Source organism: Pelmatolapia mariae, linkage group LG16_19, assembly GCF_036321145.2.
Source record: "Pelmatolapia mariae isolate MD_Pm_ZW linkage group LG16_19, Pm_UMD_F_2, whole genome shotgun sequence".
NCBI lineage: Eukaryota > Metazoa > Chordata > Actinopteri > Cichliformes > Cichlidae > Pelmatolapia > Pelmatolapia mariae.
Window position 1 is genome coordinate 38,415,220 of NC_086241.1, and position 72,089 is coordinate 38,487,308.

General features: G+C 40.5%; 1 protein-coding gene across 1 annotated transcript; it reads left to right on the forward strand.

The window, feature by feature from the left end:
• The first annotated feature begins 18,187 nt into the window (after positions 1-18,187).
• ak7b (adenylate kinase 7b) lies at positions 18,188-29,913 on the forward strand. The gene is made up of 18 exons (XM_063498898.1): positions 18,188-18,285; positions 19,510-19,662; positions 19,756-19,864; positions 21,010-21,104; positions 22,804-22,914; positions 22,987-23,070; positions 24,716-24,798; positions 24,924-25,014; positions 25,541-25,618; positions 25,846-25,995; positions 26,074-26,202; positions 26,280-26,379; positions 28,313-28,438; positions 28,512-28,562; positions 28,670-28,867; positions 28,963-29,183; positions 29,390-29,548; positions 29,640-29,913. The coding sequence occupies exons 1-18, from the start codon at positions 18,214-18,216 to the stop codon at positions 29,694-29,696; spliced, it is 2,067 nt and encodes a 688-aa protein (XP_063354968.1). The 5' UTR covers positions 18,188-18,213; the 3' UTR covers positions 29,697-29,913.
• The last annotated feature ends 42,176 nt before the right edge of the window (positions 29,914-72,089 follow it).

Below are 72,089 nucleotides of genomic sequence, written 5' to 3' on the forward strand. Positions count from 1 at the left end.
TTAAAATGGGCTCTGGAGAAAGTCACTTATCTGGGACAATTAAAAAGTAAGTCCCTGACAAAAGAGGATTCAGTGAGGTAATCCATCTAAAGTTGTTTTTCTTTTTGAAATGACGTCATTTTGCTGAGGGGGGAAATCTAAATGCGGCGATGGTTTCTTCTATCAGCAAAGAAAGAGTGAATGTATGAATGAATGGTAATAAAAACAAACTGACTGACTGGTAAAAGCTGACAAAAGCTGACAGGACTTGACCACGACTCAAGGTTAACCTCCACCTAGACAGGACAAAAGGGTGGATGAATTTATGTGTGTTTCTTTTTACAGGAGCAGGATGATGACAGCAGCATCCTAGGTTGTGTGACGATTTAACCTTTTAAATGCCACTTTCTGTGTTTGAGAATCTAACAGGGGTGTGTTAATCATGGGCTTGTGCGCAGCGTTAACATTTACATTTCTTTTCAGAGAGTGCCACCGAGAGAGCAGAGAGTTAATGATGTGATTTGATGATGTGATTTATAACAGAACAATTGGTTGATGTTTGTTTTCCTATTACAGGTTTTCTGGGCTTATGTGTGAAGAAACTGTCTTTACAGGTTATGAGTTGGTGATGCTGTTACACTGTGTTGTTGCGAGAATGTGAAGGTTACTTTGACAATGTGAATAACATGTGAGACATTCCCTGTGTTGAAACTAGTGTCACTTGTTTCCACAGCTATGGATGGCTTGACTTTATGGTCTTTTTATAGCACCTCTGGAATGTGGATGGCCGACGCCTGACCACCGAGATGGTCCATGTGTGTTGCTAATGTTTGTTTTGCTTTTGTTAAGGGTGCATGTGGAGGATTCAGTAGAAAACAGACAAGTGACAGGAGAAAACAAATAAGAGACGCAGTGTTTATGGAATAGTTTAATAGGGGGCTCACTAGCTGGCCACTATTGAGCTCATAGTGATAAAACAGTGGAGTGACATTGCTTAAGGAAAGTCACCAATTAAATTGTGGAATAAATTGGGATGATTGATGATTGGGGACAAATTATGGCAATAATAGTGATTTAATGATTGGAGAAAACCTGCACATGAGACTTGTCTGTTTTGCTGAATACTTTATCACTCTCGTGATCTATAGTTGGTTGTAAATAAGAAGTGATTTAACAGATTTGTCTTCCAGGATACAGGCTCGAGCGCTTGGTGGGTGGCGCTGTCACTTGGTGTTTCGCTCGCTTTGTGGTAGAGTATCTGTTGGGTCTGTTCCCACAAACCCCGCTAGTTCTAGAGACTTATTCATCATGAAAGAAAAACAAGGCAACAGCGTTCGATCGATTACTTGCGCAAGGGAGGCCTCATCTGTGTCCAGCACGAAAATGACCCCAAATCCGGCCTCCTCTCGCTGCCTTTTATTGAGAGACAGTTCACACAAAACACAGCAAAGCAACGCCCACATGGTTCTAAGGCATTATATGTATATGTGTGAACTTCTGTATGTAGGTAAGTGTGTGTGTGTGTGTGTGTGTGTGTGTGTGTGTGTGTGTGTGTGTGTTACCTCCTGCTGACCAAAGGGTCGTAAACGCAGGAAGTTTACATCAAAAGAAGCAGATCTTCCAGATAGGATGTATCTGCAATAAAACCTCCCCCAGCACAAAGTGGTTAGAGGTGGTTAGGATCAAAGGAATGGCTTTGATCCTACTGCTTGAACTAAGACTGTACAAATTTAAGAAATTTGTACAGTCTAATTGTTGAATTAGGTCTAATTCAACAATTAGACCTAACAGTATCACTTCCTGTTCCTGCTCAAACACAGTGGTGTTTCTGAGTAGCTTTTCTGCTTAGCAATTTAATTGAAATCTTTTGATACATCCCTTTTTCATAGTATAATCTTAACGTGCTTCATCTGAATCACCCTTTCTGTGTGCTCACTACCTAATTTATAGCCAAAGTATTCACTCACTGTCTCTTTACTGTTTCGCTAGCTTAGCTTAGCTCGTAGCCGACTCATTAGCACCATGGCTACTTCACCTGTCCCTGTTGCACTTTCCTGCTCATTGTGTCAGATGTTTAGTTACTCCTCGGCCTCCTTTAGCAATAATGATACCTGTAACAAATGTAGCATATTTGCAGCTCTGGAGGCCAGGATTACTGAATTGGAGACTCGGCTTCGCACCCTTCATTCACCCATAGCTAGCCAGGCCCCTGTAGCTGGTGCAGCCGACGATAGCGTAGGCCCCGCTTGCTCTCCCCCGGCAGACCCCAAGCAGCTGGGGAACGAGGGCGGTTGGGTGACGGTGAGGAGGAAGCATAGTCTTAAACAGAAGCCCCAGGTACACCACCAACCTGTTCATGTGTCTAACCGGTTTTCCCCACTCGGCGACACACCCGCCGGGGGTCAAACTCTGGTAATTGGTGATTCTGTTCTCAGACATGTGAAGCTAGAGACACCGGCAACCATAGTCAATTGTCTTCCAGGGGCCAGAGCAGGCGACATTGAAGGAAATTTAAAACTGCTGGCTAAGGGTAAACGTAAATACAGTAAGATCATAATTCACGTCGGCAGTAATGACACCCGGTTACGCCAATCGGAGGTCACTAAAATCAATATTGAATCGGTGTGTAACTTTGCCAAAACAATGTCGGACTCTGTAGTTTTCTCTGGTCCCCTCCCCAATCAGACCAGGAGTGACATGTTTAGCCGCATGTTCTCCTTAAATTGCTGGCTGTCTGAGTGGTGTCCCAGAAACGATGTGGGCTTCATAGATAATTGGCAAACCTTCTGGAGGAAACCTGGTCTTGTTAGGAGAGACGGCATCCATCCCACTTTGGATGGAGCAGCTCTCATTTCTAGAAATATGGACCAATTTATTAAACCCCCCAAAATATGACTATCCAGAGTTGGGACCAGGAAGCAGAGTTGCAGTCTTACACGCCTCTCTGCAGCTTCTCTCCTCCTGCTACCCCCGCAAAAACCCATCTCCATTGAGACTGTGTCAGCTCCCAAAAAGACAAAAAACAAACCAAAAACCAGCAATAAAAAACTTAAACATAAAAAATCAAAAAGAAAGAACAATACAGAATCCACATCTGAACCAAAGAGTAAAACAGTGAAATGTGGATTATTAAATATTAGGTCTCTCTCCTCCAAGTCTCTGTTAGTACATGACTTAATAATTGACCAACAAATCGATTTACTCTGCCTTACAGAAACCTGGTTGCAGCAGGATGATTATGTTAGTTTAAATGAATCAACACCCCTGAGTCATTCTAACTACCAGAAACCTCGAAGCACAGGCCGAGGGGGCGGTGTGGCAGCAATTTTTCACACCAGTCTATTAATTAACGAAAGACCAAGACAGACTTTTAATTCATTTGAAAGCCTGATGCTTAGCCTTGTCCAACCCAGCTGTAAAACTCAGAAACCAGTCTTACTTGTTATCATCTATCGTCCACCTGGGCCTTACACAGAGTTTCTCTCTGATTTCTCAGACTTTTTATCTGATTTAGTGCTCAGCTCAGATAAAATAATTATTGTGGGTGATTTTAACATCCATGTAGATGCTAAAAATGACAGCCTCAACATTGCATTTAATCTGTTATTAGACTCAATTGGCTTCTGTCAAAATGTAAAAGAACCCACCCACCACTTTAATCACACTCTAGATCTTGTTTTAACATATGGCATAGAAACTGAACATTTAACAGTGTTTCCTGAAAACCCTCTGCTGTCTGATCATTTCCTGATAACATTTACATTTACAATGATTGATTACACAGCAGTGGAGAGTAGACTTTATCACAGTAGATGTCTTTCTGAAAGTGCTGTAACTAAGTTTAAGAATATAATCCACCCACTGTTATCATCTTCAATGCCCTGTACCAACACAGAGCAGAGCAGCTATCTGAACGCTACTCCAACAGAGGTCGATTTTCTTGTTAATAATTTTACCTCCTCACTACGTACGACTCTGGATACTGTAGCTCCAGTGAAAACTAAGGCCTCAAATCCGAAGTCCCTGACTCCGTGGTATAATTCTCAAACACGTAGCCTAAAGCAGATAACTCGTAAGCTGGAGAGGAAATGGCGTGTCACAAATTTAGAGGATCATCATTTAGCCTGGAGAAATAGTTTGCTGCTTCATAAGAAAGCCCTCCGCAAAGCCAGAACATCTTACTATTCGTCACTGATTGAAGAAAATAAGAACAACCCCAGGTTTCTCTTCAGCACTGTAGCCAGGCTGACAAAAAGTCAGAGCTCTACTGAGCCAACCATCCCTTTAACGTTAACTAGTAATGACTTCATGAACTTCTTCAGAAATAAAATTTTTATCATTAGAGAAAAAATTACCAATAATCATCCCATAGATGTAATATTATCTACAGCTACTTTTAGTACCATTGATGTTAAGTTAGACTCTTTTTCTCCAATCGATCTTTCTGAGTTAACTTCAATAATTAATTCCTCCAAACCATCAACGTGTCTTTTAGACCCCATTCCTACAACACTGCTTAAAGAAGTCCTGCCATTAATTAATTCTTCAATCTTAAATATAATCAACCTATCTCTAATAATTGGCTATGTACCACAGGCCTTCAAGGTGGCTGTAGTTAAACCCTTACTTAAAAAGCAATCTCTAGACCCAGCTGTCTTAGCTAATTATAGGCCAATCTCCAACCTTCCTTTCATATCAAAAATCCTTGAAAGAGTAGTTGTCAAACAGCTAACAGATCATCTGCAGAGGAATGGCTTATTTGAAGAGTTTCAGTCAGGTTTCAGAGCTCATCACAGCACAGAAACAGCTTTAGTGAAGGTTACAAATGATCTTCTTATGGCCTCTGACAGTGGACTCATCTCTGTGCTTGTCCTGCTAGACCTTAGTGCAGCGTTCGATACTGTTGATCATAATATCCTATTAGAGCGATTAGAGCACGCTGTAGGTATTACAGGTACTGCGCTGCAGTGGTTTGTATCATATCTATCTAATAGACTCCAATTTGTTCAAGTAAATGAAGAGTCCTCTTCACACACTAAGGTCTATTATGGAGTTCCACAGGGTTCAGTGCTAGGACCAATTCTATTTACATTATACATGCTTCCCCTAGGCAGCATCATTAGAAGACATAGCATAAATTTTCACTGCTATGCAGATGATACGCAGCTCTATCTATCCATGAAGCCAGGTAACACACACCAATTAGTTAAACTGCAGGAATGTCTTAAAGACATAAAGACCTGGATGGCCGCTAACTTTCTGCTTCTTAATTCAGATAAAACTGAGGTTATTGTACTCGGCCCTGAAAATCTTAGAAATATGGTATCTAACCAGATTCTTACTCTGGATGGCATTACCTTGGCCTCCAGTAATGCTGTGAGGAACCTTGGAGTCATTTTTGACCAGGACATGTCCTTCAAGGCACATATTAAACAAATATGTAAGACTGCTTTCTTCCATTTGCGCAACATCTCTAAAATTAGAAATATCCTGTCTCAGAGTGATGCTGAAAAACTAGTTCATGCCTTCATTACTTCCAGGCTGGACTACTGTAATTCATTATTATCAGGATGTCCTAAAAACTCGCTGAAAAGTCTTCAGTTAATCCAAAATGCTGCAGCAAGAGTACTGACAGGGACTAGGAAGAGAGAGCATATTTCTCCTGTTTTGGCTTCCCTTCATTGGCTTCCTGTTAAATCCAGAATTGAATTCAAAATCCTGCTCCTCACTTACAAGGTCTTAAATAATCAGGCCCCATCTTATCTTAATGACCTTGTAGTACCATATCACCCTATTAGAGCACTTCGCTCTCACTCTGCAGGCCTACTTGTTGTCCCTAGGGTATTTAAAAGTAGAATGGGAGGGAGAGCCTTCAGTTTTCAGGCCCCTCTTCTGTGGAACCAGCTTCCAGTTTGGATTCGGGAGACAGACACTATCTCTACTTTCAAGATTAGGCTTCAAACTTTCCTTTTTGCTAAAGCATATAGTTAGGGCTGGACCAGGTGACCCTGAATCCTCCCTTAGTTATGCTGCAATAGACGTAGGCTGCCGGGGATTCCCATGATGCATCGAGTTTTTCCTTTCCAGTCACCTTCTCACTCACTATGTGTTAATAGACCTCTCTGCATCGAATCATATCTGTTATTAATCTCTGTCTCTCTTCCACAGCATGTCTTTATCCTGTTTTCCTTCTTTCACCCCAACCGGTCGCAGCAGATGGCCGCCCCTCCCTGAGCCTGGTTCTGCCGGAGGTTTCTTCCTGTTAAAAGGGAGTTTTTCCTTCCCACTGTCGCCAAAGTGCTTGCTCATAGGGGGTCATATGATATGATTGTTGGGTTTTTCTCTGTATTTAATATTGTGCTATCTACTGTACAATATAAAGCGCCTTGAGGCGACTTTTGTTGTGATTTGGCGCTATATAAATAAAATTGAATTGAATTGAGATGGAGCTGGGAGTTAAACAAGCTTAACATGTAACTGCTGACTAATGTTTTTACACAGGGTTACAGGTTGGAGTATGGCTGCTCCAAGTGGGAAACCCTGGAGATTGTTTTAGAGAGAATGTGCAACATTCTTGTACATGTCTCAGTGGGGAGTTGACACATGCCGTGTGGCCCAAGAGGAAGGTCGATTTTTAATCTGCAGGTGCCATGACGAGAAGTGAGTGAGGAAGAGTGCCCACAGGATGGAAGCTGAGGCCAGGATAGAGGCTTGAGGAGGATCAGTGATGATTTTGAGGAACAGCAGACATAGCACAGGGAGCTGTGCTACTGAGCTTCCAGGAGATCGAGAGGAGACTTCCCAAAGCAAAATTTTAAATAAAATGAGAGATTCATCGTTGACATTGAGGAGGACAAGTAAAGTGTACGACGTGCTCTGGCTTAAACCTTCAGCAGCGTTGGGACATGAGAACCTGAGCGATGAAGGGAGCGTGCCAAGCTCCAGAAGTGACGGCTCGTACCACAACAGGGGTCCAGTTGAAGGGGAAAGGCGAGACCTGGTTCCATTGGTCTCAGTGTGCAGTAGCTGTTGAGGGCTTGGTGGAGACAAGCTCATCTCTAAATAACACGGGTGCCAAAAAGAAATAGAGGCAGAATACACCCTCTCACCCGTGCACCGACTAACCAGTAGTCTACCTGGGAAGTTGAAGTAAGAAGAGGAGGATCGCAGAGCATCACTTCACTCAAAGAGGAGGTGGCTGAGTTGCCCGAGGAGTGAGACAATGAGAGGAGTGTTGGCCTTTTTCAAAGGCCAAAGAGGAGGAGTGTAGAGATTAGGAAATTATTTTGCTGTTACTATTCATGTTGCATTAGTTATCATTTCATCAGAGCATTTTTTGAAGCTGTTGATGTTACATTAAAGTCTGTATTTCAGGGGTTGTCAATTCAATTCAATTCAATTTTATTTATATAGCGCCAAATCACAACAAAAGTCGCCTCAAGGCGCTTGTCATAATCACATGATGATCTTTCATTGCAGGTGCAACTGTAATCATGTTATCTATATTGCATTTTGTGCTTATTAGAGAGTTGAAGCTGGGTTAGGTCAATTAAGGGTCTGAAGCTACGGGCAGCGTGAGGTCTGGCCGATCAATGGAAAAAGTTAAGGTGACCCAAGCTACTAAAGGATTCCATATCTGCTTAGAATACAACACATCACATATAATAAAATCACAGCATACAGCATGGAGACCTGTGGGCCCAGTAATCTGCTGCAGTGTGGACTCTGCCTGGTAACAGATGACTCGGAGGAGGTTCACGGAGGATAAGACACACATAATAGGGCCTGTGCATACACACACCGTATCTTGACTTGTTTTGCTCAAAACTGCTACGTGACTTGTCCGGTGTACGTGACTGTTTAGCAATAACAAGAAACATCTGGTGTAGGGAGTGAAGAGTCTTCAGGGTCCGATGTACTGGAATGTTCTTGGATTACGGGAATTGATACTTAGATTTCCAGTAAATCCAAGTGCTTTGACGCATGATGCTCGTCATCAACTGTTATAAATACAACTGTTCATCTGTTGTTCTGGGGAGATCGGCTTTGGATGTGTGATGATGCTCATCTTCCCCACATATATATGTGTTTAATAAAGTCACTATTTTGACACACTGGGACTTTGCAGTCGTTTGTCTCTTCCTCAAAATACGAACCATGACAGCAGCTATAACAGTTTTGCAGAGGAGGCAAAAATAAACTACCTCAGAGCCTCATATTGCATCCATAATATTACTCACAATGTAATGACATTTGGTCTTACCATATCACTGAGAAGTTTAATCTTAAGGTTCAACCTTTTGTTCTCCTCCTCCAGCTGGATATATATATATTTTTTACAGTCCTTGGATTCTTCTAGTGACATTTTTCCAATAGATTCTGGTTCCACAAAGGAGAAAAACAGTTTATGCTGTGTTGGCCACATAAAGGCAGACGTTTATTATAATAACACACACACACAGAGAACTGAAAGGTAATTATTCAGAAAGCCCATTACCTGTAATCCACTCTCCATCTTCAAATTTCAAGACCTGACCTCCAAGCTTCATCACAGGAGGTCCACACTCAACCAGCTCCCTTTGTTGAGTTGAACGATTCAACTAAAAAAAGATGAAAAGGTATTAACCCTCTGATGCATGAATTATGAAAGCCTTGGTCAAGATTTTTTTCTTAAGTGCTTTTATTCTTCTCAGGACGTGAGGAAAAAAAATGTTCAACTCTTTTTTTTTTTTTTCTTTTTTTTTTCCCCAAAAATGTTTTTTTTTTTATAAAGTTATAAACTTGTCCACTCCAGTGGACCACATGCGCCCGAGCACTTAGCATGAAATACTGTGAAGTTACTGTAAAAATGAATTACCTTGTGTTCTATTGTAAATATACAAGCACTTGTTTGCTTGTATCCTTTGAAAAACATCTCAGCAATTTTTTGGAACTTTCAAATCATATAGCCCCAATGTTTGGGCGTAAATAACAAAACCAATCAACAGTCCTAGCTGTGAATCCTACACCTGAATATGGCAAACTATCTCCAACAAGAGAAACATTTTTGAGTCTACACAGTTCTATAACGATGCAGGACAGTATTACCAAGCCCTTATTAGCATGCTGGAAGAAAACACAAACTGACATCTTAGTCTCTGCATCTCCGAACACTTCCATGTTCATCGCACCTAGGCTGTGTGAAAGTTTGCAAAGCATCCAGGGCACAATGGCACACAGCATTGCATGCAGATGTATTTGGTCTTCCGTGTGCACGCAACATCATGGCATCTGTTTGCATTTTTCACCTCGGTCAGTTGGGGCCAGTGATATCCTGTAGCAAACCTGACCTCACGGGCTACTTTGGTGACTGCTCTCCACTTCACGGGTTGTGGGGTCCCACTGGGTCTTCCTCTTTTGCATTGCTGGAGGGTGCCACTATTTATTAGTGCACGAGCCACAGATGCTTTGAAGAGGAGGAGTCTCATCTTTTTCAAACCAGACATCTGGTAGAAGCGCCAGGCATTTACAATGGTCACATCCAAAAAATGAAAAAACACTCGGCTGTACCACCTCTTGTTTCGATGTGTGTGGGGGTACATTGCCAGACATTGGTCAACAAGATCAACCCCACCCATGAGTTGATTGTAAAGGGCCACAGAGAAGGGCTTTTGGATCATCATCATCTTTTTATCCTTCTTGACCCATCTGTTGGCAACATCTTCAGGGGATTGGCCAGCACAGGACGAGACCATGTGGATGACAGAACTGTCGAACCATATAGCCTGTGGTTCCTGCTCTCACCCATACCTTCACTCCCCAGGGTTTGGGCTTTTTTGGTATGTATTGCTTGATGGACAGTAGGCCTTTGGAAGGAATTATCTGCTCATCTACTGACTGAAATTCCTCAGGGTCTGCTGCTGCCTTGAATGTCTCCCGAAGAGCACATAGGATTGGTCTTATTTTGAAGAGCCTGTCTGTGTTTGCTGGCTGGTAAGTCAAGTTATCCACAAAGTGCAGGTATCTCAGGATTCGCTCATATCTGTTTACAGACATAGCATTTGCAATTATTCCAAGACGAAGACCGTCCTCACTAGACCAGTACATTCGTGCCCTAGGATACCGAATGTACCCCATGATCAGGTTGATCCCTAAAAAACCTGAATCTCTTCTCCTGTTACTGACAGATTTTCTTTCACTTTTTGTAGAGCATACAAGTTGGTGTTGTATGTTATATTATCAATTAGATCTGCTGGAAACAGATGTCTGAAGAAATCTATGGGATCCTTCCCTTCCACATTCAATTTCCACTCTCCTAGAAAAGGAGGCAAGTCTCCATCAAAATCAATGTCTTGGACTTTCCAAATATTTTTGCGGGCTTGAGTATGGTCAGGTGCCATGTACCCATCTCCCACAGCTCCCTGATCATGCTGACCTTCCTCTTCATCCTGCCCCTCATCATTCTCACTTTCTGCATCCTGACTGTCTGTGTCTTCATCATCCGTAGCTCCTATGTCTCTGTTCTGCTCTGGCAGCCACTCATCATCACTGGACTTATCACTGAACTCACCATCACTGCATTCATCAATGAAATCATCATCACTGGAGCTGGATGGAATTTCCTGGACTATTCTGTACGCTGCCTTATTCTTTGCTGCATTTGAAGTCTACAAAATATGATAAAATAATTATTATAGTAACTCAAACTACAGCTGATCTGCACAAAAATATATATTTTAAATGAGTAGCTTATAAATTTAACAATTATAAGCTTACTTATAACCAAAACAGTCCCAAGAAACAGTGAAGCAATTTATGGCTTATGTTAAAAAAATATAGTGGGTAATGCATGATGTCCACTTCATTGGACACATGGTTAATCATAGTTTTCTACATATTAGACATAACAATTTCTTATTCCAAAGAGATAATATCCTTCCCTAGATGTTACTGCATATCATCATATTTTATTTTACCTGTTGGGCTCTTTTAGCATAGAAGAATTGACAGGATATGCCAGCAGTGGTCGGCAGGGGTGACAGTTTGTCTGCCATCTTTGATTCAGAGGAAATTTACTTGCAGTTGCACTAACTGAACACTGAATTGACCTCAATGGAGCATGGCAGCAGAGAGCACTCTAGAGGCTAATATGCAGTTCCACCATAGAAACCAATGTTTTAGTAGCTGTCCACTCCAGTGACCACTATGCATCAGAGGGTTAATAACGGTAAATGCTATCTCCCAGGATGTTATGCAGATTAATCACCCTAAACGTGCTCTATAACTAGTGTTTCCAGTGTGTCAATTAGGGCTGTGCAATATGACCAAAATCTCATATCCCGATATAAGACATCTATCGTCCCGACAACGATATAAATCACAAAAATGTAACATTTTCTGTAAATTCGGTGAATCTCGGGCAGCTCGACATGCGTGACGTGTTTCCAGCTGGGCGTCGTGTACCTGGAGTCGAGTGTTTTAACCGATGCATGAAACGATACATTTTTAGACATAAGTTGTAATGGCCGCCGTTTTCTTTGTGAGTATTTATTACACGGCGTGCTGCGGGGAAAAGCCTGTTCTAACGTTTGAGTCTAAGGTTTATTTTTTTAGCAATTCAATTCAGTTTTATTTATATAGCGCCAAATCACAACAAAAGTCGCCTCAAGGCGCTTTATATGCTTTATAGCACCTGACACTGCTTTTTTGCTTCTCATCCGTAAACACTCTGCATACTGTGGGACTCTTGTAATGGGTGGACACAGATGGAAGTATTGTAATAGATATTGCCCCCCCACCCCTCCATAATTTCATGTGTTTGGCATTGTTATCATTGTTACGTTATGCATTCAGTTCTTTATTACTATTTCTGACACATACTGTGCTCACTGGCAATCCAGCTAGAATGTTCTGGTCAGTGTTGCCAACTCCTCAGTAAGGAAAATCGCTATTGGTTGTCCTAAAAGTTGCTAGAAGTCGCTAAATGATGTCATCACCTAATTTGCATAATTGGTCATGCTAATGTAATTGTAACCTATGTTGTTGGAGAGAGAAATAACATCGTGGAAGAGACATAAAGTGAGTAAAAAACGTCCTAAATGGATTTAGAGTTTATTTAGAACTACAAATTAAATTTCTTTTAGCAATTATTGCTTTTTTTAATGTCACAATTCCAACCCTGCTCCTTTACCCGGGCTTGGACCGGCAAAAGTGACCCGAAATAGGCACTCTGGTGGAGTTACTTTGTGTGTGTGTGTGTTTATAAGTAGTTTTAAACCTTGTGATCCACAAAACAGCATAAGAGTACTCTTTATGAACTGAAAAGCTCGACTCTGTGGGGTCAAAGTTTGCAGAATTACAAACACAGCTGGAATCCACAGCTGTGCGTGTTCATGGAGCTGCATTTTCACCTGCTGGACATCACTACCTGACAAGTTTAACTATTTTCAGAACATTGCAGAGGCCTAATTTACAGTATTTATCATTGTTGTGAGGAGACCATAAATAGCATTTGCATTTGCTGTTATGGAGTTCTTGTTATGGATAAAAAGTGTCTTTTTTTGTTTCCAAATAGCTGATAACTATTCGCTGATAGCTGCCAACATCTGTGAACAAATATAATTCTATAAAGTGGTTCTATATAGTGTGTAACTGTTAATATAGAGCGTTATTAAATTTATTGCTAATGCAATCATATGGCACATTAACTTCTGAGGAAATTTTAGATGGCACTCATCATCAGAAAGGTTGCCGACCCCTGACCTAGACTATTCAAGTCATTCAGGCCGTGTTATGCTTAAAGTAGTACTCATCCAAGTACATCATGGTGGCAAATCTGTGGACACATTTGCCGTACTCGATGACGGCTCAGAGAAGACTGTTGTGCTTCCTGCGGCAGTTAAATCTCTAAGTTTGGAACAGGAGGAAGCAACACTCTCACTGAGAACTATCTGTCAAGATGTAATCCAGATGAAGGGAGGCTTCGTCTCATTCCAGGTGTCACCAAGGGCTAAGCCCAAAGCGAGGTACAAAGTAACACATGCCTTCACAGCCCAACAGCTGAGCCTAGCTACTCAGTCATGTCCAGCTGAACAGTTAAAGAAGAAGTATCTTCACGTACAGAAAGTCCAGATTGAGGGACACATTTTTTCTAAACACCGGGTCTCTGTGGCTTTTAAACCCCAAAACACGCTGCGCCAAAAATTGGTCCACCCCAAGGATCGGGTCCCCCGACACAAACAGAGTAACATAGTGTACGCTGTTAAGTGCCAGGAGGACTGCCAGGATTTATACATCAGGGAAACCAAACAACCTCTGGCGAAGCGGATGGCACAACACAGAAGAGCCACCTCGTCAGGCCAGGACTCTGCAGTCTATTTACACCTACAGGCCAGTGGACACTCTTTCAATGATGAGGATGTACACATCCTGGACAGGGAGGAACGCTGGTTTGAGCGCGGAGTCAAGGAGGCCATTTACGTGAAAAGGGAAAGACCATCTCTGAATTGAGGAGGGGGCCTAAGGGTACATCTGTCACCATCTTACAATGCTGTGATTGCAGCCATTCCCCAACTCTCTGTGAATGGGACTCATGGCCATTGATCAGTGGTCTTTGATCAGTGGGTTTTGGTCAGTGGTTGTTGATCAATGGTCATGAGAATTTGCATAATTAAGATTAAGGGACTGACCTCCCAGCCCATTGTTCCTTCAGTGGGCTGGTTTCAGTCATTATGCAAATGTACTCTTTATAAGATTGAAACCTGCAGTCAGCTGAGACTGAAGAGGTCACCTGGATGAGTGACGACACGTTTCTCCCACAAAACGCTACGTCCAGATGAACAGATTCAACTTTTGGAGATTTACTTTCCTGGATGATTGAGCATGCATCAAGACATAGTGGTTAATACACATATTTGTTCTTTCTGTTTACAGATGACCAGACACACATACACACACTCACATCCCCTTTACCTACATTTGAATATTATAATTCAATTGCATCCCTACCAATGCTGTTCATCCTGTTGATGCCATCTGCCACCTCCTTATTAAAGTTATTTGAACTACATCACTGTGGCGTACCATTCCTTCTGACTGAGGAAGACTCAGTTGAAGCGTGATCGGCAATCAGTGCAAACACATATTACAGTTGATCTTTACACACAGAAAGGTGCTCATGGAGATGTCCATTGATCTTCTCAAGAACAAAAGGGGTCATGGAGGCATCCATTGATCTTTACACAGAGACAGATGCTCATGTAGAGTTCTGTTGATCTTCAGAAGAAGAAAAGTGCTCATGAAGGCATCCGTTGCCTTTACACAGAGACAGATGCTCATGTAGAGTTCTGTTGACCTTCAGAAGAAGAAACATGCTCATGAAGGCATCCATTGAGCTTCACAAGCACATAGGTGCTCATGGAGGCGTCCGTTGATCTTCACAAGAACAAAAGTGCTCATGGAGGCATCTGTTGCTCTTTACACACATTTGCTTTGACCAATCTGACAGCCCGGAAGTTATTTCAATTCCTTTTAACTTCTCAGCGCTCCCACATTCATTCGACAAGTAGAGATAATCCTCCTCCAGGCATAAATGAAGCTCACATCTCCACCAACGAAACTTCCCAGCACCTCGCAGTCTTGCCCACCAGCCTGCCACTGCGGCATCCAGCCACCACATCGCTCTCTCCCTCCTCAGCTGCTCCTCCTACTCTGCATGGCACCTGACTAGGGTTGCCAGTTCTGTGGTCTTCGATCCCTCCTTCGCAACTCGTCTCAGCAAACCTCCGTTGCACCGAGTTCCCAGTTTCTCAACCACTCATCCCTCTTTTGCTAAACTCTGCAGCAAACATCTGCGCCACCAGGTAGCCAGTTACTCTCACCTTAGCTTCTCTCTGCAATACTTCAGCTAGCATTTCTACAACCGAGTATCCAACTATACATTCCTCTAACCCAGCAGTTTTTCTTCTTCCCATAGGTGAAACTTCAAGCAGCACATGGCCAAGCTTTTTAGCCCAGGTCCCTTCATTCTTCCTCCACTCAAACAGCCGCTCAACCCAGGGTGATCGACAGCCACGACAGTTGCATCATCATATGTGTTACGGCCCCATCTCAGAGAAAAGAGCTCACTCCACTCGAGTTTGCATTCGCATTTTCATTATACAGAGATGTTCTCTGCACTGCCTTTCACTCCTGAAGACAAGAGCTTGATACCTACTTGACTATAATACTCAATCTCACCTTATGGTTTGGCGGCACCGGCATTTACCAGTACCACATCCAGTTCGCTTCTTCGCTTTAATCAAGACACTTTCTGGGGCCGCCTCGATCAGGAACTCTACTGTTGCATCTTTGCTGCCCATTTTTCCTCTCTTCTGGAAAATATGCGGTGCTCCATCGCATCCCGCTTCCTCCTGCATCATCCCAGCCCAAAATGATTCACAGCCCTCATGCCGCTCATCCACTTTTACCCGTTTGGCCCCAGCCTCTACACCAGAAATGTCCAAACCCACGGCATCCATGCCTAGCATGCCTTTGCCACAAGGTTCAGATAGGAAGGGCAGACCCATCATGCACCTAGGAGGCAGCACTTTTTTGCTTCTCCTTGCTAACTGGAACTGAATTTCTTTATGACGATCAGCTGTCTCACCCCAATAATATTCAGCTTTACACAGATGCTGTCCCTTCTGCCGGCTTTGGGGGTTATTATGGTGGAAGGTGGTTCTCTTCAGCTTGGCCTCCTGGTTCCGTCAATATATCCAGCAGTAGTTCCTGCCTTCGTCAGCCATTTTCGAAATCTACCCAGTGGTCATTGCAGCCTTAGTGTGGGGCCACAAATTGTCAAGAAGAGCCATCCTAATTCACTCTGACAACCTCGCCGTTGTTGACATAATGAACAAAGGCCAAAGCAATTCCCCTTCCATCATGCCCTTCATGTGTCGGTTCACCTGGCTATCAGTCACCCACCAGTTCTTAATCAGAGCAGAACACATCCCAGGCCATTTCAATGCCATTGCTGACTCCCTGTGTCGTCTCTCCCTCCAGACATTCAGAACCTTACCCTCTCATGCAGAGGCAGCTCCGATACCAGTTCCTCCATTTTCAGCCACAACATTTGAGATCTAAAGCTTCTTTGTGTGTATTCCTGAACAATCATCTGGTACATTGTGCAAAAATAAACAAAACATGTAAACAAATTGAATGAAATCAACAAAATTCCATCCTTTAGTCAGTGGGTCGTTTGTGCAAATCTACAATGACCATAAAAATATAGAAAGAGCACAAATAATTGGCCAGGCCAACTACTTTACTGTTTACAGATTTTGTGCCAGAAAAACTAATCTGTCAACAGTATCAGGCTTCAAGGATGCCCTGTGGCAGCTTACAGTGTTTCCAGTAAACTAAAAATCCCTTCAGAAGGGGAGCTGGCAGCTGGCACACAAAGGTATTTCTTGACCAGGCAGCTCAGTGCTGGATAGGCAACTTCATGTTCCTTCCACCATTTGAGAGGGTCAGCATCACGCTCTACACAAACTGACAACAGGTAGAAAGTTTTCAATTGCCTCCCTCTTGGTGAAAGCAGTGTTGGTGGCTGTGATGTGCTGGAAGAAGCTTGCCAGCGATCTCTGTCTTTTAGCTGTGTGTGCTGCTTCTTCACGGTCTGCAGACTCAGGCACGGCTGGATCAGGCAGCTCAGACAAACACGTGCCCTGACAGCTGAGCAGAGACTCTGCCTCCAAGATGAGTTCATTTTAGTGCATCAATTTTCTCACTTGGGATGTATTTCGCCCTGAACCATGGATCCACAAAAGAAGCAATGTCCAGCATGTCACTGGTGGATGGATCTGCATATTTATTGTTGAGGTAGTCCACAGTCCTGCTCTTGATGGATTTACACAGCTCACTAGCCTCCTCTCCAGGTGCCGTTAGACTAGTGTTAAACAGGTGTAGCACAGGTCTGACATACGACAGGGTCACATACTCTTCTCCTGAAAGTGCACCAGTAAAGTCCTGAAGGGGTTTCAGAGCTTTCTCAACTGCCTCCAGGACCTCTATGTCCTGCCAAGTAGGGACAAGAGGTCTGGTTTTCATGTCGACAGCGAGGACTTTAGAAAGTGCTCTTTCCTGCTCCAGAACCCTCTCTATCAGGAGCAGCCTTGATCCCCAGGCCTCTGTGAATAGCAGGTGACTTTGAAGACCCTTCAGCCAGCTCTCTTCTCTTCCTCCAGCTGTAGGAGAAGCTGCTGCTGACGTTCTTACACAGAGAAATAACTGGGTAATGCGGGCATCATCCATACCATGTCCTGTAACACACAAAATACAAACTTTTAAAATCACCTTCAGTGTTATGTTAAGAGGCTCAAAGGCAAGTTAACATCCATCTCAGTTGTATAAGATGTGATGTATAAGATTTAGTCGGCCACAATCGTCCCACTGCCTAAGCAGACAAACATTAGCAGCCTCAATGACTGCCGACCAGTTGCTCTAACGCCTGCTATAATGAAGTGTTTCGAGAAACTGGTCCGACGTCACATCATGTCCTGCCTGCCACCAACACTCGACCCGCTCCAGTTCGCATACAGAGCTAACAACAGAATAACTGAAGACGCCATTGTTACAACGCTCCACACCACCATCTCTCACCTGGAGCAACAGGGGCGTTACGCCAAGCTGCTCTTTGCTGACTTTGTTGACTGCCTTCAATATGATTGGATAGAGCGAGTATTCGCTTAGGGCACCAAACAGGCCAGGACCGCCCCTGGTTGTGTAGTGCAGTGCGGGGGTCAGTTTACAATTTTGTTGTACTATTGTACTAGGTATGACTGTGTAATGGGAATAAAGAGTTATCTTATCTTATCTTATCTTATCTTATCTTACGGTCGCTGTGCATCAGTGTGCATGCACAGGGTCTAATACTTGGTTTAATGCTTTAATGTTTCTACATGTTATAAAGGTCCACACTGGAGCTTTGTAGGGTGACCATATTTTGATTTCCAAAAATATGACACTTGGCCCAGTCATGAAGAACTTTAATAACACTGTTTGCTTAAAGAAAACTTTGACATATTTAAACGAGGCCTTCTCTGTGCGGTTAATGAATAGTGAAATAAAAAATGTCATATAGGCTTTACAGTCCAGAAGTACAAAAACAGAGGATGGTTGGTCAGCCTCGCTTTAACGTCACAGCTGTGGGAGTGGCCGTCTCCTTGACTACGCGACACTAACAGTAACATGCTAACAGTGCGGTCGGGAGCTAGCATGACGCAGCCAGAGACGACACGGGTGTTTCTTAACAACGTGGACTCGTACGCATCCAGACACATCGCGCAGGTAACATTTGAAGCCTGTACGGACTCAGTGAAAGGAGCTGCTCTGATGCCACCTCACAGCAACACCTAACATGACTCATTAGCTTTGGTTTGGAGCAGAGCGAGCAAACAACACCGGAAATGATGTTAAATCAGTTTCATCTTCGATTCGCTGATTCTTATTTTCAGCATTAATCACTTTCACATCATCGGTTACTAAAACAAGGATACTTTCTCTATTATTGTTGGCCCTACTGCCCTATCTCCTCCCACTCCTTAACCACCTGTTTCAGGTACAGCAGTCGGTTGGTGAGCTTCCACACATTTAAATGACGTCATTCTGATGGGTGGATTACGTTTGAGGTGTTTTCACAGACTGATGGTGATGTAAAAGGTCCTGTCTAAATATGGAGGTACTTACATTTTCAGAAAGTCATGAAGCGGCGATGACTTTAAGCTGATGTGAGCTGGACTTACTGTAGCTTTACAAAGAAAACCGTTTATATATTTATTTTCAAAATAAAAGCCCACACAGAGAAATGTTCAGAGGAATCTGTGTGTGTGTGTGTGACCTATTCAAGCTTAACCAGTGACATGAGGACTTTGCAGGGGACCAATTTAAATTATATTCTAGGCACCTTGTTACTAGCAGCCTGTAGCAAAAAAAACAACCAAACACATGAGTTGTTCCCTGGTCTTTATTTGAATCTGTAATAAATAGCCAGGTAAACAGTTCTACAGTCATAAAATAGTATTCTTACACTCACGTGATGATGCTGAAGAGCCATCAGGTGTGCAGTGTGTCCTAAAAACCTGAGGAAACTGGACAAGTGGGAGCAAAAGAAGAAATGTGTTACAAGTGACTGTAGCTTGCAACGAAGGAGAGTTCACACAAGTTTCTCGAGCATGAACTGGGTTATTTACAAAAGGAAAGTTTGTGAATCAGTTCTGTGGTGTGTTCTTGGATGAGTGAGCACTGAGCCTGTGAGAGCAACTGAAACAAGGAGTTGGCTAGGTGTCCTCAGCGCCACAGTAGGGTCACGTGATCTACAAAAGCAAAGAGAAACGCCACCACAGGGCCGTCAGAGCAGACCTAAAAACACAGAAAGAAACACACACACAGTAAGAAGCCCAGAGAGCCACTCCTGAAGACGACTTAAAGAAAATACAGGAAAACTTAAGAGAGTTCAGGCGTGTGGAACAAGAAAGGCTTTTCAAGTTGGTTTGAACGTTGTTTTTGGATTAGGTCCTGAGTGGAAGTGTGGCTGGAGCTACTGTTAATACAAACTCTGATGTGGAGGCAGAGCTGCTGTCAAACCATAAGAGGACTTTCCAGGTGGTGGGAACTGTTTCACATCCATCTGCTGTGGAAAGGCCTCATGTGGTCGAACAGTACACGGTAAGTACTTTAAAGTTGTTTACGCTGTGAAAGCCTTAGCCTTTTATTCAAACTTTAAATTGAAGACCAATTATTTGTTGCTTTTTTTTCAAGCATCTGGACCGAGATGAGCTCCTGTCCAAACTGATGGGCTGTGATGTTGTTATCTACAATGTTACCCAGCATGCTGATCAGGTGGAAGAAGCTCTCTGGGCTGCCTCAGGTAAGTCTGTTAGGTATCCCTGAGGCTATGTGCTCAATATTTGCTTATAAGTACAAATTCTTGTTTGTGTTTATGTTTATTATTTATTTATTTGTACTTTGTTTTTCCTTACTGTAGCTTTAGCTGCTTTACAAATTGATATTTTTGAAAACCCGTATGATGAAGCCAGAAAGGCTGATTCTGTTGATCTGGACGTTTTCTGTGGGAGAGACGTTTTGTCCCTCATCCAGGTGACTTCGTCCGTCCTTCAGCTGATGTGCAGTACTGCATCTGTGCTAGCTTTGATAACACCGGCCATGTTAGTGAATACGATGGCACGTATGACTTACTGATTCCACTGGCTGATATTTAGTGGTTGTGCTGGCCAAACGTTACGGAGGTAACTATGGCTGTTTTTCATTGTGGTTCTCTTGTTCACGTTGATAATGCACTCAGTGCACTCTGTCCAGAATGTAACAACAGCCATCATTTATACAAATCAAGCTGAAGCCAGCAGTGGTTCAGACACTGGCACTGCAGCCCTGAGTATTACCTGATCTTTGCTGTGAGGCAGTAGAGTTGAGGAGCGATGATAGCCAGGTGATGGTCAGGTAAATCACAGCTGTTGTGTTTGCTGCCTTCACACGACAGCACAGTCTGACCATCTGGTCAGAAGGTCAAGCTTCCATGTGGAACTTCAGTTTTAGATTTAACTAGAATTTAAATATTGTTAAGTCAGTTTAAAGTTGTTGGAATGCCATCCCTACCGATTACACTTACCCAGTTCACCAGTAGCATCTTCACAGTCCTGATGCATTTAAATGCCACTGGATCATGTCATTAAATGTAGTGTCTTTGATAGTTTTCTCCAGGTCTCTTTATGCTCTTTTCTTCACCCTCCAGCCAGTTGAGGTATATGTCTCCTGAGCCTGCTTCTGCCAAGTTCTCTTCCTGTTGAAAGGGAATTCTTCCTTCCCGTTTCACCAGGTGGCGGTCCCAGGGCATCATCAGACTGCTGGGGCTCTCTCTAATATTGCACGGTCTTTACTTGATTATATAAAGCTCTGTGAGGGAGCTGTTGTTGTGAACCAGAACTATATCAATGAACCTGATTGAAATTGAAAAGCTCTTTAAGCCATCACAAAAGATTTTTTGTTCACTCGTAGCGCTTCACAGTGAAGTCGAGCATTTTTCTGGGCCAAAGATGTTTATCCTCATCTCCACGATCATGACCTGGGCCTGCAGCAAGCCAGCTGATCCTGTGAGTGTATATAACAGAAATCTGACATACCGGTCATTAGTGCTGGGCGATATGGAAAAAATATTTATCACGATATGAATTATTTTATATCACGATAACGATATATATCACGATATACCACCTGACCTGTGGTCATCTGGAAAGTATGCAGTCTGTAAACAGCGAGTGGAGAGGGTGCAGTCTTTGTTTTGAGTTACCGTAAAGCATGTCGCAAATCCGGGTGCACGTAAAGCAGCACCATGTCGCAAAACCACAAGACAGAGTTTCTTTGCGAAAAATATCATTTTTTTTATACTTTATTTTCTCTTGCATAAAGTTCAGAGTATGTATAGTGAGAAGACAACACTAATATATTTGCCACAGGCTATTTAACCCTTTAAGACCTACCATAGAACCAAGTCCGCCAGAGCTTATGTTTACATTTTACATGCTGTAGTGCCACTTGTGGGAGCATTTCAAGTTGCTATATATCAATACAACCGTTATAGCCCAAATTTTAATAATATGTATGCATTAAGTCCATAGTAACTATATAAATTGCAAAAAAGTGCAATAAACTACAAAAAAAATTGAAAATTGTTTTTGTTTTGTTTTTTAGATATATTTCTAGTTAGAGAAATTTAAGAGGCTTATCCCTCAAAACTGTAAATACAAAAAAGTTGCACAAAATAGTTTCCAACCACGCGAAATTTATTTTGAGTGTCTTCATAGTTTTATGTTTGAGATACACTAATTTTAATATACTACAGGGAAAATGAATAAATGCAAATTTGCAAAAAAACAGCATGTGCATCAAAATAAACTATTTTCAACAGTGTAATTTGACTTCTAAGCATCCCAGAAACGATACAGAAAAGCATAAAGTCAAACATGACTTTTAAAAACACCAACATAGGCTTTGAAAGTAAAAAACTAAATTTTCCGCGAAATGACGTCACTTCCGGTTCGGACAGGTAATGGCGGACATGCGATAGTTCACGCTGACTTGTATTCCAAGTGTTATGAACAGCTGATCGGATCGGCAAAGCGTGTTTCTGGAATATTATGTTTTTGTTGCTGCAAGTCTGGAATATTATGTTTTTGTTGCTGGAATGCTTTTTATGCAATTTTTGCAAAGCTATATGTGGAAGGAAACCGTGACCTAGGGCAAGCTAATGGAATAAGATGTAAGTACAACTCCTACGGTTTCATTTGCAAAAACAATTATTGCGCTAGCTTACGTGGTTCCAGTTCTACAGGGATTTAAAAATAGTTAGGCAAAACGGAGTGTGCCTGCTCCGACCGGTTGTAAAGGGTTAATGATATATTTTATGTAATTTATAAAATTAGGGTTAGAAACGATAGAAGACAAATGGCACGATAGACACTTTTCTATCGTCCACACGATATATATCGTCATATCGCCCAGCACTACCGGTCATTGTGCATTTGTAATATCTACCTAAACTTATAAGAAACTCATTAAAGTGAAGCCTTTATGAGAAACAAGCTGTTTCTGACTACAGTGCTCTCTGGGATAAAAACATGTAGTAAGAACATTATAGATGTTATCATAATGTTGTGCCAAAAGCAAAAACCATTTCAGGATTTTATTATTCATTCTTTATATTTCTGTACCCTGTGACATGGAGTATCAAGCATGTCCACATAAATCTGTCATGAAGTTGCTGGTAATCTCCTGCCATGATGCTCGTGACAGGATGATCTGGAGCTTCCTTTCACTGATGCGATTTTCTGGAGCAGGAGAGCACATCCCAATTTTGAACGGCACATTGATTTGGAGAAGAGAGTAGTGAAAATGGGCAAAACTGTAAGTTTGTAACAGTTTTTTAATAACAGACACTCGATGGAGACGTGTCTGAGTGTTACGTGTTACTTTCAGGAAAGAAAGCTCTTCTCCACGTACGTGGTGGCAGCAGGACTTCAGTATGGGATGGGAGAACAGATCTTCCACTACTTTTTCAAGGTAAGATTTGAAGGCTACACCCTACAGTTAGGATGAGGGATAGACAGCCGTTGAAAGTCAAAGGCAGGTTACAAAGGCAGGTTAACACTGCAGATTAATTTACTGCTGATGTTGACACCTTAATTTGTGAATGCCATAACTGGAAAACTGCAACGCAGGAGCTGCAAATTAATACCATAGGTGTATCTACTAAGACTCTCAGACAGCTTTGATTATCAGTCACCTCAAGGTCAGAGGTCAAGTTTTCTCAAAGTGTTATGAATGTGATACCTCAAGATAGAAATCATCTAAGATTTTGAAGCTGATACGATAGGTGCAGCTACTGAAAGACGGGTTCAAAGTCAGCTGGACTGAAACACTACATGTATGTAGATCAGTGTTTCCCAACCTTTTGAAACCACACACATATTTCACATTAGAAAAATCACACAGCACAACCAAACAAAAAATGTCACAAAAGCATGTTGATCATTTCCCCCCACACACCAGACGCAGCAGAATTGGCTTGGTTTGAACTGTAATGCTTTCTTCTGACCGCTGCTCGTGCTAGGGCCTTCATCTGGGCCGGACCCAGGTCAGACTGACTACTCTATGTTTTCAGATATTTATCTATTGCTGTTACGCGCCGCATTGTCTCACAGCATGACTGTTATGCTTCTTCTTCATTTTCTTCTGTTTTACTGGCATTGGATACCCAATTCATTAGAGCAGGTAGTTGTACTGCCCTCTAGTGGAAGAGAATGTAATTGTTCTGCCTGTTGCGGCACAGCTGATCATTTCTCACAGCACACCTATGTGCTGCAGCACAGTAGTTGGAAAACAGTTGTCTGAATTATACACTAGAGCTCTCAGAGCTGTCACGGACTGAAGCCTGTCTGTGAAGCTACATTTAAAAATAAATGTTTTAAGTTTGTACAGTTCGTGTATCGACATCTTGTCCGAGCAGAGAATACGATCTCACTAGGTTGGTTGGTTGGATGAGATTATGCTAGCTAACTAGTGCCAACCAATGACTCAGTGGAAAACACGGAAACTAAAAAGCATGTTTGTGTGCGTGTCCACCTGTTAATGGTAACACGTGTGGAGTGCTTTCTAAATGAGCACTGGGAGTTTGTGCCAGGTGCACAGTGGTTCAGTGTGAGGCCTGTAAGCTGGCAGGGTCTTTCCTGCAGAGGTGGATGTTAGAGGTCCTGAGCATGCTTTGGTAGGAAACTTTTGGTTTGATCAAAAGTGACTAAACGATGTTGTACAATGGTTTTTATCTTCTCACTCTACAGTATGACAGAATATCCAAATACTATTGTTGGATAAAAGTCACAGTTGTTGTTTCAAGATAAACTCCCGTGACTGCCACCGTCTCCACAATGCTTTGTGTAGATGACTCTGCGAAACCGTGGAAATGATTTCTCTTAGAACATGAACACAATGTGGTGATAAGAGGACTGAAAATGAAGCGGCTGGCTTTGTTATCGATGGTCACGCTCTCGTGCAGTAAAGTGGATACATGTTGTATCACGTGACACGATAAGTCGGCTGACCGGTTTGTCTCTGTAACTCATGGAAAAATAGGAAAAAGAATATTCAGCTCTAATTAGATGGAAATGATTCAACAAATGTCAGTAACTGCAGTGATGTGACTTTATAGAAATCATGGCTGGGAGAAGATGGACCCGTCTTTGGAGATGGCGAGAACATCGTTCCCACGATTCACATCCATGACTTGGCAAGGTTGACTGCTTCATTCTGTTTGTATTACACAACTGACAGCCCGAAACATGAAGTCATCACACAGCAGGGTCTGATGGTACAAACGATGTTTCACTGTTTCCTGTGGTTTTCCTTCTGTGTTCCAGTGTGGTTTACAGCGTGATCCAACATCAACCAAGACCATATTATCTACTAGCAGTGGACGATTCGAACAATACCATGGAAGAAATTGTCAAGGTGTGTCTAGCAAGTCATCAGGAAGCCTCGCCAAAAACATACACAGTATAAAAAATGGGCTTAGCCTCGGGGGCTGGAACCTGACCTGTGATTGGGAAAAATACTCCCATATAGAGCGTTTGGGAAAATAGCTTAACTTTACTGATGTAAACACTCCTTTCACATAATATTGAATAAAACATGAAGTTTATTTTGTACATTTTTCTCTTCCTATGTATGAAAGGAGGATTTTTCAGTGTACGTTGGTTGGATAATGAAAAAGTCTTTAGCCAATGAGCGTGTGGCTTCAGGGTCAGATCCACCCACGATCCACGTCCGGCTTCAAACCCCCAGAAACACTCAGCTCCAGGCTAACGCGTGGCATCAACACTGACTATGACCATTAAAAATGAATGCAGTGAATCCTGTTACAAATACACAGTCCATACGATGACAGCCTCAGGGGCGTCCACAGACTGCTGCTGTGAACGGTCCAACCTGTGTGAATATGAATGTTTATCACACAATTATGTTGATTCTCCTCCAGAAAATCGCCTCCGTCCTCGGACCAGGGAAGATCCAGAAAAAGCCGTCAGAGGAAACTTTCCTCACCAAGGACCTCAGTGTATGACGTGCCTCTGCATTTATCAGTGTGTGACGTGTGCGCCATTTTTCCTAAGATCAATGTGACTGGTGCCTTTTCACATTCATCTGCTTCCTGTGTGTGTGTGTGCGTGTGTGTGTGTGTGTGTGTGTGAGAGTAAGAATAAACATATCGATCCTGCAGTGGGGCTTAGAGAGGTGAAAACATGGAAAGACGAGAAAAGAGGTGTTTTGTTTCTGCTACAACAGGTAATGGAAGCCGACTCTCTGCTGGTCAGTCTCCGCATGGAGGCTGCTTACATCAAGAAACTTTTCTCTTTTAACTGGGTGTGCCAGTTTGGCCTGGTGGAAAATATAGAGGTGGTGGTGCAGGAGTTCCGGCAGACCCGCGGGTTGCTGGTATGCAGTCAAACACATATGAGACTACATACAGTGTACACACTGTCAGGTTTTACTGGCTAATCTGTGTGTTTGCAGCCCGTCCGTCTGTGTGTACTGGGTCCTCCTGCAGTAGGTAAAACCACAGTGTCCAAGAAGATCTGCGAATATTACCGACTCCATCACATCACAGTGAAAGGCACCATCTCTGACACCATCGCCCGGCTGGTGAGCTCTTACTTTTCTCCTCCAGATCAATTAGAACTGAGTACAGCTGTAGGCATTTTAAACTGCTTTCCCTTCAGGAACATGCTGTCAGGAATCCTGATCCCAGTGAAGGGAAGTCCACACAAGAGGCCCAGGAGCAGCTGAGCATGATGAAGGAACGCCTGGAACAGAACCGAGGTGCGGCTCGTTTACTAAACCATTAGCTTCAGATAACGAGGTCTGGATGTGTTGGCACACGAGTCGTGACTGAGGGCAGTGTGTTTATTTAGTGTGAGGGTAATTTCTAGTTTTAATTATTAAGAACCAGAAACGTGTTTGTTTGTTTGTTTTTAAGTATATGCTTGGTGCTTGTGAGGCAGTCAGCACTCACGTAAGCTACGGAGGAAGCTCATATACAGTTTCATAAGATTTTAAAAATATCTGAAGAAACACAACACAAAAAAGCAACAACATGCTGTTTAACTGCGACATCAGTGCTGCAGTGAGACAAGACCCTGCTACTTGTACTATAGCAGTAAATCCAAGCAGCAGTACTGCATGTGAGTGTGCTCGTAACCTGTGCTGATGATGACCCACGCCCTGTTTCACATGCTTTTATTGTTTGTTTGGTAGCTCTCAGCACCGAGGACACGGGGCACTTAGCTCACTCCATACTCATATATGTACACACACACACCTGAACATATCAACATATTCACATAGAAATATCTGCACACACACAAACACAAAGAAGAAAGAAACTAGCAGCCTCGTGATGAGACCAGTGCGTTACACCCCACACCTCGGACTCCATCACCTGGTGTCAGAACTTAAACGGGTCTAGTCCCCGTTCTTTCCGAGCTCCTTAGATGATAATTGTCCTAGTTTCAGTCTGAAGCAGCAGACGTCAGGAGGAACCAGAGCCTAACATCTCCTCCTTCCAGAGTTCTGGGTTATGTCTTCATGTTTTCTATATAGAACTAATTCATGACTTTAACTTCTACATTAATATTTAGTCTAATGTAATATAAGCCGCTTCAGTATTTATGACATTATTTCTGACTTGTCAGAGTTGATTGTAACACATTCAGTTAACGCTGGTAAACATTTAGAAGGGTTTGCTAGTGTCTGCGTACAAAATTGCCGCTCCTGTGATTGTCTGGCTTTTGCCTGACGTGCTAAGGGCTCTGCAGCCAGCCCAGGTACGATACAGCAGGTTTCCCTGACTGTGCCTCCTCAGAGGGATCAGACAGCAAACCAAAGCTATGTTCTTTATATAAAAACCATCTGATCCAGACCCAAAACCACATCTCTTCATTACTTCAGTCATGTGTTCCACCTTAAACGTTTGTTCAGCAGAGCCCAGTATGTTATGGGCACTGGGTGGTTTTTATTCATGGCTGTAAAATACTGAAGTTGTGTTTCAGCTGCTAATCAATCCTGTCAGATCTGCATACACGACTGAGAGGAACGTGTTTGTTTTCTACATTCATGAGGGACATTTGGTCTGTTTCCATATTTCTTTGGCTCTATGTAGTCTGCAATATTCAGGTTTAATTCAGTTTATTAATTTTCTTAAACTTGACTGTGAAAAAGCTTCTTCAGGACTGTAGCTCACTTTTATGTACCTCAGACAGTAACAGAGCTCTGTTTGAAGCAGCTTGTATGCAGCTCAAACATGAACATTTCTCTGTAAGGTGACATGAGTTGCATTACAAACTCATCAGGTTTTATATTGGCTTTGAGGACTCTGCACTGAGCTGTGTTTGTGCCTCTGTCAGAGACTTGGTGTGTGTCCTTTGAACGTTCACGTGTGTGTGAGGTGTCTGCTCAGCTGCAGGGACATGCTGGGAGTTTATGGTTAGCTCTCACAAAGTGAGCATAATGTGAATTAGGCAGGTTTTGTACATGCTTCAGGATAAATCGGGTGTTAGACGGGGCAGTGACACCCATCATTAATTACATATTTATCTGTATTATGGGAAATGATCTGCTGCTGTGAACAGTGTTCGGATTGGATGGTTTTGTCACATGATCACATGGACTATTTGTGCAGATTGGTATTATTGTATGATCTTCACAATATAAAGCACCTCGAGGCATCAGTTGAATAGAAACATGAATCCTGCAGGTCTGGATGAGGAGCTGCTGTTGAACGTGATGAGGGACAAGCTGATGACTCACCCGTGTAAAAACCAGGGTTATGTGTTGAAGGACTTTCCCCAAACACGTGAACAAGCCAGAGAGCTCTTTGACGGTGAGTCGGACCCCGAGGCTCTTACACGTCAGGGCCACACCTGCTCACTCACTCGTGTTTTCTTCTTCCTCAGGTAAAGAAGAGGATGGAACATCCCAGAATTCTTCAACCAACATTATACCCGGTACCTGCAGGGAGACTCAGATCCTTTTATTTCACATTTAACAACAACAGTAACAGATGTGAAGCCTGCGTGCTCCATCAGTAACGGTTGTCTTGTGTGGGCCACAGAGTTGGTGTTGTGCCTGGAGGCCACAGAGGCCTTCCTGTTGGATCGAGTGCTCGACTTGCCCGAGAGCTGTGTGCAGGAACACAACTACGAGCCAGAGAACTTCTCGAGGCGGCTGGCTGCTTACAACGAGAAACAGTCGGAGGATGATATGGTCCTCAACTACTTTTATGAGCATGACATCATTCCTCTGCAGTTTGGTAACCCGTGAAGAGAGACTGCATCACTTGTGAGGGGGAAATGCTACTTTCTTAGTGTTGCTAAAAGTCTCTGTGCTCCTCGTCATCCTCTGCAGAGATCAGCAGCAACGATGAAGCAGACTGCCTGCCTCTGATGCAGAAGGTCATTGACATGGTGGGCCAGCCCAGAAACTACGGTCTGAGCAGCCAGGAGGTGAAGGAGGAGGAGAGGAGGAAGGCTGCCGAGAGGCTGAGGAGAGAAGCCCAGGAGAGAGCAGAGGTGGAGCAGATGGAGGCCGACGAGGCCAGAGACAGGGCTGCACACTGGGCTGAGTGGGTAGGTGGAGGAGAAACACGAGGCGCTGTTAACTACATATAAAACACATTTCCTAACAATGAGCAGAGGGGTGCGCTATGAAGACAGAGCTTTGGTTGAACAAGCAGACAGTCAGTGTCACAAAGGTGACGTATGCTGGCCATGACGGCTAAACACCAAAAGAGGCAACGAAGCTGAATTATTCTCTGCATGTTTCTGTGTGTTAGACTAAGAAGTTGGAGGAGGTGAGGCAGCAGGAGGAGGAGGAGCTGGAGGCCACGTCGCGCCCTATGAGGGACTACCTGATGGAACAGGTTGTGCCCACGCTGAGCCAGGGTCTGACTGAATGCTGCCGAGCTCAACCACAGGACCCCGTGGACTTCCTGGTATTTCACTGCCCACAGATTATTGCCTGGTCGTTAGCGTCCGCCTCCACATGACGTTAATTGTGATGGCGGACGTCTCTTTGTCTTTCAGGCAGAGTACTTGCTGAAGAACAACCCTTTTGAAGCCGATTACGAGCAGCTTTCCTAGCCGAGGAGAATTTCCTTTGAGTCTTTGAGACTCGTCAGAGCATTTCAGTCGTCACATGCCAAGTGTCCCCAACTCCACGCTGGGATTTTGATTAGGTCTGATTTCTAAGTGGCCCATTCTCGTGCCCCTGTTGCATTCATATACGGCTTTGTTTGGGCTCTGATGTGCTGGCCGTTACTTAAAAGCAACCCAAAAAGCAGATGAAAGTGTGCACAAAACCAGGAGCTAATTAGGAAGTTAATTTGCTTAATAAACTTGGTAAACTGTAAAGCAGACACGCTCGGGTCATAATTGCTTTGATTTAGCTTCAGATTTCCAGGAAGGATAAATGTTACGAATGGCAGCTAATTTGTCGGTCTCTCATGTTGCCACTCGTGACTCCAAAGTGTTCATAATTGGTTGCGACAGACACCAAACGATTTCATTGTACATACTTAATCACCACATGGGGAAATTAGTGGAGTTTATTTGGGAAACACTGTGATGCAAGCTGCTGCAAGACTGTTGGACTGCAGCATGTGTGCCCCAGGTACAAACACACACAGACACACACACACATGATAAATATGCTTAAACAGTTCTCTGTCATAGTGACCAACATGCAGTATGTGGGCACACACACAGGTGTAGCAGCTGAAATGTTCCCTGTGATGTGCTGAAATAAACCGAGTGTAGCAGATAATCTGTAACACCAACATCAACATCTGAAGCATAGGTTTAAAAGGCATTTGTTTAAGTACCGTGGGACTGTGCTGGGGAGGTATCGCTGATGTTGTTGTGGTTTGTTTTCCATCATCTACTGTGAAATAGCTCCCTATCACAGTCTTAACTGTGTTTGGCAGCAGCCAGGAGCTCTTTGTCCTGTGCTGTGTGTTTATTTCGTCTCCCTTTTAGAAAATCCCCGAGTATTCAGACTTAACTAAATTCATCCTGCTGCGTTCTGGTCACAGATGACCTTTGAGCGCTCCGGACAGACACTGGTTTGATGTTATTCCCAACATGGAGGAGGAAACGCCTCCTCCATCATCTCCTGGCTGTTTTACAGGCAGTGTTTTACCACTAGGTGTCAGTCTTGGATTACCTATTAACTGTCGGGAGGCCGTGATGGTGATAATGATGAGTCTCTTTATGTTTTTAGTCTTTGAAATATCAGGATGTCTTCAGTGCTGAACAGATGAAAGCAGCATGAATGATGAGCTCTCTTTTTGTGCTTCGGCTCTTCCATCTGAACAGCAGCACATATTAAAACCACGTTTTTTCTTTACAGTACTCAGTTCTTCCTTTGACAACCTCTGAGATAAACCTTGTGTTTCTTAGATTACTCTGCCAGTGTTATTTGTTAAATAGTGTCTCGTGGCTCTGCAGCAGATTCATTTCATCTACTTTTCACCAGAAGCCAAAAATGCAAGCTGACATTTTCCTGCTCGACCCTTCAGGCCTCCAGGACTCGGCGACAGTGAGAGCAAAGTTGTGTTAGAAATGAGTGTGTAAGGTCACCGTCAGGAGCTCGGTCCTCCTCCTGTGCACTGAGAGGAGCCAGTGTTCACGTCTGGAGCTGTTATCACACGTGAAGTACAGATAGACTGCATCTGTTATTTCTCACATTTATCTTAAAAGACAAAAGTCAGTCTGATTGAGATTGTTCTGTTTTGGATGAAGCCCAGTTCACTAACAGTAAATACATGCTACTCCTTCCCTCCCCCGAACCTTCACTTATCCAAAGTCAGTGGTAGCAGGCTAAGATGGGTGTCCTCCTGGGGGATGCTGAGGTGAGCCGAGTCCAGGTGAGATGTAGAATCTGGATCTACCCCAGGGTCTACTCCCAGGAGGCCTGCCTGTAAACCTCCACAGGGAGAGGTCCAGTAGGTATCATGAGCAGATGCATGGAGCTGGCTCCTTTCAATGTGGAGGTGCAGCAGCTGTACTCTGAACTCCCTCTGGAGGTGGGAGCTCCTCACACTAAGGCTACGTCCACACTAGCCCGGATAGATTTGAAAACGGCGTTTCCGTCTGAAAACGCTCGGCGTCCACACTAGTGTTTTCAGTCTTTTTCACAGAGTTGTGCGTCCACATTGAAACTTCTGAAAACGCTTACGTTCCAGTCCTGCGCAAAAGCGAGTGAGAATGAAATAATTTGAAGAAAAGCTGTCTGCAGCATGTACACACTGATATTAATCTTTAACAGGACTGTCAAAACTGAGAGCAATCAAAACAGCTGCTGTATAATGCCCTCTGCTATCTTTGTTTAAGTGGTCACATGACTGCATCACATGACTAACATGTGTCATCGTTTTAGAAAGTCTGCGTTTTCACTGTCCACACTGCGACGCAAACGCACAGTCTTCAAACGTATGTGTTTTTGAGAGCGTTTTCAAAATGCTGCGTTTTTCCTTCGGGGAAAACGCGTCTCAGTGTGGACGGGAGGCCAAAACGGAGAGAAAACGATGCGTTTTCAAACAAAAACGCATTAGTGTGGACGTAGCCTAAGACTCATAGCCACATTGCAGAGGCCATTCTTGTTACCATGGCTTAAAACAAGCCAGCTTTGCTAATGCTAAGTTGCTAATGTATCACAGTTATCCACAGGATGTCCTTTGGCAGTCACAGACGAGTCCTTAAACATGCAGGATGTCGTGTTTTTAGCCTTTTCCCGATGCTAACCCAGCAGTGTTCAGTGCCTAGCCTTTCTGGGGAAATGAAGCCAAAAACACGAGTGAGATGAAGACAACGTGCAAAGGATGCAAACCACAGTTTCCCGACTGATAAACCTGCAGCTATGAAAACTGTGACCCATCCAGCCTTCTGTTGGTGACTTTGCAGGTCTCTGTCGGTAACGCCGGGGAGTTTGGGGCGGTGGTAAAACTCAGCGGTGAGATATTTCCAGCATGTTGAACCAAAGCAGACCTACAGAGATTACATCTCTCAGCCAGCTTGTAAGCACCTGTATAATACCTGAGAGTAGCTGGGCCTGTGTGGTTATTCTGCCTCCATGACCTACACCCAGATAAGCATCAGAACATGATGGATGTGAGAGTCAGTGTTTTTGGCTCATCCTGGAGTAAACACTAATGCCACAGCAGGGATTTCTTATTTTCTCTCCCAGCTTGGTGGAAGTGCTCAGCTAAGATGTACAGTTTTATTCTCTGTGTTTAAATACTCATTTAAAGAAGGCCCATGGGCTGTTTCATGTAAAACTACATCATCTACTGCTGTTCATGTGGACACCCGTGTACAATTTGGACCGGCTGCCCACACATAAACTACATGCATGACATGCAGCATTTTAACATGCTGTCTTTGCCTCTCACTAATAACTGCAGTACAATGTCGGATTGTCTGGTTTTATTTCTCAATGAACTGACACGAACACAACACTCCAGCACCGGGACTCTTCATCACAGGGCTTCACTGGATATATGTCCATCCATCAGAGCAATGCAGTCCATCAGCTGCAGTAAGCCCTGAGTGTGTGGCAGGATGTGGACTGAATCCACTCGCACTGATGCTGGTCACTGTTCCCTAACACCCCTTAATCCATGGAGGATCTCACACACACACACACACACACACACACACACTGCTGACTTATAGTGAGACAGACAAAGACACACATTTTAGAGACAGAGAGAATGACACATGCATCAAACTGATGGGTTAAGTCGTCAGGGGAACCCCCACATGCCCCACAAGCAAATGCCGAGCGACACACACACACACACACAGACACACACACACACCTCCCCTGCTGCCAGCCTCATTCTGAGCACTCGGAGAGGGAAAATGTGTTTTGTTGCTTAGGAACAGTTTGCCTTGTGTCTCAGCAGGGGGTCTCCTTCTGAATATCATTATGTCCCCTCGACTGGGGAGGACCACACATTTTTCTTTGCTGCCAATATTTATCTTCGGCTCTGCTTGCTCTCCAGAGGCCCACAAAAACTGTTCTCATTGATTAAAGGCGGTAGAAAGCAGATTCCAGCAGCACACACCTTACCTCTCTTCAATGTAAATTCATCAGAAACGGCTCCTCGGTGCTGCTGCAGGTGTCAAAGTTCACCCCGGTGACATTTCACTTTTCTTAAAGTTAAATCCCGAGCAGAGGGAATGGGTTGTTATCTGGATAAAGTGAATATGGGTTTTTTCAGCCTTTACTGAAAAAATATAAAACTCATCCATACAAACATGATGATCAGGTGTGGATCAACCAACTCCAGGGCCCAGAGCAACACAGGCCCCCCCATCAAAACCAGTATTTATCTGCAGGGTCGCTGCTGGGAAATGACTATGCTAAACGTCCCCCTCCCACAAAGAAGAAACGGATACACAGACATACAGTCATCTTCAGTAGTATAAAATAATTCTTATTTATCCTAGTTGGGGCTGGTGGGCTGTTCAACCTCAGTGTCATTTTCGGTATGTTCCCTCTCTTTAAGCTAACGCTGAAAGGGCTAAAAAAAGTCACGCGCTTTCTTAAGCCTGAGTTTAAGGAGAAAAAAGCCTAAATTGTCCCCTTTAAGCAGAATGAGTTTTTCCATGATTGTAAAAACTTAATTTTTGTATACTGGTGAATTTTTATGCTGGTGAATTTAGGATTTTCACTTCAGTGTCTCTCAGACTCCAGATAAGAGATTTGACATTAAAGTGCGTTATATTCAGGGCGCCTCGGCTCATGTTGTAAATGATGGTCAATGTTCAAGTTAGAAACAGTGAAAAAGTCTCAGCTTGAACCTTAAAGATGCTGATTTTTCAGGTTGGTATCACAGTGTGAATTTCTTTTCTGCACTTGTTTGTGTTTTTTTGGGAGGACACGCCTCATGTAAATGTTCACGTATTGATTTCAGTGATTTATAAACTCTGCACTTCACATACATGTGAGCAGGATATTTGCTAACGTCAATAAAACCTTTTTGCCATTATTAGTGTGAATGCTTGTAAAAGCATTCACAGTATTGTTCTTCTAATCTTTATTATTAGTGTGAATGCTTGTAAAAGCATTCACAGTATTGTTCTTCTAATTAGTGTGAATGCTTGTAAAAGCATTCACAGTATTGTTGTTGTAATCTTTCTTATTGTGTGGATGCCCTAAAAGGGCTTCCACACTATTGAGTTCCTGTTTCTCTTTATTGTGTGGATGCCCTAAAAGGGCTTCCACACTATTGAGTTCCTGTTTCTCTTTATTGTGTGGATGCCCTCAAGGGCTTCCACACTATTGAGTTCCTGTTTCTCTTTAAACTTTATTGTGTGGATGCCCTCAGAGGGCATCCACACTATTGAGTTCCTGTTTCTCTTTATTCTTTATTCCACCATAATCTAGTTGCTACCCCGTTTTTTGGCACTTAACTACTCCCTCAGTTTTCAGCCAATTTTCTCAGTTCAAACTCTAAACTGTTCTGCTCTTTCTGCTAATTCCAGCTATGACTTTTGGTGTTTATTACTGTTATACTTTTTAAAATATTACACTTTTTTCCTTTAATTTGTCCCATTGAAATGAATGGAAAACTTCCACAGTTCTGCTAAAACTTGCTTGGTTTTGAAACTTAACTACTTCCTCATACTTTCACCTAGAAACTCCATTCAAACTTTAAAATGTTCTCAGATTATTGGGCTATTCCTGTGTGATTCAGCTTTTTCAGATCTTCTACCGTTTTCATTTTATACCTCTTTAAGTTTTCAGTTGCAAAATTGTGATTTCTCAGAAAATACATGTGTTGCTATGGTTGCTATGCAATTAACTCAGAGTGAGTGCTGGTCTGTTCTGAAGTTTCTCTTCATACCCGAACAACTTCTTGCTACTCGCTCAATTTTCACTCAACCCCCACAAATTATACATCAAAACGTAGGTATTTTTGCTGGCTTTCAGACAATGTCACTATCTTTATTGTGAGATTTACCGTTTTTTCGCAATTTGCCTCGAAGTGACACATGGTCTGGTTACCTCCCATTCAAAGTGTATACGGAGGTTTTGAAATTCAGAGCTGAAATTCTGTAACGGGAGGCATTTTCAAATCGTCATATCTCTTGAACAAAGCAAAGTTAGGACATGAGGCTTGTGCCAATATATCTTCAGACACTCCTGACACTCACAGTGGAAGCAGTTTTTACATTCGTCTTACCGTTGAGCCATAAATTACGTTTGTTTGAGGGGTGGAAATCTGTCCTCCTCTCAGTTCTCACACTCTGAAAATGAAGCCGTTACTTCTCTCGTCATATCTCCGCGACGGAGGTACAAAGAGCTATGAAAATCGCAGTCAAAATACACCAAAGTCCGCTGATTCACCCAGTACAAGAATGACGCTGCTAGCCCTCCTAGTTTTTGAGTTACACGACGTTTTGTAACTCCAAAAAACGGCGCTTTTCGCCGCTCACCGCGATCTATTTTCTGACTGCTCATGTCTATGTTTTTCAGCTGCCCGCCCCCTTGCCAGGTGGCGCAATCAGTAATGACACGGCTCTGCAACTCAAAGGTCGTGGGTTCAATCCCACCTTGGTCAAAAAAAATTTTTTCACTAAAAATTGATACACTATCACAGACCTGTAATTTATATTGATCATTTATTACAATTTTGCAAAGTTTTATACTTTTAGCAACTTTTCTAATATGGACCGAAATACATACAAGTACCCAGACAGCAGACAGAGGCAGTAACTCTGATTGGTGAATTTGAGCAGAATCAGGTTGTTCTTTCATTTCATTTCTTTATTTATTTCACACATGGTTCATCGTGTTTCTTTTTCTACATACAGAAGCTTCTGCCTCTTTTCAGCAGAAATTCTGCCTCTTTTCAGCAGAAATTCTGCTCATTCACCTCTTTTCAGCGCAACGTTCTGCTTCTTTGCCACTTTTCAGCAGAAATTCTGCTCATTCACCTCTTTTCAGCGTAACGTTCTGCTTCTTTGCCTCTTTTCTGCATAAATTCTGCTGATTCATCTCTTTTCTGCAAAATTTTCAGCCTTTTCACCTCTTATCAGCACAATAAATTTGTAGAAATATATAGAAGTACACAGCCTGATGAAGCAGACAGAAGCAGTACCTCTGATTGGTGAATTTGAGCAGAACCAGGTTGTTCTGCCTCTTTTCAGCAGAAATTGTGCTGATTCACCTCTTTTCAGCGCAATGTTCTGCTTCTTTGCATCTTTTCTGCAGAAATTCTGCTTATTTACCTCTTTTCTGCGAAATTTTCTGCGCTTTTATGTGTTATCAGGACAATCCTCAGCAGCGTCTGCTCATTCCACCATAATTGTCAGTCTCTCCATCTCTTCCTTTGTCAGAGTGAGTTTGGCACAGTGAGTAAGGTTGCTGTCTTGAAGCCAGGAGGGCCAGGTTCAAATCCTGCTTAGGACGACATTTTTTTTCACAACCATACAACTTTTGCTACTTTTCATCTTTTTCAGCTTTTCAGCAGACAGCTTCAGCGTTAAGGCATCCACACAGCATTTTCGCAGGAAATGCAATTTTTTCTAGTTGTGTGGATGCTGGAAGCATCCACACTATTGAGTTCCTGTTTCTCTTTGTGTGGATGCCCTAAAAGGGCTTCCACACTATTGAGTTCCTGTTTCTCTTTATTCTTTATACTTTATTCTTCAAGTTGCTCCGTTCTTCGCCGCTTAACTACTCCCTCAGTTTTCAGCCGATTTTCTCCGTTCAAACTCTAAACTGTTCTGCTCTTTCTGCTAATTCCTGCTATGACTTTTGGTGTTTATTACTATTATACTTTTTAAAATATTACACTTTTTTCCTTTAATTTGTCCCATTGAAATTGAATGGGAAACTTCCACAATTCTGCTAAAACTTGCTTGTTTTTGAAACTTAACTGCTTCCTCATACTTTCACCTAGAAACTCCATTCAAACTTTAAAATGTTCTCAGATTATTGGGCTATTCCTGTATGATTCAGCTTTTTCAGACCTTCTACCATTTTAATCTTATCTCTCTTTAAGTTTTCAGTTGCAAAATTGTGATTTTTCAGAGAATACATGCGTTGCTATGGTTGCTATGCAATTAACTCAGAGTGTGTGCTGGTCTGTTCTGAATTTTCTCTTCATGTCTGAACAACTTCTTGCTACTCGCTCAATTTCCACTCAACCCCCACAAATTATACATCAAAATGTAGGTATTTTTGCTGGCTTTCAGACAATGTTACTATCCGTATTGTGAGATTTACCGTTTTTTCGCAATTTGCCTCGAAGTGACACATGGTCTGGTTACTCCCCATTCAAAGTCTATGGGGAGGTTTTGAAATTCAGAGCTGAAATTCTGTAACAGGAGGCATTTTCAAATAGCCATATCTCTTGAACAAAGCAAAGTTAAGACATGAGGCTTGTGCCAATATATCTTCAGACACTGCTGACACTCACAGTGGAAGCAGTTTTTACATTGATCTTACCGTTGAGCAATGAATTACGTTTGTTTGACGGGTGGAAATCTGTCCTCCTCTCAGTCTTCAAACTCTGGAAATGAAGCCGTTTCTTCTCTCGTCATATCTCCGCGACGGAGGTACAAAGAGCTATGAAAATCGCAGTCAAAATACACCAAAGTCCGCTGATTCACCCAGTACAAGAATTATTCTGCTAGCCCTCCTAGTTTTTGAGTTACACGACGTTTTGTAACTCCAAAAAACGACGCTTTTCGCCTCTCACCGCGATCTATTTCTGATTGCTGATGTGTTTGTTTGTCAGCCGCCCGCCCCCTTGCCAGGTGGCGCAATCAGTAATGACACGGCTCTGCAGCTCAGAGGTCGTGGGTTCAATCCCACCTTGGTCAACATTTTTTTTCCACTACAAATTTATACACTATCACAGACCTGTAATTTATATTGCTAATTTTTTTCACTACAAATGAGTAGTGCAAAAACATACTATGTCTGCAACATCACAGTATATCTGTTATGTTATAGTATTAATACTAAATCACAGTATTTCTGCCAATTCAAGGAGGCTGACAGGTACTAAGTGCATCAGTGTACATAGGTCATCTCTTGTGTTGGAGTGCCCTCTTGTGGCGCCTTTTGGGTAGTGCCTTAGTAAACGTGACCACTGCAAACTGGTTTGTAGTGGAGGAATTTGTTGCCAGTTTCTTTCATCTTTAATCTGTATTCATGTTGTAATGTAGTAGTACCACAATATGGCAGAAACACTATGTTTTGGCACAAATACTTTGATTTGGTATACTTTAGCTTCTTCACCCCTTTTCAGCAAAATTTTCATTTTTTCACACCTTTTCAGCACAAATTCCAGCTTTTTTGGCTGTTTTCAGAGAAAAAAAACTCTTTTCAGCAGAAACTCTGCTGATTCATCTCTTTTCAGCGCAAGTTTCTGCTTCTTTGCCTCTTTTCTGCATAAATTCTGCTGATTCATCTCTTTTCTGCAAAATTTTCAGCCTTTTCACCTCTTATCAGCACAATAAATTTGTAGAAATATATAGAAGTACACAGCCTGATGAAGCAGACAGAAGCAGTACCTCTGATTGGTGAATTTGAGCAGAACCAGGTTGTTCTGCCTCTTTTCAGCAGAAATTGTGCTGATTCACCTCTTTTCAGCGCAATGTTCTGCTTCTTTGCATCTTTTCTGCAGAAATTCTGCTTATTTACCTCTTTTCTGCGAAATTTTCTGCGCTTTTATGTGTTATCAGGACAATCCTCAGCAGCGTCTGCTCATTCCACCATAATTGTCAGTCTCTCAATCTCTTCCTTTGTCAGAGTGAGTTTGGCACAGTGAGTAAGGTTGCTGTCTTGAAGCCAGGAGGGCCAGGTTCAAATCCTGCTTAGGACGACATTTTTTTTCACAACCATACAACTTTTGCTACTTTTCATCTTTTTCAGCTTTTCAGCAGACAGCTTCAGCGTTAAGGCATCCACACAGCATTTTCGCAGGAAATGCAATTTTTTCTAGTTGTGTGGATGCTGGAAGCATCCACACTATTGAGTTCCTGTTTCTCTTTGTGTGGATGCCCTAAAAGGGCTTCCACACTATTGAGTTCCTGTTTCTCTTTATTCTTTATACTTTATTCTTCAAGTTGCTCCGTTCTTCGCCGCTTAACTACTCCCTCAGTTTTCAGCCGATTTTCTCCGTTCAAACTCTAAACTGTTCTGCTCTTTCTGCTAATTCCTGCTATGACTTTTGGTGTTTATTACTATTATACTTTTTAAAATATTACACTTTTTTCCTTTAATTTGTCCCATTGAAATTGAATGGGAAACTTCCACAATTCTGCTAAAACTTGCTTGTTTTTGAAACTTAACTGCTTCCTCATACTTTCACCTAGAAACTCCATTCAAACTTTAAAATGTTCTCAGATTATTGGGCTATTCCTGTATGATTCAGCTTTTTCAGACCTTCTACCATTTTAATCTTATCTCTCTTTAAGTTTTCAGTTGCAAAATTGTGATTTTTCAGAGAATACATGCGTTGCTATGGTTGCTATGCAATTAACTCAGAGTGTGTGCTGGTCTGTTCTGAATTTTCTCTTCATGTCTGAACAACTTCTTGCTACTCGCTCAATTTCCACTCAACCCCCACAAATTATACATCAAAATGTAGGTATTTTTGCTGGCTTTCAGACAATGTTACTATCCGTATTGTGAGATTTACCGTTTTTTCGCAATTTGCCTCGAAGTGACACATGGTCTGGTTACTCCCCATTCAAAGTCTATGGGGAGGTTTTGAAATTCAGAGCTGAAATTCTGTAACAGGAGGCATTTTCAAATAGCCATATCTCTTGAACAAAGCAAAGTTAAGACATGAGGCTTGTGCCAATATATCTTCAGACACTGCTGACACTCACAGTGGAAGCAGTTTTTACATTGATCTTACCGTTGAGCAATGAATTACGTTTGTTTGACGGGTGGAAATCTGTCCTCCTCTCAGTCTTCAAACTCTGGAAATGAAGCCGTTTCTTCTCTCGTCATATCTCCGCGACGGAGGTACAAAGAGCTATGAAAATCGCAGTCAAAATACACCAAAGTCCGCTGATTCACCCAGTACAAGAATTATTCTGCTAGCCCTCCTAGTTTTTGAGTTACACGACGTTTTGTAACTCCAAAAAACGACGCTTTTCGCCTCTCACCGCGATCTATTTCTGATTGCTGATGTGTTTGTTTGTCAGCCGCCCGCCCCCTTGCCAGGTGGCGCAATCAGTAATGACACGGCTCTGCAGCTCAGAGGTCGTGGGTTCAATCCCACCTTGGTCAACATTTTTTTTCCACTACAAATTTATACACTATCACAGACCTGTAATTTATATTGCTAATTTTTTTCACTACAAATGAGTAGTGCAAAAACATACTATGTCTGCAACATCACAGTATATCTGTTATGTTATAGTATTAATACTAAATCACAGTATTTCTGCCAATTCAAGGAGGCTGACAGGTACTAAGTGCATCAGTGTACATAGGTCATCTCTTGTGTTGGAGTGCCCTCTTGTGGCGCCTTTTGGGTAGTGCCTTAGTAAACGTGACCACTGCAAACTGGTTTGTAGTGGAGGAATTTGTTGCCAGTTTCTTTCATCTTTAATCTGTATTCATGTTGTAATGTAGTAGTACCACAATATGGCAGAAACACTATGTTTTGGCACAAATACTTTGATTTGGTATACTTTAGCTTCTTCACCCCTTTTCAGCAAAATTTTCATTTTTTCACACCTTTTCAGCACAAATTCCAGCTTTTTTGGCTGTTTTCAGAAAAAAAACTCTTTTCAGCAGAAACTCTGCTGATTCACCTCTTTTCAGTGCAAGTTTCTGCTTCTTTGCCTCTTTTCTGCAGAAATTCTGCTGATTCACCTCTTTTCTGTAAAATTTTCAGCCTTTTCTCCTCTTATCAGCGCAACTCTTAGCATGCTTCTGCTCATTTCAGCAGAATTGTCCGTCTCTCCACCTCTTCTTTTTGAGAGTAACTTTGGCTTAGTGAGATGAGTAGCTGCCTTGCGACTAGGAGGGCTAGGTTCAAATCCTGCTCAGGGCGAGATTTTTTTTTTTCACCACCATACAACTTTTTGCAACTTTTCATCTTTTTCAGCTTTTCAGCAGACAGCTTCGGCGTTAAGGCATCCACACAGCATTTTCGCAGGAAATGCAAATTTTTCTAGTTGTGTGGATGCCTTCAAAGGCATCCACACTATTGAGTTCCTGTTTCTCTTTATTCTTTAGTATCCTTAAAGTTGCTTCCGTACGTTTTTCGGCACTTAACTACTCCCTCAGTTTTCAGCCGATTTTCTCAGTTCAAACTCTAAACTGTTCTGCTCTTTCTGCTAACGACTGCTATGACTTTTGGTGTTTATTACTATTATACTTTTTAAAATATTACACTTTTTTCCTTTAATTTGTCCCATTGAAATGAATGGAAAACTTCCACAATTCTGCTAAAACTTGCTTGGTTTTGAAACTTAACTGCTTCCTCATACTTTCACCTAGAAACTCCATTCAAATTTTAAAATGTTCTCAGATTATTGGGCTATTCCTGTGTGATTCAGCTTTTTCAGATCTTCTATGGTTTTAATTTTATACCTCTTTAAGTTTTCAGTTGCAAAATTGTGATTTTTCAGAAAATACATGCGTTGCTATGGTTGCTATGCAATTAACTCAGAGTGTGTGCTGGTCTGTTCTGAATTTTCTCTTCATGTCTGAACAACTTCTTGCTACTCGCTCAATTTCCACTCAACCTCCACAAATTATACATCAAAACGTAGGTATTTTTGCTGGCTTTCAGACAATGTTACTATCTTTATTGTGAGATTTACCGTTTTTTCGCAATTTGCCTCGAAGTGACACATAGTCTGGTTACTTCCCATTCAAAGTGTATGGGGAGGTTTTGAAATTCAGAGCTGAAATTCTGTAACGGGAGGCATTTTGAAATCGCCATATCTCCTTAACAAAGCAAAGTTAGGACATGAGGCTTGTGCCAATATATCTTCAGACACTGCTGACACTCACAGTGGAAGCAGTTTTTACATTCATCTTACCGTTGAGCCATAAATTACGTTTGTTTGAGGGGTGGAAATCTGTCCTCCTCTCAGTTCTCACACTCTGAAAATGAAGCCGTTTCTTCTCTCGTCATATCTCCGCAACGGAGGTACAAAGAGCTATGAAAATCGCAGTCAAAATACACCAAAGTCCGCTGATTCACCCGGTACAAGAATTATGCTGCTAGCCCTCCTAGTTTTTGAGTTACACGACGTTTTGTAACTCCAAAAAACGGCGCTTTTCGCCTCTCACCGCGATCTATTTCTGACTGCTGATCTATTTGTTTTTCGGCCGCTCGCCCCCTTGCCAGGTGGCGCAATCAGTAATGACACGGCTCTGCACCTCAAAGGTCGTGGGTTCAATCCCACCTTGCTTCAACATTTTTTTTTCATTACAAATTTAAACACTATCACAGACCTGTCATTTATATTGATCATTTATTACAATTCTGCAAAGTTTTATAATTTTAGCAGCTTTTCTAATATAGACCGAAATACATACAAGTACCCAGCCTAATGAAGCACACAGAGGCAGTAGCTCTGATTGGTGAATTTGAGCAGAATCAGGTTGTTCTTTCATTTCATTTCTTTATTTATTTCACACATGGTTCATCGTGTTTCTTTTTCTACATACAGAACCTTCTGCCTCTTTTCAGCAGAAATTCTGCCTCTTTTCAGCAGAAATTCTGCTCATTCACCTCTTTTCAGCGCAACGTTCTGCTTCTTTGCCTCTTTTCTGCAGAAATTCTGCTGATTAATCTCTTTTCTGCAAAATTTACTGCCTTTTCACCTTTTTCAATGCTTTCATCTTTTTCAAATCATAGAGTTCAAATCAAAATATAGTATTTTTACCACAGCATTGTATTTGTACAAAGTACAGTATTTCTGCCAAATCATAGAATTACTGCAATTTCATAGTATTTTGAGGAATCCCTTTTGTTATAGTATTACTTCTAAGTCATAGTATTTCTGCTTTGTCATAGTATTTGTACTGAAACATAGTATTTCTGCCAAATCATAGTATTACTGCTATTTCATAGTATTTGAGTGAAATTACAGTGTTTCTGCAAAAACATTGTATTTCTGCTACTGTATTTCCGCTGTATTACGTAGTGGCAAAGTAGGAGGCTGACTGTTACCAAGTGCATCAGTGTACATAGGTCATCTCTTGTGTTGGCGTGCCCTCTTGTGGCACCTTTTGGGTAGTGCCTTAGTAAATGTTAACACTGCAAAGAAGTGGTATCAGACTGGTTTGTAGTGGAGGAATTTGTTGCCAGTTTCTTTCATCTTCATTCATGTTGTAATGTAGTACTACCACAATATGGCAGAAACACTAGGTTTTGGCACAAATACTTTGATTTGGTATACTTTAGCTTCTTCACCCCTTTTCAGCAAAATTTTCATTTTTTTTCACCCCTTTTCAGCACAAATTCCAGCTTTTTTGGCTGTTTTCAGAAAAAAAAAACTCTTTTCAGCAGAAACTCTGCTGATTCATCTCTTTTCAGCGCAAGTTTCTGCTTCTTTGCCTCTTTTCTGCAGAAATTCTGCTGATTCACCTCTTTTCCAGTTTGGCTCAATGAGTATCTGAAAATTTTCAGCCTGTTCTGCTCTTTCAGAAGAATTTCAGCTTTTCCACCTCTTTTCAACACTATTTCAGCATTTTCACCTGTTTCGAGCATACAGTTCTGCTTCTTCCCCTCTTTTCACAACAATTCAGCTTCTTCGGCCCCCCTGCATATTTTTTCTCTCATCATATCTCTTGTTGGAACAAGAACTGCTTTGGCTCAGTGAGATGAGCAGCTACTGTGATTGCTTCTCTCCGTCTTTTCTGCAGAAAGTATTACTCCTCCATAATAGTATTTCTGTTAAATCAAAGTACTTCTACTACATCTTAGTACTGCTGCTCAATCAAAGTATTTCTGCCAAATCATGGTATTTGTGCCAAGTTATGGTATTTGTGCCAAATTAAAATTTCTGTTATGTTATAGTATGTCTACCACATCATAGTATTCCTTCAAAAACATAGTATTAGTGCAATTTCATAGTATTTGAACGAAATCGTAGTATTTGTGTTAAAACATACCATGTCTGCAAAATCACAGTATATCTGTTATGTTATAGTATTACTACTAAGGCATAGTATTTCTACCAAATCATAGTATTCCTTCAAAATCATAGTATTACTGCAATTTCATAGTATTTGAGCGAAATCGTAGTATTCGTGCAAAAACATACCATGTCTGCAAAATCACATTATATCTGCTATGTTATAGTATTACTACTAAGGCATAGTATTTCTACCAAATCATAGTATTTTTGCAGAAACATTGTACTACTGGTAAATCATAGTATTTCTACTAAATAATAGTATTTCTGCCGAATCATAGTATTTGTTTCAAATCATAGCATTCGAACCAAATTATAGAATCATAGTATTTGTGCCAAAACATTGTATTTGTACAAAGTCATAATATTTTTTCTAAATCATAGTATTTCACCCAAATCACAGTAGTTGTGCTAAAACCCAGTATTAATGCCAAATCATCGTATTTGTACCCAAACATATCAGTTCAACTTATTTAACTCTTCTCAACAGCCCAACACCTCTTCTTCACCCCGTTTCAGCAGAATTGTGAGTTTTTTCACCCCTTTTCAGCACAAATCCCAGCTTTTTCAGGTGTTTTCAACAGAAATCTCTTTTTTAGCAGACATTCTGCTGATTCACCTGTTTCAGTGCAACGTTCTACTTCTTTACCTCTTTTCAGTAGAAATTCTGCTGATTCACCTATTTTAAGCAGAATTTTCAGCCTTTCACCTCTTATCAATACAAATCTTAGTATCTTCTGCTCATTTCAGAGGAAACCTTTTCACCTCTCCTCTTTTCATTACAAATTTGAACTTCTGTACCCCTTTGAAGCAGAATCTTTGCCTTTTCACCTTTTTTCAGCAAAAGTTTCTGTTTTTTCACTTGTTTTCAGCATAATTTTTCAGTTTCTTTATTGCCATACAATTTTTGCAGCTTTTCATCTTTTTCAGTCATTTTCAGCAGACAGCTTAAGCGTTCCGGCATCCACACAGCATTTTCGCAGGAAATGCAAAGTTTTCTAGTTGTGTGGATGCCCTAAAGGGCTTCCACACTATTGAGTTCCTGTTTCTCTTTATTCTTTATTATTCTGGTTGCTTCCGTACGTTTTTCGGCACTTAACTACTCCCTCAGTTTTCAGCCGATTTTCTCAGTTCAAACTCTAAACTGTTCTGCTCTTTCTGCTAATTCCAGCTATGACTTTTGGTGTTTATTACTATTATACTTTTTAAAATATTACACTTTTTTCCTTTAATTTGTCCCATTGAAATGAATGGAAAACTTCCACAATTCTGCTAAAACTTGCTTGGTTTTGAAACTTAACTGCTTCCTCATACTTTCACCTAGAACCTCCATTCAAACTTTAAAATGTTCTCAGATTATTGGGCTATTCCTGTGTGATTCAGCTTTTTCAGATCTTCTACCGTTTTAATCTTATCTCTCTTTAAGTTTTCAGTTCTAAAATTGTGATTTTTCAGAAAATACATGCGTTGCTATGGTTGCTATGCAATTAACTCAGAGTGTGTGCTGGTCTGTTCTGAATTTTCTCTTCATGTCTGAACAACTTCTTGCTACTCGCTCAATTTCCACTCAACCTCCACAAATTATACATCAAAACGTAGGTATTTTTGTTGGCTTTCAGACAATGTTACTATCTTTATTGTGAGATTTACCGTTTTTTCGCAATTTGCCTCGAAGTGACACATAGTCTGGTTACTTCCCATTCAAAGTCTATGGGGAGGTTTTGAAATTCAGAGCTGAAATTCTGTAACGGGAGGCATTTTGAAATCGCCATATCTCCTTAACAAAGCAAAGTTAGGACATGAGGCTTGTGCCAATTTATCTTCAGACACTGCTGACACTCACAGTGGAAGCAGTTTTTACATTCATCTTACCGTTGAGCCATAAATTACGTTTGTTTGAGGGGTGGAAATCTGTCCTCCTCTCAGTTCTCACACTCTGAAAATGAAGCCGTTCCTTCTCTCGTCATATCTCCGCGACGGAGGTACAAAGAGCTATGAAAATTGCAGTCAAAATACACCAAAGTCCGCTGATTCACCCAGTACAAGAATTATTCTGCTAGCCCTCCTAGTTTTTGAGTTACACGACGTTTTGTAACTCCAAAAAACGGCGCTTTTCGCCTCTCACCGCGATCTATTTCTGATTGCTGATCTATTTGTTTTTCAGCCGCCCGCCCCCTTGCCAGGTGGCGCAATCAGTAATGACACGGCTCTGCAGCTCAAAGGTCGTAGGTTCAATCCCACCTTGCTTCAACATTTTTTTTCATTACAAATTTAAACACTATCACAGACCTGTCATTTATATTGATCATTTATTACAATTCTGCAAAGTTTTATAATTTTAGCAGCTTTTCTAATATGGACCGAAATACATACAAGTACCCAGCCTAATGAAGCAGACAGAGGCAGTAGCTCTGATTGGTGAATTTGAGCAGAATCAGGTTGTTCTTTCATTTCATTTCTTTATTTCACACATGGTTTATCGTGTTTCTTTTTCTACATACAGAACCTTCTGCCTCTTTTTAGCAGAAATTCTGCCTCTTTTCAGCAGAAATTCTGCTCATTCACCTCTTTTCAGCGCAATGTTCTGCTTCTTTGCCTCTTTTCTGCAGAAATTCTGCTGATTCATCTCTTTTCTGCAAAATTTCCAGCCTTTTCACCTTTTTCAATGCTTTCATCTTTTTCAAATCATAGAGTTCAAATCAAAATATAGTATTTTTACCAAAGCATTGTATTTGTACGAAGTACAGTATTTCTGCCAAATCATAGAATTACTGCAATTTCATAGTATTTTGAGGAATCCCTTTTGTTATAGTATTACTTCTAAGTCATAGTATTTCTGCTTTGTCATAGTATTTGTACTGAAACATAGTATTTCTGCCAAATCATAGTATTACTGCTATTTCATAGTATTTGAGTGAAATTACAATATTTCTGCAAAAACATTGCATTTCTGCTACTGTATTTCCGCTGTATTACGTAGTGGCAAAGTAGGAGGCTGACTGTTACTAAGTGCATCAGTGTACATAGGTCATCTCTTGTGTTGGAGTGCCCTCTTGTGGCGCCTTTTGGGTAGTGCCTTAGTAAACGTGAACGCTGCAAACAAGTGGTATCAGACTGGTTTGTAGTGGAGGAATTTGTTGCCAGTTTCTTTCATCTTTAATCCGTATTCATGTTGTAATGTAGTAGTACCACAATATGGAAGTTTTGGCACAAATACTTTGATTTGGTATACTTTAGCTTCTTCACCCCTTTTCAGCAAAATTTTCATTTTTTCAACCCTTTTCAGCACAAATTCCAGCTTTTTGGGCTGTTTTCATAAAAAAAAATATTTTCAGCAGAAACTCTGCTGATTCATCTCTTTTCAGTGCAAGTATCTGCTTCTTTGCCTCTTTTCTGCAGAAATTCTGCTGATTCACCTCTTTTCTGCAAAATTTTCAGCCTTTTCACCTCTTATCAGCACAATTGTTAACGCTCCATGGCAGAAACAAGTACACAGCCTGATGAAGCAGACAGAGGCAGTACCTCTGATTGGTGAGATTGAGCAGAACCAGGTAATCAGTAATGACACGGCTCTGCACCTCAAAGGTTGTGGGTTCAATCCCACCTTGCTTCAACATTTTTTTTTCATTACAAATTTAAACACTATCACAGACCTGTCATTTATATTGATCATTTATTACAATTCTGCAAAGTTTTATAATTTTAGCAGCTTTTCTAATATGGACCGAAATACATACAAGTACCCAGCCTAATGAAGCAGACAGAGGCAGTAGCTCTGATTGGTGAATTTGAGCAGAATCAGGTTGTTCTTTCATTTCATTTCTTTATTTATTTCACACATGGTTCATTGTGTTTCTTTTTCTACATACAGAACCTTCTGCCTCTTTTCAGCAGAAATTCTGCCTCTTTTCAGCAGAAATTCTCCTGATTCATCTCTTTTCTGCAAAATTTTCAGCCTTTTCACCTTTTTCAATGCTTTCATCTTTTTCAAATCATAGAGTTCAAATCAAAATATAGTATTTTTACCAAAGCATTGTATTTGTACGAAGTACAGTATTTCTGCCAAATCATAGAATTACTGCAATTTCATAGTATTTTGAGGAATCCCTTTTGTTATAGTATTACTTCTAAGTCATAGTATTTCTGCTTTGTCATAGTATTTGTACTGAAACATAGTATTTCTGCCAAATCATAGTTTTACTGGTATTTCATAGTATTTGAGTGAAATTACAGTGTTTCTGCAAAAACATTGTATTTCTGCTACTGTATTTCCGCTGCATTACGTAGTGGCAAAGTAGGAGGCTGACTGTTACTAAGTGCATCAGTGTACATAGGTCATCTCTTGTGTTGGAGTGCCCTCTTGTGGCGCCTTTTGGGTAGTGCCTTAGTAAACGTGAACACTGCAAACAAGTGGTATCAGACTGGTTTGTAGTGGAGGAATTTGTTGCCAGTTTCTTTCATCTTCATTCATGTTGTAATGTAGTAGTACCACAATATGGCAGAAACACTATGTTTTGGCACAAATACTTTGATTTGGTATACTTTAGCTTCTTCACCCCTTTTCAGCAAAACTTTCATTTTTTTCACCCCTTTTCAGCACAAATTCCATGTTTTTTGGCTGTTTTCATAAAAAAACTCTTTTCAGCAGAAACTCTGCTGATTCATCTCTTTTCAGTGCAAGTATCCGCTTCTTTGCCTCTTTTCTGCAGAAATTCTGCTGATTCACCTCTTTTCTGCAAAATTTTCAGCCTTTTCACCTCTTATCAGCACAATTGTTAACGCTCCATGGCAGAAACAAGTACACAGCCTGATGAAGCAGACAGAGGCAGTACCTCTGATTGGTGAGATTGAGCAGGACCAGGTTGTTCTTTCATTTCATTTCTTTATTTATTTCACACATGGTTGAACAGTGTTTCTTTTTCTACATACAGAAACTTCTGTCTCTTTTCAGCAGAAATTCTGCTCATTCACCTCTTTTCAGCGCAACATTCTGCTTCTTTCCCTCTTCTCTGCAGAAATTCTGCTGAGTCACCTCTTTTCTGCAAATTTTCAGCCCTTTCACGTGTTATCAGGACAATTCTCAGCAGCTTCTGCTCATTCCACCATAATTGTCAGTCTCTCCATCTCTTCCTTTATCAGAGTGAGTTTGGCACAGTGAGATGAGTTGCTGCCTTGCACCCAGAAGGGCCAGGTTCAAATCCTGCTCAGGATAACATTTTTTTTCACAACCATATAACTTTTGCTACTTTTCATCTTTTTCAGCAGACAGCTTAAGCGTTAAGGCATCCACACAGCATTTTCGCAGGAAATGCAAATTTTCTAGTTATTCTTTATCTTTACTTTATTCTGGTTGCTTCCAGTTTTTTCGGCACTTAACTACTCCCTCAGTTTTCACCCGATTTTCTCCGTTCAAACTCTAAACTGTTCTGCTCTTTCTGCTAATTCCTGCTATGACTTTTGGTGTTTATTATTATTATACTTTTTAAAATATTACACTTTTTTCCTTTAATTTGTCCCATTGAAATGAATGGAAAACTTCCACAATTCTGCTAAAACTTGCTTGGTTTTGAAACTTAACTGCTTCCTCATACTTTCACCTAGAAACTCCATTCAAACTTTAAAATGTTCTCAGATTATTGGGCTATTCCTGTGTGATTCAGCTTTTTCAGATCTTCTACCGTTTTAATCTTATCTCTCTTTAAGTTTTCAGTTGCAAAATTGTGATTTTTCAGAAAATACATGCGTTGCTATGGTTGCTATGCAATTAACTCAGAGTGTGTGCTGGTCTGTTCTGAATTTTCTCTTCATGTCTGAACAACTTCTTGCTACTTGCTCAATTTCCACTCAACCTCCACAAATTATACATCAAAACGTAGGTATTTTTGCTGGCTTTCAGACAATGTTACTATCTTTATTGTGAGATTTACCGTTTTTTTCGCAATTTGCCTCGAAGTGACACAAGGTGTGTTAACTCCCCATTCAGAGTCTATGGGGAGGTTTTGAAATTCAGAGCTGAAATTCTGTAACGGGAGGCATTTTCAAATTGCCATATCTCCTTAATAAAGCAAAGTTAGGACATGAGGCTTGTGCCAATATATCTTCAGACACTGCTGACACTCACAGTGGAAGCAGTTTTTACAATTATCTTACCGTTGAGCCATAAATTACGTTTGTTTGAGGGGTGGAAATCTGTCCTCCTCTCAGTTTTCAAAGTCCGAAAATGAAGCCGTTTCTTCTCTCGTCATATCTCCGCGACGGAGGTACAAAGAGCAATGAAAATCGCAGTCAAAATACACCAAAGTCCGCTGATTCACCCAGTACAAGAATTATGCTGCTAGCCCTCCTAGTTTTTGAGTTACACGACGTTTTGTAACTCCAAAAAACGGCGCTTTTCGCCTCTCACCGCAATCTATTTCTGATTGCTGATCTAGTTGTTTTTCAGCCGCCCGCCCCCTTGCCAGGTGGCGCAATCAGTAATGACACGGCTCTGCAGCTCAAAGGTTGTGGGTTCAATCCCACCTTGCTTCAACATTTTTTTTGCATTACAAATTAAAACACTATCACAGACCTGTCATTTATATTGATCATTTATCACAATTCTGCAAAGTTTCATAATTTTAGCAGCTTTTCTAATATAGACCGAAATACATACAAGTACACAGCCTAATGAAGCAGACAGAGGCAGTAGCTCTGATTGGTGAATTTGAGCAGAATCAGGTTGTTCTTTCATTTCATTTCTTTATTTATTTCACACATGGTTCATCGTGTTTCTTTTTCTACATACAGAACCTTCTGCCTCTTTTCAGCAGAAATTCTGCTCATTCACCTCTTTTCAGCACAACGTTCTGCTTCTTTGCCACTTTTCAGCAGAAATTCTGCTCATTCACCTCTTTTCAGCGCAACGTTCTGCTTCTTTGCCTCTTTTCAGCAGAAATTCTGCTCATTCACCTCTTTTCAGCGCAACGTTCTGCTTCTTTGCCTCTTTTCTGCAGAAATTCTGCTGATTCATCTCTTTTCTGCTCATTTCAGCCTTTTCACCTTTTTCAATGCCTTCATCTTTTTCAAATCATAGAGTTCAAATCAAAATATAGTATTTTTACCAAAGCATTGTATTTGTACGAAATACAGTATTTCTGCCAAATCATAGAATTACTGCAATTTCATAGTATTTTGAGGAATCCCTTTTGTTATAGTATTACTTCTAAGTCATAGTATTTCTGCTTTGTCATAGTATTTGTACTGAAACATTGTATTTCTGCCAAATCATAGTATTACTGCTATTTCACAGTATTTGAGTGAAATTATAGTGTTTCTGCAAAAACATTGTATTTCTGCTACTGTATTTCCGCTGTATTACGTAGTGGCAAAGTAGGAGGCTGACTGTTACTAAGTGCATCAGTGTACATAGGTCATCTCTTGTGTTGGAGTGCCCTCTTGTGGCGCCTTTTGGGTAGTGCCTTACTAAATGTGAAAATGTGAACACTGCAAAGAAGTGGTATCAGACTGGTTTGTAGTGGAGGAATTTGTTGCCAGTTTCTTTCATCTTTAATCCGTATTCATGTTGTAATGTAGTAGTACCACAATATGGTAGAAACACTATGTTTTGGCACAAATACTTTGATTTGGTATACTTTAGCTTCTTCACCCCTTTTCAGCACAAATTCCAGCTTTTTTGGCTGTTTTCAGAAAAAAAACAACTCTTTTCAGCAAAAACTCTGCTGATTCATCTCTTTTCAGCGCAAGTTTCTGCTTCTTTGCCTCTTTTATGCAGAAATTCTGCTGATTCACCTCTTTTCTGCAAAATTTTCAGCCTTTTCACCTCTTATCAGCACAATTCTCAGCCGCTTCTGCTCATTCCACCATAATTGTCAGTCTTTCCATCTCTTTCCTTGTGAGAGTGAGTTTGGCACAGTGAGATGAGTCTCTGCCTTGAGCCCAAGAGGGCCAGGTTCAAATCCTGCTCATGGCAACATTTTTTTTTTCACCACCATACAACTTTTTGCAACTTTTCATCTTTTTCAGCTTTTCAGCAGACAGCTTCAGCGATAAGGCATCCACACAGCATTTTCGCAGGAAATGCAATTTTTTCTAGTTGTGTGGATGCCCTAAAAGGGCTTCCACACTATTGAGTTCCTGTTTCTCTTTATTCTTTATACTTTATTCTTCAAGTTGCTCCGTTCTTCGCCGCTTAACTACTTCCGCAGTTTTTGTGCTATTTTCTCAGTTCAAATTTCACAATATTCAGCTATTTGTGCTCATTTGTGCTATATCTTTTTGTACTTTTAACTATTATACTTTTTAAAATATTAAGCTTTTTATGCAATTTTTTGTCCCATTGAAATGAATGGGAAAGTTCTAAAATTCTTCAGAAATTCTGCTAAAACTTGCTTGTTTTTGAAACTTAACTACTTCCTCATACTTTCACCTAGAAACTCCATTCAAACTTTAAAATGTTCTCAGATTATTGGGCTATTCCTGTATGATTCAGCTTTTTCAGATCTTCTACCGTTTTAATTTTATACCTCTTGAAGTTTTCAGTTGCAAAATTGTGATTTTTCAGAAAATACATGCGTTGTTATGGTTGCTATGCAATTAACTCAGAGTGTGCACTTGTCCTTTCTGAATTTTCTCTTCATGTGTGAACAACTTCTTGCTACTCGCTCAATTTCCACTCAACCCCCACAAATTATACATCAAAACGTAGGTATTTTTGCTGGCTTTCAGAAATTGTCACTGTTATTGTTGTGGGAGTTACAGAATTTTGGCAAATCTCCTCAGAGCAACACAAAGTCTGTAAAGTCTCCTTAGAGAGTCAATGGAGAGTTTGTTCAAAATCAGCGCTGGATTTCTGTAATGAGAGGCATTTTCAAATCGTCATATCTCCTTAACGAAACAAAATTGAGACATGAGGCTTGTGCAAATATATCTTCAGACACTCCTGATGCTCACAATTCAAGACGTTATTTCTCACCTATTACCGTTCTGAGATGAGTTACACTTGTTTGAGGGTAGAAAATTCATCATTCGCTCAGATCTGTTCAGATTTCAAACTCTGGAAATGCGGCACTTTTTTCTCTCGTCAAATCTTTTTGATGAATTTCCACAGAGACCTGAAAATTTCCATGACTGTTCACCAAAGCCTGCTGTTTCTTACGGTGAAAGAATGATTTTGATGCTCCATATAGATTTAGAGTTACAAAACGTTGTTTGAGGGCAAGTCAAGGCAGTTTTGCTTTGTCTCTACTCAGTTACAGTGTATTACGCGTCATATATCTTCAATACTTTATATTTTATCTCTGAATTATGAAGACCTGCAGATTCCCCCATCTCTTCTGAACAAAACGGTGTCAGAATGAGCATTCTAGCCCCTACGGTTAGGAAATTATGGCCATTTGTTCGAGGGGAGCCCTGAATGTGAGAAATACACTGAAGAAGACTCATACTTCTCTCTGTGTCTGTGTGTGTCAGGGCTGATTACAGCAGGTGCAGCCAATTTAGCTGACCTAGATATACCAAGCCCAGACTCTTAACAGCCACTGCTCCCTTTAGGCTCTGTGTATGTGTATGTTTGCGTGTATCAATATTTCTCCCATGTTAAAGTATTACTCCTCCATAATAGTATTTGTGCTAAATCAAAGTACTTCTACTACATCTTAGTACTTCTGCTCAATCATAGTAATTCTGGGTAATCATAGTATTTTTGCCAAATCATGGTATTTGTGCCAAATCATGGTTTTTGTGTCAAATCATGACATTTCTGATATGTTATAGTATTACTAGTAGGTGGAGGTATTTCTGTTATGTTATAGTATATATGCTGATTATAGTATATCTGCCAAATCATAGTATTTATCCCAAATCATAGTATTTATGCAAAATTGCAGTATTTCTGCTAAAAAGCAGAAATAGTACCTTTTAGCAGAAATTTCTGTCAAAAGATATTATTTATGTTAAAGCATAGTATTTCTGCTAAATCATAGTATTTCTGCCAAATCATAGTATTTGTACTAAGTCATAGTACTTGTGCCAAATCATAGTATTTGTACCCAATCATAGTATTTCTGCCATATCATTGTATTTGTGCCAAATCATGGTATTTTTTTGCCAAATCATGGTATTTGTGCCAGATCATGTTATTTGTGCCCAATTAAAATTTCTGTTATGTTATAGTATTACTACTAAGTCGTAGAATTTCTGTTATGTTATAGTATATCTGCTGATTATAGTATATGTGCCAAATCATAGTATTTGTGCCCAAACATAGTATTTCTTGCCAAATTGTAGTATTTGTGCAAAAACATATTATGTCTGCAAAATCACAGTATATGTTATGTTATAGTATTAGTACTAAGGCACGGTATTTCTACCAAATCATAGTATTTCTACCAAATGATAGTATTCCTTCAAAATCATAGTATTACTGCAATTTCATAGTATTTGAGCAGAATCGTAGTATATGTGCAAAAACATACTATGTCTGCTAAATCACAGTATATCTGTTATGTTAAAGTATTACTAGTAAGTCACAGTATTTCTGCCAATTCGTAGTATTTGTACTAAATCATGGTACTTGTGCCAAATCATAGTATTTTTTGCAAATCATAGTATTCGAACCAAAACATAGTAGTATTTGTACGAAGTCATAGTATTTCTTCTAAATCATACTATTTCAATCAAATCTTAGTAGTTGTGCTGAAACGCAGTATTATTGCCAAATCATAGTATTTGTACTGAAACATAGTATTTGTGCCAATAAGAGTATTTCTACTAAATCATAGTACTTGTGCCAAATCATAGTATTTTTGCCACATTGTGCTATTTGTGCAAAAACATAGACTGTCTGCAAAATCACAGTATATCTGTTATGTTATAGTATTACTACTAAGGCATAGTATTTCTACCAAATCATAGTATTCCTTCAAAATCATAGTATTACTGCAATTTCACAGTATTTGAGTGAAATCGTAGTATTTGTGCAAAAACATACTATGTCTGCTAAATCACAGTATATCTGTTATGTTATAGTATTACTTCTAAGTCATAGTATTTCTGCCAATTCATAGTATTTGTACCCAAACATAGTATTTCTGCCAAATCATAGTATTACTGCTATTTCATAGTATTTGAGTGAAATTACAGTGTTTCTGCAAAAACATTGTAATTCTGCTAAATCATAGTATTTCTCTCATCTTAAAGTACTCAATTATAGTATTTGTGCCAAAGTTTAGTATTTTTCTGCCAAATCATATTATCTCTGCTAAATCATAGTGTCTGCCAAATCATAGTATTTGTGCCAAATTATGGGATTTTGTCAAAACATGGTACTTGTGCCAAATTATAGTATTTGTGCCCAATTAATATTTCTGTTATGTTATAGTATTACTACTAAGTCGTAGAATTTCTGTTATGTTCTGCCAAATCATAGTATTACGGCTATTTCAAAGTATTTGAGTGAAATTACAGTGTTTCTGCAAAAACATTGTATTTCTGCTAAATCGTAGTATTTCTGTTATCTTAAATTACTTGCACTCAATTATAGTATTTGTGCCAAAACATAGTATTGCTGCTATATCATAGTATTTGAGCCAAATCATAGTATATGTCCTAAAACATAGTATTTCTGCCAAATCATAGTATTTGTCCTAAAGCATAGTATTTCAACAAAATCACAGTACTTCTGCTATGTTATAGTATTTGTGCTTGTAGAAAAACCTGTGTTATTGTGAGCTACATTACCCAGCAGCCTCTGAGCAGTGAGGGAATTCATGGGACTTTTGATCTAGATGGTCTTCCTTCGTTCCTGGGCTAACGATTGAGGAGAGAGCTGCTGGGAAGGGGAGCAAATAGCCCATCCTGTATTTGTTGGGGATGGTGTGTCACATAAACGTGAGTTAATGTTCCATGCTTAAGATGTTTACCCTGCTACTTGTGTGTATTGGTTTTAGTTACCTTTAGCGTATGTGCTAGTTAGCGATAGCTATGGCAGCCCAGTTATTTGATTGCTTTGGGCTTGTTCCTGCTTTGTTTGTTTTCCCTACAAATTTATGTGAATTTGTACACTGTAATATCGCTGTATTATCTAGTGGCTAAGTAGGAGGCTGACTGTTACTAAGTGCATCAGTGTACATAGGTCATCTCTTGTGTTGGAGTGCCCTCTTGTGGCGCCTTTTGGGTAGTGCCTTAGTAAACGTGAACACTGCAAAGAAGTGGTATCAGACTGGTTTGTAGTGGAGGAATTCGTTGCCAGTTTCTTTCACCTTTAATCCGTATTCATGTTGTAATGTAGTAACTTTTGTGGCACAAATACCACAATATGGCAGAAATACTATGTTTTGGCACAAATACTTTGATTTGGTATACTTTAGCTTCTTCACTCCTTTTCATCAAAATTTTCATTTTTTTCACCCCTTTTCAGCACAAATTCCAGCTTTTTTGGGCTGTTTTCAGAAAAAAAACTCTTTTCAGCAGAAACTCTGCTGATTCACCTCTTTTCTGCAAAATTTTCATCCTTTTCGCCTCTTATGAGCACAATTCTCAGCAGCTTCTGCTCATTTCAGCAGAATTGTCAGTCTATCCACCTCTTCCTTGAGAGAATCAGTTTGGCTCAGAGAGATGAGTAGCTACCTTGAGACCAGGAAGGCCAGGTTCAAATCCTGCTCATGGCAAAATTTCTTTTTACCACTTTTCAGCAAAAATTTCTCCGTCTTTACCCCTTTTCAGTAGAACATTTGGCTTTTCACCACTTTTCAGCAAAAATTTGTGCTTCTTCACCTGTTTTCAGCAGAATTTTCAGTTCTTCACCACCATACAATTTTTTGCAACTTTTCATCTTTTTCAGCTATTTTCAGCAGACAGCTTCGGCGTTAAGGCATCCACACAGCATTTTCGCAGGAAATGCAATTTTTTCTAGTTATTCTTTAATTGTGTGGATGCTGGAAGCATCCACACTATTGAGTTCCTGTTTCTCTTTATTCTTTATTCCACCATAATCTAGTTGCTTCCATACGTTTTTCGGCACTTAACTACTCCCTCAGTTTTCAGCCGATTTTCTCCGTTCAAACTCTAAACTGTTCTGCTCTTTCTGCTAATTCCTGCTATGACTTTTGGTGTTTATTATTATTATACTTTTTAAAATATTACACTTTTTTCCTTTAATTTGTCCCATTGAAATGAATGGAAAACTTCCACAACTCTGCTAAAACTTGCTTGGTTTTGAAACTTAACTGCTTCCTCATACTTTCACCTAGAAACTCCATTCAAACTTTAAAATGTTCTCAGATTATTGGGCTATTCCTGTGTGATTCAGCTTTTTCAGATCTTCTACCGTTTTAATCTTATCTCTCTTTAAGTTTTCAGTTGCAAAATTGTGATTTTTCACAAAATACATGCGTTGTTATGGTTGCTATGCAATTAACTCAGAGTGTGTGCTGGTCTGTTCTGAATTTTCTCTTCATGTCTGAACAACTTCTTGCTACTTGCTCAATTTCCACTCAACCTCCACAAATTATACATCAAAACGTAGGTATTTTTGCTGGCTTTCAGACAATGTTACTATCTTTATTGTGAGATTTACCGTTTTTTCGCAATTTGCCTCGAAGTGACACAAGGTGTGTTAACTCCCCATTCAGAGTCTATGGGGAGGTTTTAAAATTCAGAGCTGAAATTCTGTAACGGGAGGCATTTTCAAATTGCCATATCTCCTTAATAAAGCAAAGTTAGGACATGAGGCTTGTGCCAATATATCTTCAGACACTGCTGACACTCACAGTGGAAGCAGTTTTTACAATTATCTTACCGTTGAGCAATGAATTACGTTTGTTTAAGGGGTGGAAATCTGTCCTCCTCTCAGTTTTCAAACTCCGAAAATGAAGCCGTTTCTTCTCTCGTCATATCTCCGCGACGGAGGTACAAAGAGCAATGAAAATCGCAGTCAAAATACACCAAAGTCCGCTGATTCAGCCAGTACAAGAATTATGCTGCTAGCCCTCCTAGTTTTTGAGTTACACGACGTTTTGTAACTCCAAAAAACGGCGCTTTTCGCCGCTCACCGCGATCTATTTCTGATTGCTGATCTATTTGTTTTTCAGCTGCCCGCCCCCTTGCCAGGTGGCGCAATCAGTAATGACACGGCTCTGCACCTCAAAGGCCGTGGGTTCAATCCCACCTTCCTTCAACATTTTTTTTGCATTACAAATTAAAACACTATCACAGACCAGTCATTTATATTGATTATTTATCACAATTCTGCAAAGTTTCATAATTTTAGCAGCTTTTCTAATATAGACCGAAATACATACAAGTACACAGCCTAATGAAGCACACAGAGGCAGTACCTCTGATTGTTGAATTTGAGCAGAATCAGGTTGTTCTTTCATTTCATTTCTTTATTTATTTCACACATGGTTCATCGTGTTTCTTTTTCTACATACAGAACCTTCTGCCTCTTTTCAGCAGAAATTCTGCTCATTCACCTCTTTTCAGCGCAACGTTCTGCTTCTTTGCCTCTTTTCTGCAGAAATTCTGCTGATTCATCTCTTTTCTGCTCATTTTAGCCTTTTCACCTTTTTCAATGCTTTCATCTTTTTCAAATCATAGAGTTCAAATCAAAATATAGTATTTTTACCAAAGCATTGTATTTGTACGAAGTACAGTATTTCTGCCAAATCATAGAATTACTGCAATTACATAGTATTTTGAGGAATCCCTTTTGTTATAGTATTACTTCTAAGTCATAGTATTTCTGCTTTGTCATAGTATTTGTACTGAAACATAGTATTTCTGCCAAATCATAGAATTACTGCTATTTCATAGTATTTGAGTGAAATTACAGTGTTTCTGCAAAAACATTGTATTTCTGCTACTGTATTTCCGCTGTATTACGTAGTGGCAAAGTAGGAGGCTGACTGTTACTAAGTGCATCAGTGTACATAGGTCATCTCTTGTGTTGGAGTGCCCTCTTGTGGCGCCTTTTGGGTAGTGCCTTACTAAACGTGAACACTGCAAAGTAGTGGTATCAGACTGGTTTGTAGTGGAGGAATTTGTTGCCAGTTTCTTTCATCTTTAATCCGTATTCATGTTGTAATGTAGTAGTACCACAATATGGAAGTTTTGGCACAAATACTTTGATTTGGTATACTTTAGCTTCTTCACCCCTTTTCAGCAAAATTTTCATTTTTTTCAACCCTTTTCAGCACAAATTCCAGCTTTTTTGGCTGTTTTCATAAAAAAAAATATTTTCAGCAGAAACTCTGCTGATTCATCTCTTTTCAGTGCAAGTATCTGCTTCTTTGCCTCTTTTCTGCAGAAATTCTGCTGATTCACCTCTTTTCTGCAAAATTTTCAGCCTTTTCACCTCTTATCAGCACAATTGTTAACGCTCCATGGCAGAAACAAGTACACAGCCTGATGAAGCAGACAGAGGCAGTACCTCTGATTGGTGAGATTGAGCAGAACCAGGTTGTTCTTTCATTTCATTTCTTTATTTATTTCACACATGGTTGAACAGTGTTTCTTTTTCTACATACAGAACCTTCTGCCTCTTTTCAGCAGAAATTCTGCTGATTCACCTCTTTTCAGCGCAACATTCTGCTTCTTTCCCTCTTTTCTGCAGAAATTCTGCTGAGTCACCTCTTTTCTGCAAAATTTTCAGCCTGTTCACCTCTTATCAGCACAATTCCCAGCAGCTTCTGCTAATTTCAGCAGAATTGTCAGTCCGTCCACCTCTTCTCTGTGAGAATGAGTTTGGCTCAGTGAGATGAGTTGCTGCCTTCAGCCCCAGAGGGCCAGGTTCAAATCCTGATCATGGCAACATTTTTTTTTTTCACCACCATACAACTTTTTGCAACTTTTCATCTTTTTCAGCTTTTCAGCAGACAGCTTCAGCAATAAGGCATCCACACAGCATTTTCGCAGGAAATGCAATTTTTTCTAGTATTCTTAAAGTTGCTTCCGTACGTTTTTCGGCACTTAACTACTCCCTCAGTTTTCAGCCGATTTTCTCAGTTCAAACTCTAAACTGTTCTGCTCTTTCTGCTAACGACTGCTATGACTTTTGGTGTTTATTATGTGTGCCTATGCCAAGAGGCACACATATTACTATTGCTCGGATTTATTATTATTATTATTCTTCAGTTTCCGCCTGAAATTTTGCAGCGAATCTCGCCCCGCAGTTTTGAGACAAGCTTCATATATGTTACCTCATTTTGTGCGGCTGGATCAGGAATGGTGTGCTATGACTTTTGGTGTTTATGACTATTATAGTTTTTTAAATATTAATATTTTAGTGAAAATTTTCCCGCGCCTCTCTGCCGAACAGTTTTGACAATACGGTTACATATGTTAGATCATTTTGTGCGGCTGGAGCTGGACTAGTATGGTATACACTTTTGGTGTTCATGACTTTTATACTTTTTGAAATATTTTGATTTTAGTGCAAATTTAGGCCAATTTCCATAGGAACAGACTTTATTTGTGGTGGGTTGGCTCTCTCTAGTGGTATACCGGAGTAGTACGGCCGAAAATCTGTATGCTTGTTTTTAAACTCAATATCCCATAATCCATAGCGCGCCTCTGCCGAGTTAAACAATGGCGGACACCTCTTCGTTTTAAATGTCTTTTATTCGTGTTTCTAGGTCACAAAATAAACTTTTAAGATATTTTCAGGCGAGAATGTAGGTGTGTAAACTTCAAATATCTGCTCGTTTTGTCAAAACATCCCATATTATATCTGACGATGTTGCCGGCTAACTAGCTAGCGCCGCTAGCTAGCGCCGCTAGCGACCCTTCGAGCACCCGGGCTTGCCTTTAGTGAGGCTGCTGACCATCACCTGATCGCTCGCCAACAGACTTTGTCTTAGGTGGATTTATTTTTCGTTTATATGGGCTGATGATGCTGGTCGATGTGGAAAAAATAACTGAGTTGTTTGGTCTTGGCTAACGCGGAGCTACAACCGGAGCTACAACCGAGAGCAGCTATCTACCGGTGTGTGTCAGAAAAACATGCGAGGAACGAGACATACGAGGCGGCGAGGGGACCGCCAATCGACCGGTGGTAGATCGTGGATCAGGGAAACCAAAGGCAGGAGCGTGAGGTGAACTGAATTTCAGGTAAGAAGTTATGAATTGCACAGGAGTTTCTATAGAGCAGTGTGCGCGCTAAGTTACTGACGTTGAACTTTATTTTATTCATAAGAGTTAGTCCGTAGAGTTGTCGTACAAACGGAATCGTCCCACATTCAGAGAAAATATTACGATTTATTCTGTCGTTATGAAGCCTCCCCTGTCATTCTCTGGCCTGTTGCAACTTCAATCGTGAAACTGATCAACGATCGGCTTTTCGCTCTTGTTTATCGCGCTAAACACAGCAGCACGTTTAAGCTTGATCAGCTGTTGTTACAATTCATTTGATTTTAATTTCGCGGCTGGTCCAAACCAGGAGATGTCCTTACTGAATCATCAGAGCTGAACTGGTGATGGAGAAACAGGTTTACCCTTTAGGTGACATGAATGAGTTGAAGGGAAGTTATGAACTGTTTCTGAGAGACTCCTGTTTTTGTGTAGCTGACAGCTGGTAACTGTGCAGGGGCTGATCTAGCAAAGCTTTTGCCAGGGGGCCAGGTAGGGCATTAACAGGGAAAGGGGGACACAAAGATATACTTTTCTTTCTTACTCTCATATAAAATATTTAGCTTTTTATTAAATACTTATCTGCATCTTACAACCAAAGTTTGTATAATAATATACAAGATTGGCTGTAGACCATGGTTAATCATTCAGAACACTGTGTAAAAATAACAAAAAGCAAAAAGTGAATGCAAAAGTGCATAAATATTTATTTTACGTGTTTGATGTGAGCTGAACTGGTGATGGAGAAACAGGTTTGCCCTTTAGGTGACATGAATGAGTTGAAGGGAAGTTATGAACTGTTTCTGAGAGACAAATAAACACCCAGCTCCTGTTTTTGTGTAGCTGACAGCTGGTAACTGTGCAGGGGCGGATCTAGCAAAGCTTTTGCCAAGGGGCCAGGTAGGGCATTAACAGGGAAAGGGGGACACAAAGATATACTTTTCTTTCTTACTCTCATATAAAATATTTAGCTTTTTATTAAATACTTATCTGCATCTTACAACCAAAGTTTGTATAATAATACACAAGATTGGCTGTAGACCATTGTTAATCATTCAGAACACTGTGTAAAAATAACAAAAAGCAAAAAGTGAATGCAAAAGTGCATAAATATTTATTTTACGTGATTGATGTGTGTGGCGGGGCGTGGTCTGCAGTGCCGCTGCAGGGGAGGTGGACCCACCTGAGCGGCACCTGCAATCACGCCTCTCGGGTGTAGTCTGTGCTCTCTCGGCTTTTATTTTGGGTGTGTATCGGGCTGTGAGTTGAAAAGCTACAGCCGGCTGTGTGGGTACACCAACCATGTGTGAAAAGTGGTCCATAACGTAATGCTTCAAAGCGTGTTCAGGCAAACATTGTCGGGTCTGCCGTGGTACAATGGCACTTCTGCTCATGAACCTGTGTGCACAGCATCTACAAATCGGGGCTGTACAAAGTCACTTCATCTTTACCCAAAACTGTAAACTGTCATCTGTGAGGCTCGAGCGGTGTTTGTTTTTACCATAGTTCATGGTGGAGAATGGCTGCTCTTCTGACTTTTGCTCTCTGTAGCTGTATGAATGGCAAACTACACTGATTCGCAGCGGCATAGGCACACTTAAAATTTCTTCTGAAATTTTCGCTTTCTAGTTACTATTATACTTTTTAAAATATTACACTTTTTTCCTTTAATTTGTCCCATTGAAATGAATGGAAAACTTCCACAATTCTGCTAAAACTTGCTTGGTTTTGAAACTTAACTGCTTCCTCATACTTTCACCTAGAAACTCCATTCAAACTTTAAAATGTTCTCAGATTATTGGGCTATTCCTGTGTGATTCAGCTTTTTCAGATCTTCTACGGTTTTCATTTTATACATCTTTAAGTTTTCAGTTGCAAAATTGTGATTTTTCAGAAAATACATGCGTTGCTATGGTTGCTATGCAATTAACTCAGAGTGTGTGCTGGTCTGTTCTGAATTTTCTCTTCATGTCTGAACAACTTCTTGCTACTCGCTCAATTTCCACTCAACCTCCACAAATTATACATCAAAACGTAGGTATTTTTGCTGGCTTTCAGACAATGTTACTATCTTTATTGTGCGATTTACCGTTTTTTCGCAATTTGCCTCGAAGTGACACATAGTCTGGTTACTTCCCATTCAAAGTCTATGGGGAGGTTTTGAAATTCAGAGCTGAAATTCTGTAACGGGAGGCATTTTGAAATCGCCATATCTCCTTAACAAAGCAAAGTTAGGACATGAGGCTTGTGCCAATTTATCTTCAGACACTGCTGACACTCACAGTGGAAGCAGTTTTTACATTCATCTTACCGTTGAGCCATAAATTACGTTTGTTTGAGGGGTGGAAATCTGTCCTCCTCTCAGTTCTCACACTCTGAAAATGAAGCCGTTCCTTCTCTCGTCATATCTCCGCGACGGAGGTACAAAGCTATGAAAATCGCAGTCAAAATACACCAAAGTCCGCTGATTCACCCAGTACAAGAATTATTCTGCTAGCCCTCCTAGTTTTTGAGTTACACGACGTTTTGTAACTCCAAAAAACGGCGCTTTTCGCCTCTCACCGCGATCTATTTCTGATTGCTGATCTATTTGTTTTTCAGCCGCCCGCCCCCTTCCCAGGTGGCGCAATCAGTAATGACACGGCTCTGCAGCTACAAGGTCGTGGGTTCAATCCCACCTTGCTTCAACATTTTTTTTCATTACAAATTTAAACACTATCACAGACCTGTCATTTATATTGATCATTTATTACAATTCTGCAAAGTTTTATCATTTTAGCAGCTTTTCTAATATGGACCGAAATACATACAAGTACCCAGCCTAATGAAGCAGACAGAGGCAGTAGCTCTGATTGGTGAATTTGAGCAGAATCAGGTTGTTCTTTCATTTCATTTCTTTATTTCACACATGGTTTATCGTGTTTCTTTTTCTACATACAGAACCTTCTGCCTCTTTTTAGCAGAAATTCTGCCTCTTTTCAGCAGAAATTCTGCTCATTCACCTCTTTTCAGCGCAATGTTCTGCTTCTTTGCCTCTTTTCTGCAGAAATTCTGCTGATTCATCTCTTTTCTGCAAAATTTCCAGCCTTTTCACCTTTTTCAATGCTTTCATCTTTTTCAAATCATAGAGTTAAAATCAAAATATAGTATTTTTACCAAAGCATTGTATTTGTACGAAGTACAGTATTTCTGCCAAATCATAGAATTACTGCAATTACATAGTATTTTGAGGAATCCCTTTTGTTATAGTATTACTTCTAAGTCATAGTATTTCTGCTTTGTCATAGTATTTGTACTGAAACATAGTATTTCTGCCAAATCATAGTGTTACTGCTATTTCAAAGTATTTGAGTGAAATTACAATATTTCTGCAAAAACATTGCATTTCTGCTACTGTATTTCCGCTGTATTACGTAGTGGCAAAGTAGGAGGCTGACTGTTACTAAGTGCATCAGTGTACATAGGTCATCTCTTGTGTTGGAGTGCCCTCTTGTGGCGCCTTTTGGGTAGTGCCTTAGTAAACGTCAACAATGCAAAGAAGTGGTATCAGACTGGTTTGTAGTGGAGGAATTTGTTGCCAGTTTCTTTCATCTTTAATCCGTATTCATGTTGTAATGTAGTAACTTTTGTAGCACAAATACCACAATATGGCAGAAATACTGTTTTGGCACAAATACTTTGATTTGGTATACTTTAGCTTCTTCACCCTTTTTTAGCAAAGTTTTCATTTTTTTCACCCCTTTTCAGCACAAATTCCAGCTTTTTTGGCTGTTTTCAGAAAAAAAAACTATTTTCAGCAGAAACTCTGCTGATTCACCTCTTTTTAGCGCAAGTTTCTGCTTCTTTGCCTCTTTTCTGCAGAAATTCTGCTGATTCACCTCTTTTCTGCAAAATTTTCAGCCTTTTCACCTCTTATCAGCACAATTCTCAGCAGCTTCTGCTCATTTCAGCAGAATTGTCAATCTGTCCACCTCTTCTTTGTGTAAATGAGTTTGGGTCAGTGAGCTGAGTAGCTTCTCTGAGTCTGGCGGGGCCAGGTTCGAATCCTACTCAGGGTGACATTTTTTTTTCACCACCATATAACTTTTTGCAACTTTTCAGCTTTTCAGCAGACAGCTTCAGCGTTAAGACATCCACACAGCATTTTCGCAGGAAATGCAAATTTTCTAGTTCTTTTTCAAGTTGCTGCAAGTTTTCAAGTTTTTTGGCACTTAACTACTCCCTCAGTTTTCAGCCGATTTTCTCAGTTCAAACTCTAAACTGTTCTGCTCTTTCTGCTAATTCCAGGTATGACTTTTGGTGTTTATTACTATTATACTTTTTAAAATATTACACTTTTTTCCTTTAATTTGTCCCATTGAAATGAATGGGAAACTTCCACAATTCTGCTAAAACTTGCTTGGTTTTGAAACTTAACTACTTCCTCATACTTTCACCTAGACACTCCATTCAAACTTTAAAACGTTCTCAAAGTATTGGGCTATTCCTGTCTGAATCAGCTTTTTCAGATCTTCTACCGTTTTAATCTTATCTCTCTTTAAGTTTTCAGTTGCAAAATTGTGATTTTTCAGAAAATACATGCGTTGCTATGGTTGCTATGCAATTAACTCAGAGTGTGTGCTGGTCTTTTCTGAATTTTCTCTTCATGTCCGAACAACTTCTTGCTACTCGCTCAATTTACACTCAACCCCCACAAATTATACATCAAAACGTAGGTATTTTTGCTGGCTTTCAGACAATGTTACTATCTTTATTGTGAGATTTACCGTTTTGTCGCAATTTGCCTCGAAGTGACACATGTTCTGGTTACTTCCCATTCAAAGTCTATGGGGAGGTTTTGAAATTCACAGCTTAAATTCTGTAACGGGAGGCATTTTAAAATCGCCATATCTCCTTAACAAAGCAAAGTTTGGACATGAGGCTTGTGCCAATATATCTTCAGACACTCCTGACACTCACAGTGGAAGCAGTTTTTACATTCATCTTACCGTTGAGCCATAAATTACGTTTGTTTGAGGGGTGGAAATCTGTCCTCCTCTCAGTTCTCACACTCTGAAAATGAAGCCGTTTCTTCTCTCGTCATATCTCCGCGACGGAGGTACAAAGAGCTATGAAAATCGCAGTCAAAATACACCAAAGTCCGCTGATTCACCCAGTACAAGAATTATTCTGCTAGCCCTCCTAGTTTTTGAGTTACACGACGTTTTGTAACTCCAAAAAACGGCGTTTTTTGCCTCTCACCGCGATCTAATTCTCACTGCTCAAGTCTCTGTGTCTTAGACACCCGCCCCCTTTGTGACCAGACCTCATTTGGCTCAGAGGGTTGAGCCGCTGCTGTGGGACCCGGTGGCAGAGGTTCGAGTCCTACCTGTGACAGTTGCTACACATCTTCCCTGCTTGCATGCACTCTCCTTTCTTGACACTCTTCAGTGTACCCTTACACATAAAGCCATCTCCATCAAGCACGTCTACACCTCTTTTTTAGCAGAAATTTGTCCTTCTCTCAGTCTTCAACCTCTGGAAATGAAGCCGTTTCTTCTCTCGTCATATCTCCGCGACAGAGGTACAAAGACCTTTGAAAATCGCAGTCAAAATACACCAAAGTCCGCTGATTCACCCAGTACAAGAATTATGCTGCTAGCCCTCCTAGTTTTTGAGTTACACGACGTTTTGTAACTCCAAAAAACGGCGCTTTTCGCCGCTCATCGCGATCTATTTTCTGACTGCCCAAATGTCTGTCTTTCAGCCGCCCGCCCCCTTGCCAGGTGGCGCAATCAGTAATGACACGGCTCTGCACCTCAAAGGTCGTGGGTTCAATCCCACCTTGCTTCAACATTTGTTTTTTCACTACAAATTTATACACTATCACAGACCTGTAATTTATATTGATCATTTATTACAACTCTGCAAAGTTTTATCATTTTAGCAGCTTTTCTAATATGGACCGAAATACATACAAGTACCCAGCCAAATGTAGCAGACAGAGGCAGTAGCTCTGATTGGTGAATTTGAGCAGAATCAGGTTGTTCGTTCGTTTCATTTCTTTATTTATTTCACACATGGTTCATCGTGTTTCTTTTTCTACATACAGAACCTTATGCCTCTTTTCAGCAGAAATTCTGCCTCTTTTCAGCAGAAATTCTGCTCATTCACCTCTTTTCAACGCAACGTTCTGCTTCTTTGCCTCTTTTCTGCAGAAATTCTGCTGATTCATCTCTTTTCTGCAAAATTTTCAGCCTTTTCACCTTTTTCAATGCTTTCATCTTTTTCAAATCATAGAGTTAAAATCAAAATATAGTATTTTCACCAAAGCATTGTATTTGTACGAAGTACAGTATTTCTGCCAAATCATAGAATTACTGCAATTTCATAGTATTTTGAGGAATCCCTTTTGTTATAGTATTACTTCTAAGTCATAGTATTTCTGCTTTGTCATAGTATTTGTACTGAAACATAGTATTTGTGCCAAATCATAGTATTACTGCTATTTCATAGTATTTGAGTGAAATTACAGTGTTTCTGCAAAAACATTGTATTTCTGCTACTGTATTTCTGCTGTATTACGTAGTGGCAAAGTAGGAGGCTGACTGTTACTAAGTGCATCAGTGTACATAGGTCATCTCTTGTGTTGGAGTGCCCTCTTGTGGCGCCTTTTGGGTAGTGCCTTAGTAAACGTGAACACTGCAAAGGAGTGGTATCAGACTGGTTTGTAGTGGAGGAATTTGTTGCCAGTTTCTTTCATCTTTAATCCGTATTCATGTTGTAATGTAGTAAGTTTTATAGCACAAATACCACAATATGGCAGAAATACTATGTTTTGGCACAAATACTTTGATTTGGTATACTTTAGCTTCTTCACCCCTTTTCAGCAACATTTTCATTTTTTCACCCCTTTTCAGCACAAATTCCAGCTTTTTTGGCTGTTTTCAGAAAAAAAACTCTTTTCAGCAGTAACTCTGCTTATTCATCTCTTTTCAGTGCAAGTTTCTGCTTCTTTGCCTCTTTTCTGCAGAAATTCTGCTGATTCACCTCTTTTCTGCAAAATTTTCAGCCTTTTCACCTCTTATCAGCACAATTCTCAGCAGCTTCTGCTCATTTCAGCAAAATTGTTAGTCTGATGCTCACAATTCAATAATTTTTTTTCTCAACTATTACCATTTGTCCATGAAACATGTTTGTTTGAGGGTGGGAAATTTGTCCCTTGCTCAGATTTCTTCAGATTTCAAACTCTGGAAATGAGGCACTTTTTTCTCTCGTCATATCTTTTTGATGTATTGTAACAGAGCCCTGAAAATTTCTATGACTGTTCACCAAAGCCTGCTGTTTCTTACGGTGAAAGAATGATTTTGATGCTCCATACAGATTTAGAGTAATAAAATGTTGTTTGAGGGCAAGTCAAGGCAGTTTTTGCTTCGCCTCTACTCAGTTACAGTGTTTTACAAGTCATGTAACTTTAATAATTTATATTTTATCTCTGAATTATGAGGACCTGAAGATTCCCCCATCTCTTCTGAATAAAACGGTGTCAGAATGAGCGTTCTAGCCCCTACGGTTAGGAAATTATAGCCATTTGTTCGAGGGGAATCTTGAATGTCAGAAATACACTGAAGAAATCTCATACCACTCTCTCTGTGTCTGTGTGTGTAAGTGCTCACTACAGCAGGTTCAGCTAATTTGACTGACCTAGATATACCAAAGCCACTCTCTTAACAGCCCCTGTTCACTTTACGGTCTGTGCATGTGTGTGTGTGTGTGTGTTAGTGGTGCAACGGATCAAAAATCTCACAGTTCGGATCGGATCATGGTTTTAAAGTCACGGATCGGATCAATTTTCGGATCAGCAAAAATAGAAAAAAAAAGACAAAAATTCCACTCGCCATTTACTTATTTAAGTATTTTTTGCCTATTAAAATCATTGAACTGAAGACTGATTCCACGCACTTATATAAAAACAAATTAAGGTGCAATATGGACATTATGGACCATTATTCTATTTATCCCTTTTGTATTCTCTGCATTTATATATGTGTATATTTGGCATATTTCTGCTCACATTCTGTAACTTCTGTGGGTGCTGTGCTACTGGAAACAGAATTTCAGTTTGAACCCACCCGAGGGATAAATAAAGTTTCATCTAATCTAATGTAATCTATAGGGCAGTGCAGGGCTTTGTATCTACCACTCCGCTGTGATATGAAGAGCAGTCACGGTCACGTGGCTTTCCGTAGCGCTGGAGCTCCACCCATTTGTAGTTTGAGCGACAGAAGATGCCTGGGACAGTTCAGCCATAACTTTAAACTTCTCCTGCTCATACATGCTTGGAACGATCTTGTCACTGAAGTGGACGCGCAATGAGGTATCATAGCGTGCCTCAAGCACGTTCATCACAGTTTAAACTCCTTGTTTTGCACAACAGACAACGGCCTCCCGTCTGCAGCTAAACACCCCATTAGCTTTTGTAATAGCTTTAGCCCGGTCGGACTGAGCAGCAAAGGGCTGCTTAAACGCCACAAACTCCTCTGCTCCTCACTTGGACCGCTAGCGCTGACCATAACTACCGCTTGACAGACTGACCGCACGCACCATACACATACTTTTTTTTTTCTTTTTCGAATCTTCGGATCACGTGCGTACCGAACCGTGGAGTGGGATCGGTTCGTATTTCGGATCAACCGTGATCCATTGCACCACTAGTGTGTGTGTGTGTGTATCAATATTTCTGTGTTACTGCTAGTGTTACTGCTAAATCATAGTATTTCAGTCAAATCGTAGCATTTGTGGTAAAACAGTATTGGTACCAATTCATACTATTTCTGCTCATAGTATTTCAGCCAAATGAAAGTGTTTCTGCTACATCTTAGTGTTTCTGCTCAAGCATAGTATTTAAGCTAAATCATAGTCTTAAAGCCAAATCTTACCATTTGTGCTAAAACATAGTATTTGTACCACATTATAATATTACTACTATGTTGTAGTATTTCTGCTAAATTAGAGTATTTTTGCAAAAACATAGTGTTTGTGCAAAATCATAGTACTTCTGCCAAATCATAGTATTCATGTTAAAACATAGTATTTCTGCTAAATAATAATAATATTTGTGCAGAAACATAGTATTTGTGCCAAATCCAGGCATTTTTGCCAAATCATGGAATTTGTGCTGAAAAACAGTATTTGTGCCAAATCATTCTATTTGTGCCAAATCATAATATTTCTGTTATGTTATAGTATTACTACTAAGCTGTAGAATTTCTTTTAGGTTATAGTATATGTGCTGAATATAGTATATGTGCCAAATGATAGTATTTATACCAAATCATAGTACTTGTGCTAACACATAGTATTTCTGCCAAATTGTAGTATTTCTGCAAAAACATAGTATGTGTTCAAAATCATAGTATATCTGTAATGTTAGAGTATTACTACTAAGTCATAGTATTTCTGCTTCGTTATAGTATTTGTACCAAATCATGTTATTTCTACTTCGCAGAATTATAGTATTTCTGCTATGTCATACTATGTGTTAAATCATACTTGAACCATAAGTAGTTTTCAGGGAATTTCACCATTTTTCAGCTTTTACATTATAATACAATATTTGCGGATATTAAGGTTTTTTTTTAATGTTATTATATTTCAACTAAATATAGTTGATATATAGTGGAATTTCTTTTCAGGCCCCACACCCCTCCATGTACTTGTCAGAGGTAGCCTGATTCCCATTAAAGTTCTGCTCGTTTTTTTCCCCTGTAGCAAATAAATCTCTTAGAACAATATTTAAAGTTACATACATTTTTCACATTTTCAATGGCAATTTTGTATAATGGCGGATTTTCCCACTACCCGTGAATGCCTCTTTTTTTAACGTCTTCGGCTCACTCCTGCATCTCGCCCAATTGCCCCGATCGCTGGTAAGAACTGCTTCTCTGCTTACCTTCTCCTTCTCTGAAATGAAATGTCAATAAGCTGTTTGACTGATTTACCAAGTTGTTGTTAGTGACTTATGAACCCTGTGGAAGTATAACTCATACTAAAGTAAGACAATGACTGCATTTTCACTGAAAAGTTGCAATTTTAGTATTGAACAGGAGTGTTTGGTGAGCTAACGCTAACAACCCGATGCTAACGCCTAGTGCTCCTATAGGCCCAGTGTGAAAGGTTAATTTGACTGTAAACTACAGTTATTGTGTTGTTTTATTAATTTCATTAGGTGTG

Excerpts from the sequence above, each read along its gene's own strand:
- ak7b (XM_063498898.1), top strand. The coding sequence starts at position 18,214 with ATGACGCAGCCAGAGACGACACGGGTGTTTCTTAACAACGTGGACTCG. Across the intron at positions 25,619-25,845 it reads TCCTCACCAAGGACCTCAGT|GTAATGGAAGCCGACTCTCT; the intron begins GTATGACGTGCC and ends CTGCTACAACAG. Across the intron at positions 29,549-29,639 it reads AGGACCCCGTGGACTTCCTG|GCAGAGTACTTGCTGAAGAA; the intron begins GTATTTCACTGC and ends TTTGTCTTTCAG.